Source organism: Natrix helvetica, assembly GCF_964273705.1.
Source record: "Natrix helvetica genome assembly, chromosome: 5".
Lineage (NCBI taxonomy): Eukaryota > Metazoa > Chordata > Lepidosauria > Squamata > Natricidae > Natrix > Natrix helvetica.
In genome coordinates, this window is record NC_138551.1 from 30071921 (window position 1) to 30130856 (window position 58936).

A 58936-nucleotide genomic window follows, 5' to 3' on the forward strand; every position below is an offset into this window, starting at 1 on the left:
CCAGTATCCAATGTCTTCCTTGTAATCCAGGCAACCATAAACAATGGCTTGCTACCGTAATCACAATTGGTTCATACAAAATCTAAGAAAGAACCAAATAAATTCCATTAATGATTAGAGTGACTGGGGAACCCAGCCATTTTTTAAATGAATATAATAAATGTTTATTCTGCATTCCTCCCAGAGAATGAGTTGTCTGTTAAGGATGGATTAGCTCTGGAGGCAATATTTTTCCCTGACCCATTCATAAAAACCAGTTGACAGCCTTGTGAGGTAGACCAGACAGGAAGTATGGCCAGATGAGTTAATTCTACTTTTACGGTAAAGTTGCATTAACAGACTCTTGCAAAACTGAAAGTACATTTTTCTCCACAGTCCCGTTGACAGCCCAAGAAATTAGAGAAGCCTTCTAAACTGCTTGCCCTACCCATATTCCTTCTCTGGGCTAAGCAGCCTTTTATCTGACCATTTCCTTGGCAGAAATTCTCCCTATCTCCCAAAGTCATTCCCCAACACCATTACACCCATAACGCTATGAGGATTTATATTTGCAATTCTTTGTTCAGTCTTTGTAATGGTCTGTGAGAATAACCTTAGGAGACAGGAGAGACACAACCTAGACAACCATAATCAAAAACCCATAGTAGGAAGGGGGGCATGGAAAGTGACTCAGAAGGGACCCTCCCTGAAAAGTAAACTAAAGGCAGGGGAGAGGAGAAGTGTTTTCAGACCTGCAAGGTTCTGTTACTGTAACCTTACAGTAAAGATACAGTAAAAGTACAATACAGGTTGAGGAGCATAGATCTCACATGTACTGAAGCAGGGATGGGCTTCAAAAATTTTAGCAATGGGTTCACTGCCTGGTTGCTGGATGGGCGTGGCCATGGTGGCCGTGGCCTAGTCAGCCTCCTGCACCATGGTGGGGGGGGTGTTTTCACCCTCTCGGGCTCTTGGCGCTTTCCTCGAGCCTCTGGGAGGGCGAAAATAGGCTCCCCTGGGCTCTGGAGGTCCTCTGGAGGCGGGAAAACAGGCTCATTTCTGGCCTTCTGGAACTTCCAGGAGGCCCATTTTTTTGCCCTACATGAGACTCCATCCAGGCCCTGTACTTATCTGGCATCCCAAACAAGCCGCATGGAGACTCCTGGGAGGGTAGGGGAGGTGTGAGAGGGGAGGGGAAGGATGGGTGGGGCCAGCCAGGGATAGGATTTGCGAATAGATTCTTAGCTAGAGGGTCTCCCGAACCTGTGCAAACCCACAGCAGCCCAACCCTGTACTGAAGGATGGTACTCATGATTTCTCATGCTGCTGCATTTTGTACTTTTCAAGTTCAGCCCCATGTAAAGCCTGGTACAGTAAACCAACAGCAGGAGGTTTATGAGTAAGGCCTCCTGGTCTACGAACAGTTACAATTGCAAGCCAACACAAAGCTTGTAAAGGCCTCTCTCGCCACTGCTGCTAACTGCTCTTCAAGCGAGTGCAGAAGGACCCCCAAATTGCACACAGGATCTGTATGGGACAGTGCAATGCCTACAACAAAAGATAGAAAGTCTCCATATCCAGGAGGTCCCAAAAACCCAAAGCCACTTGATCTCACTAAGGTTGAACTGAAGCCTACTTTTTCCAATTCAAATTCCCACAGCCTGTAGATACCATCATGATATTACTTTGCTTCTTGCAGCCTACAGATCTACTTAAAAAAAAATTAAGCAGCACCCTGTCCAGCTGCCTAAAGATTGTTGTTGTGGTTAGTCACGAAGTTGTGTTTGACCCATCGCAACCCCATGAACAATGTTCCTCTACGTCTTCCTGTCCTCTACCATCCTCTGGAGTCCATTTAAGCTCACACCGACTGCTTCAGTGACTCCATCCAGCCACCTCATTCTCTGTCGTCCCCTTCTTCTTTTGCCCTCAATCCTTCCCAGCATTAGGTTCTTTTCCAGTGAGTCCTTCCTTCTCATTAGGTGGCCAAAGTATTTGAGTTTCCTCTTCAGGATCTGGCCTTCAAAAGAGCAGTCAGGAGTGATTTCTTCTAGGGCTGACCGGTTTAATCGCCTTACAGTCCAAGGGACTTGCAGGAGTCTTCTCCAGCACCAGAATTCAAAGGTCTCTCTCAATTCTTTGGCAGTCAGCCTTTCTTATGGTCCAACTTTCACAGCCATACATTGCAACTGGGAAAATCATAGCCTTGACTATACACACTTTTGTTGGCAGGGTGATATATTAAACTCTGTAGCAGTTGAATACATTGTAACAAATGTAAATGCCATTCATTTCAGTAGACCTACTCTATGATTAATCCTGGCTTACATAATAAAAACAAGCAAGCAGAATTCCCAAATCAAATTCCCAAACCCACCAAATGCAATTCAGATGAGAATATGTTACAGTATTGGGTTTCAGAAACACTTGTCTGAAAACTTTCTACCTGCAGGTGGAGATAAAGTATAAGACAGAACAATAACTTGGGAATTTCATGGAGAGGGTGAAAAGAAACTGTTACCTGGGCATGTTATGCTATCAGATCTTGGATTAGGATCAAATGTTCTTTTCTGTTTTTTTTTATTGCAGAAGCTGAGGGGGCATTCAAAAAGACTTCAGCTGTGCCAGCTATCAATAACTTTTGTGGAATTCCAGTTTTAAAGGTGCTCAGAGTTCTTCATTTGAAAGTTGAGCTGATGTCAAACTTCCAAGGGCAGCTCACAGGAACAGAAAACAAACAGTGCTTGCAATTTTCCTACTGGCACCTCACCAGGCACTGTGGAAAGCAGGACCTTGAATAGGTGCTATTTAAGTCGAGTCCCCCCTGCTACTTCAGCTATTTTTATTAAATCAAACAAGCTTTCATACTTTTAGTAAACTCTTTGTGTTTTCTGTTTCATTCTTTAATTTGAAAGATAGGGTGGATTTATAAACATTGGATATGGAACTGAAGAGGTTTAAGTCTCAATTCCTCTTTCCCAATGAAACTCAGGTGTTCACCTGCCCACACTTACCTGTGCTTAGCTGCATTCATGCATCAACTAAGCATCCATTTAGTTTGGATCTGGCTGAGGCCATTGTGCAAAGCATTCCATTGATGCCTATTCAACAAACTGTAGTTAAAGACATGATGGCTTGAAGCTATACTGAAGCCAGGAACAACACTGCTGGGAAGTGACTTTAATCTTTTGAGTTCCTTAGCTAGATAGAATGGATGGTGATGAAAGTAATAAACAGGGGAAGAGGCGAAGAATTAAATTAAAGATGCCGAGACTCTAGAAAGAGTACAGAGAAGAGCAACAAAGATGATTGGGGACTGGAGGTTAAAACATATGAAAAATGATTGCAGGAACTGGGTATATCTAAATTAATGAAAAGAAGGACTAGGGATGACATTATAGCAGTGTTCTGATATCTCAGGGGTTGCCACAAAGAAGTGGGAGTCAAACTATTCTCCAAAGCACCTGAGGGCAGGACAAGAAGCAATGGGTGGAAAGTAATTAAGGAGAGAAGCAACTTAGAACTAAGGAGAAATTTCCTGTTGGTTAGAACTGGAATGGAACAACTTGCCTCCTAAAGTTGTGAATGCTCCAACACTGGACATTTTAAAGAAGAGATTAAATAGCCATTTGTCTGAAATGGTGTAGGGTTTCCTGCCTAAGCAGGGGGTTGGACTAGAAGACCTCCAAGGTCCTTTCCAACTCTGTTATTCTAACTTCTAATGATGAAAAATAACTATTCGCTATTTTCTTCTCCATCGTTACTCAAAGCGACTCTGCTGAGAATGCTCTTCTTCCAAAGCACCTTCAGTTCGTATCCTGAAATGATTCAGTTTGCCTTTCTTTGGCAATGGAGGGTCACCCTTTTGCCCCCACCTCCTTTTCGGAGGTTTTCTAAAAGGAGAAACAAAATAAAGCAACTCCCACCTTCGCTTGTCTTGGTGTGTTTTATTTGGGAGACAATGCTTTACTAAACTCTTGTGTGTCCAGTTACTTGAGGTTGCTTTAGCATTGGGTTTTTTTTTTTTTTTTGCATGTGCAGGCACCTATCTCATCCTGAATCATACTTCAAAGAGAACCTGGTGAGCAGACTTAGCTGCAAAGGACAGCTGGCATGTCTCCTCTGTATGCATTTGGAGTGCTGAAAACCCTCTCACACCCCCCACCCCATGTTCAAAAGGTTTTGTTTTCTTTGTTACCAGCTATCATGTGATGCAAACACTGCCTGCAGCAGTTGATTGACTAAGCTGGTGCTGTCACACCGAAAACAAAGAAGGGGCTTTGCAGTGATAGGGAACTGGCTCATATAGCACAAAAGAGTAGCAACGGCATATATAAACAAACAAAGGCACCACCCCATCCCACCCCGCCTTCCTTTCATTAATTAGATTCAAGCAGAGAAAGATTTTAAAGTGTTTCTGGGTTGAGATGGAAATTGGGAGCTAATTTTAATTCTTGAGGGCCTTTATCCCCCCGTTCCCATGTTTATTGGACTCAGTGCAAGGACTCAGAAAACCTTTCCACTAGGTCTTCAGGAGTGGTTAGAGTGACATTAGATTGGAGAAGGTATTTGGGAGAAGCTTCGTGTCTAAAGAAGGATCAAAAAAAGCAAAGAAGTCTCAGAAAAGTTCTAGGATGTTCTGGGAATTCCTTAGACACTTGAAGTATCCTTCATTGGATTTCTGGTTAAACATTAATCTTTTGGGGAACACATTGAAGTTTTCAATAATAACAAAACCAACCTTTAAAAAAAGGAAAAGAAAAGGTCGAGCACAGCTACCACATAATATTCTTGATCTTAAAGCTTTGTCCTGTATTGGAAATGGATTCTGTTTCCTTCTATGATATTGAATCTGATGAGATACATTTAATCAAGCATGTTATGATTTGCTAGCTAGTTCTAAATCATGGTTTAAAGCTATCTTGCCTAGATATATTTCAAAAAGCAGGTTTCATGTAGATGAACTGTTAATCCAAAATATAAGTAAAGCAATCCACAGAAGAGTGTGGGAATGACTTACCCTCAAAGTAGAGAATGAAAAGTTTGGCATTGCCTACTGAAGAGTAACACCATAAAATGAGATGTTACTCAAGAATTTTCAGCTGACGTAAGATATCACTCAGGAAATGCTATACTTTTATTCATATTGGTGAATAAAAATCAGGAGGACACAATCTGTGGTTGCTCAAATTCTTGCTGAAACTCTCATAACTCTTCCGTAAAGCTCTGCTTTGTGTTTTAATGTGGCTTGGGGAATAACCACTCCATTTCAAGATTAAATAAATCTTATTTTTTGTTCCAATCCTGCAATACAAATTGTAAAAGCTCCCTGTGTACTTCAGGTACAAAAATTGTATAACTCTGATAAGTACTATAACCTGCTATTCACCTATGGCACAGTGGCTAAGACGCTGAACTTGTCGATCAGAAAGGTCGGCAGTTTGGCCGGTTTGAATCCCTAGCACTGCGTAACGGAGCTCCCGTTACTTGTCCCAGCTTCTGTCAACCTAGCAGTTTGAAAGCATGTAAAAATGCAAGTAGAAAAATAGGAACCAGCTTTGGTGAGAAGGTAGCAGCATTCCATGCATCTTTGGCATTTAGTCGTGCCGGCCACGTGACCACAGAGATGTCTTCGGAAAGCGCTGGCTCTTTGGTTTTGAAACGAAGATGAGCATCGCCCCCTAGAGTCAGGAATGACAAGCACATATGTGCGAGGGGAACCTTTACCTTTATTCACCTAGGGATTAAAATACTGTATATTCCTTAATTTTATTCCTCTACAATGTGTGAAATTGGCTAGTTTGACTGATAATCGAAGTTTTTCATGACTAAATATAAATTTGAAACTGGATGTCTCTGATTTAGTCTAATACCGTAATCACTAAATCATATTGGTTCTCGGGTTCCTTCTTTTCTGCATCTCCTTATATTTAGATCAGTATCTATACAGTATATAGATACTTTGGAACAGGGCTCTGAAATATTCAGCAGATAGATTTATGGAATGTAGTCCGTATCTTTTTTTTTTTTTACATGACAAAATTCAAATGAATCATAAAAACCCCAGGGGGAAAAATACTACATTCCAAAAAGTTGATAGACATGGAGCAAGCAGAAGGAAGTCAAAACTAGAAATGTCCTGTTTCTTGGTACTCCTGTTTGGGTCTCAGATAACTGAGACATTTAGAATAAGACCGCTAAGCTGAGATTTACATAAACTATAACTTCATATTCATACTCATGGTTTCTATAGAGATAGACATTGCCAGCTGCCTTTTAATTCTAGTTAACGGAAGTACCATTTTCTCTTTGCTGTTGGATGATATGGTAGCAGGTGGCATAAAAACAAATGGGAACCAAATGTACAACATCTGGAGGGATTAAGTTGGCTACCATAAGCAGTTGACTCTGAAATGTGAATATTCCAGAATTTGAACTCAGTTTGAACTCTTGGTGGATCGAAGTATCTTATTTTGTAAATTGCTATAAGAAATGCTTTTACAGACTCTGAGCAAATAAAACAGTGATGTAGTTAAAGCGGGGGAAAGGGAAGGAAAATATTTCCACCATCTGAAGTGCCCCAGAAATACCAAGCAAGACGAAACAATTCAAGCACTTATTCTGAGTCTTTATGAGGTCTTTGGTTATACATATTCCGTTGGACTTTTACCAAAGTTGCATACCAAGTGTTATGTATCTTATTGGGAGTAGATAGGTCTCTTTGAAAGAAATCTCCTTTTTCTGTTTTGCCTGAAAGGAAAAATCGGAAGTTACTTGTTTCATTGCCAGTTCTGTGTCAAGAGATTAAGTCAAATGTAAAAATAAAGAAGTTGGGTATTTTAAATCTTGGTACCTACTGCTTCATACTGTCATGTTTGTTCATTTCAGCCAACGGTGGGTTGCTCCTGGTTTGGGCTGCATTGGGTGAACTGGTAATAGCAGTGGCGGGAGGCTCCGCCCATCGGCTTGGAGGCTTATGCATATGCGCAGAAGCATCGTGCGCATGCGCAGGAGCGTGCCTGAACCAGTAGTAAAAAAATTGGCAACCCACCACTGATTTTAGCATGTTTCTTGTCATAAATTTCAACAATGCCCTTAACCCACAGCTTTTCTGTTATGTTTATTTCCTTTCTCAGTCTTCTATACAGATAACATAGTGATGAAATTGGTGGCATACGATTAGATTAGATGATAGATAGATGATAGATAGATAGATAGATAGATAGATAGATGATAGATGAAAAACCTCCAAAATACAATATGTCTTTTCCAGTATCTGAATCTGTTACTTGGAGTGACTTCTGCATTTTATGTGAAAGATGGCACCGTTTTAAACTCAAACTACATAATAGAAAAATCATATTGCAAATTAATTTAAATAAAAGTAATTTGAAAACAACATTCACTAAGGTAGGGTAAGTAACATTCAAGTACTCAAAAATTGTAATCTCTATAAAGTAAGTATGGTGCCCTGTGACAAGATCTCTCTCAGCTACATAGTGGATCCAAGCCCCCATGATGATTTGTGAGGCTGAGGGTTGTGATTGTATTTTGGATATGTTTTACACTTCTTTGAAAGGAAGGCTAATGAATTTTGAAAGTAGCAGTGATTATCATCCAGCCTTCCATTCTTGAGGAAGCTATTGGAAAAAAGTGGTGGGACCTCAGTATCAGAGTCCTCAAGGAAAGGCATTTTTTGATTTTTACAGCTGGATTTCAGGTAAAGTTGAAATAGTATTCATCTCTCTCATGGGGGACTGGTTGAGGATGTACACACCTCCGAGTCCTATTAGGATTTGCCTGGGTAGATTTTGATACTAATACCCTTCTGAAGAATTTTGGATTGGAGGAATCGTTCTAGTTTTGCCCCTCAGCGGGCAATTTCAGGCACAGAGGTGATGGTAAATGAAGAATGGCTGATTTGATCGGATGGCTGCTCCAGTATAAGATACCGCAGGGCTCAGACTTCTTCATGCTATTCAACACCTATACGAACTTTGGGAAAGATAGAATGCAGTCAATAACAGTATGCTTCTCCTAAATAATGCAGTATCATCCCTGGCTGAGCTGGATGGGGATATTGTGGAAACCTGACCCATTGGATGATCAAAACAAACTCAGACTGGATCCTTATAGGACAGCAATGTTATTCACCAATGACAAATCTGAGTCTAGTTTTAGCTCTTGTTGGGATAGCACCCAACTGCAGATCTATAATTTGGAGCTTTATTTCTTGCAGTTTCCATTGGAGAAGCAGGTGGAAAATGTGACCAAGGGGAACTTTGCCCGGCAACAGCTGATGACTATTTGCAGGACTATCTGCATGAGGATAGCCCTGACCACAGTTAACTCATGCCTTGTCACCTCTCAGTGGAATTGTCACATCATGGTCTATGTTGGGCTGCCTTTAAAGATAACCAAAGTTTTAATTGGTCCCCAAACCACAAAACTCCATCTGCTGATTTGAGGCAGCAAAAAATTTAGCTACTTACATTTATATTATCAATATACTGGTGAGTGATTTGTTTCCAGATCCAAGGGTTCCACTGTGCATTTGGGCACTAATGATGCCCAAGCCATTTTGTAAATAGTTACTTGGTTGCTTTTGTTTTCTCATATGTAGTCTAGAAGTCTAATAAAATAAAATAAATAAATATTACAACTTTTAAGCAAGACAAAATAAGGTAACACAAACTAACAGAAAGTAAGTAAGTAAAAAGGAAATGAAAGAAAAAACAGAAATTGTGAGAAAAGGGAAAAATTAAGGAAAACTAGAAAAGAAAGGACAAAGTGTAAGGAAATGGCTTTGATACAGTATCCTTCACAGGTTTAATAAGTACAAATATATTTTAACCTCTCTCATTCTAAAATTACATATTACTCTTCCTTCTATAATCTAGCCTGTCTAATCACAAAAACTCTGTCATGTGTTCATTTTTTTTCATTTTTATGCAAAACATAATAATCCACAAGATCTTCCAGTGAGCAATAAATGTATGTTTTTTCTCTAATCAATGAAGTTAATTTATTAATGTCAGCAAAATCTGTCAATTTCACCAGCCATTCCTCCATAGTGGGTAGTATTGAATATTTCCATCTCTGTGCATACAGTAATTTCACTGATGTGATCATATATTGAAATAATTATCCATGGCTTTATTCTAATTGTTTATCCATTAATCCTAAAGGAAAAGTTCTGGCTTCAGTTGAATATTAATCTTTCAGATCATCTGTATCAAGGTATGTATTTGGATCCAATTTTTTTTTAAATTGTGAGTTTGTTAATTGTTTTTGTTACCTCTCTCTCTATTTTAAAGCTATTTGGGATCCCATTGAAAAGGGGCACTAATTCTTGTGTTAGAGTCACTAGACTCCCTGCTACACCTAGCTTTATACAGTAAAAAGTTGATACAAAATCAGAAGCTTTCTGCTGCACAAAGGACTCTTTTATGTCTACTTCTAGTACTGCTACCGTACTGTAGAAACATTTTAGAAAAAAAGTGAGTGCAGCTTAATGCTTTCTTTGGAGTGTTCACATCATGGACAAAGATAAGAAGGGATAGTACAGTATAGAATTGGAGCGGATGAAAGCAGTATTACATAATTCCCCCAAACCTTCTAAAAATATGCAAAGTAGAATCCAGAACTTGCTACAGATTTACAACCACAATTGGGTCATTGATCAGAATTTCTCTTGCTAAGCAAGGCAATTGTTAAGTGAATCATGCTGAATTTTGCTTTTTGATATGGTTGTTAAGCAAATCATTGCAGTTAAGTGAATCATATGGTTGTTAAGTAAATTTAACTTTCCCCATTTACTTTGCTTACTGGAAGCCGGCTAGGAAGATAGCAAATGGCAATCACGTGACCCTAGGATGCTGTAACCATTGCAAATACATGCTGCTTGCCAAGCACCTGAATTTTGATCATGTGACAATGGGGATGCCGAGATGGTTGTGTGGGGACCAATTGTGAGTCACTTTTTTCAGTGCTGTTGTAACTTCAAACAATCGCTAAATGAATGGTAGTAAGTCAAGGTTTCTGAGCCCAAAAATAAACCTGTGCAATGTTGATGCTTCACAAGTCTAATTTACAACTAAGTAATAGATTGCATTCTGTGTAATAATCATAAAAATGGCCCACTTATTTTTCATACACTTACAGAGAAATAAGCAGTGTCTCATGAGCTTTGATATGTCACTTAGATGAGATGGGCGGTGTAGAAATTTAATAAAATAAATAAAAATAAAATAAATGTTAAAATCCTTTCTATTCCAGATTTCTATTAGAATGAGGCTTATTCAAAGTTTAATAATTTGTGTGCAACCTATTACTTGAAATCTAATATACCTATATAATGACCAGTGTCAGAGAAGTAGCACGTATGAATATTAGCTTGAATATTTCCCCCAAGCACTAACCTAGGGATCTTCTGAATATATTTACAGCCAGACCTTTCAACAAAACTGCAGTTTAATTTCAGAAAGTGTTAAAATATATTGTACATCAACTTCTGACATACTACGTTAGTATACACAAATGGTCTCTTGAAACTGTATTTATGAAATGTACATTTTAATTTAAATACTCAGTATACACTGCACTTAATCTGCATGTTGCATTTATTAAATACATTAAAATCTGCAATGTAACAAAACGTTTTCTGCATACGAAATTCAAAACACCATTTTAAATGAACAAAAGATGGCTCACTTCATTTTTTAAACTAGTGCATAACACACCAGCTCAGCTCCACCACACTAGCTGTTCTTTCTTTTTTTTTAAATTTGACATTGTTCACAGACTATTACATATCACAATAAGAGTGCTGGATAAAACATGAGGTACGAAAGTGGTTCAAAGATTATAGGTCATGCAGATCCATGCTAGACAGCAAAGAAAAATGTGAATGAGAACACTAAATAAAAATACATAAAGAATGTGCATTATAAAATAAAAACTCAATTACACAGCTTTGCTTCTTTGGTTACAAAGTAGGTTGAACAATTTCACAGCTTTTTATTTCCCCCCACCCCCTCCCCACCCCCAAAATCATACGAAATGTCAAAAAGCAGAGGAATCATGGCAATTTCTCTATTAGAAAGTAGAAACAGAAATGAGCAAAGTTTTCTTCATCAAAATAGCCCATCAATTATTATATCACAATGACTGGTGACTACCTGTACAGATGCACTATGGTCTTCATACTTACACTATACAAAAATTTACATTCAAGCTGGATCTTAACTACTGAAAATAAATACCAAAAGGTAAATTGCCATTAGTGTTAGAAATAGGCCAGGATTCTTTTGTTCAATTATTGCCTAAACATTTTTTTTTCTATTAAACTCAATCCTGTCTATCAAGTTTTACTGATACTTACATTTATTTTTTAAAAAATTAAAAGTTCTGTGACATTGTTCATGTACATTATGAATAGCAGCCCTGTAATAAATAAAACAAATAAATGAAACTAATGTAGGCAAATGTTACTTGTCATTGAAAGAACAGTGGCTCTAAAGATGAGTTGTTACTGTGTGAAAATGCAAGGCTCAAAATAATCCATGAGTAATGGAAACCTTGAAGAGCCTTACTAAAGCTCTTAAAGACCTCCACTCATGTGCATCAAACAAATGCAGATTTTTGCATTATAACTCCTTCTACATTTTCCCTTGTGCACTGATGGCATAATTGGACACCAACTGTGTAGTATGACATCTCAGTGAGGGAAAGCGCTTGCAGAATGATTGTCTAATACTGAAAAGGCCAAAACACACAACTGAAGCATGGCTACCTGCTTTCATATAAAGTGGAAAGAAGACCAGTGGCACACAAGGACAGATTGCTTTCAGTTCTTAATGAGGCAAGAAAGCTTTATGCTGAGGAGACATTCGGCTGCTGTGGAGGTTGCGTTGGCTGTGGAGGCTGTGCTATCACTGTTTGCTGTTGAGAAGTGCTACTTGGATTGGCCTGTTGGGTTGAGAGTTGTGATAACTGATCATTGTTTGAAAGAGATTTTAACAGTGCATTTTCCCGTTCAAGTAAAGAGTTTCTTTCAACTAATTCTTTTATTTGTTCCTTCAGTACTTCCACTTCTTCTCTGACTGCATACATCAAATGGCTTTTCACCAGATCCTGTAAAAGGAAAATCAAATAATTAGAGAACTTCATATCAAGCTGTTATTTAACTCCAAATACTTGAATAAAACTCCATTATGAGCGTTAGTAAGAAAAATAAAAATATCAAGAAATCTTAGATAAACCACATATACTATCAATACTACTACTAAATATATAAAGTAAAATATAAAAAAATAAGTTAAGAAAAAATAAACTGTAATCTAGCTTCATATTACACCAAATATGTTTATTTTACTCAAAAGGAATCATGGCTCATGACTGGGATAGAATCCATAGTGAGAAATTATGATATTTCTAAAAACACAAGCCTATGCATTTTGCTAATAGTTAATGTCTCCATGGATATGAATGGAAACTTTTTATCGAGTCTTGATCTGAATTAAGCACCTCAGGTTTACTTATGAAGAAATGAAAATAATAAATTAATGTTATATATGTGGCATAAGTTGCTGGCTTTTTACAGCTGGTCCACAACTTATGAGATCGCTTAGCAACTGTTCAAAGTTACTTTTTAAATTTAATAACATGCAGGTAATTACAATAAGAAGAATAAAGTTTAAAATATATGGATGTCCTGATAAATGTGTTCAATTAGGCCCTTATTCCATAGGAGCCTATTATTCTTCAGAATGAAAAGATACTTTGGTTCCTACTGCTTTGTAGTGCAAATAGAGAAAAGTATCTTTTTATGTTTTGATTTATTTTCTGTACAACCTGGCTGTCAGAGAAACAAGAAAATGTAGTTTTTGGAAATGTAACCTTGTTGATCTATATGTTTAATACTAACAAATCTTATCTTAAGTCTTTAAAGAATTTAGCCTCTGGAGATATAACTGTTGCTATGTTCTCTACATGAGACTGCCTTTGAATAGCATTTGGAAGCTTTAGCTGGTGCAGAATGCAGCGGCCCAGACAATTAATGGCATTGGTTTTTCAGCACATGTGACAATAGTTTGTGCACTTCAAGTATGCTCCCAGGGACAATTGACTTCCAGCGTGACTTCCAGTGTGCCTTGACTGCCAGTGTGCTTCCAGGTGTTGATATTTACCTTTAAGGCCTTATGAAGTGGGACTGAGCTATTTATAGGATTGTCTTTTCCCAATTGTTTCTTCTTGTCCCACTGAGTCCAGCAGGACGGACATGCTCTAGGCGTCATCGGCTAATCAGTGAGAGCTGGAATGGCCCAGGAAGAGGGCATTTTCTGCTGTGGTGCAAGTGTAACAACCACTTCTGACATTGTTAGCCTTTCATAAAGTCCTAAAACCTTGGTTTTATGCCAGGTATGGGTCCGGAAGTGTGATAAGGCTTTGTGGATGGTTATTTTATACAGTTTAGGTGTGTTTTTATTTTATATTGTATATTTTATTTGTTTATAACCATTTCACTGTATGCCACATACTGACATATGAAATGGATAGCTGCATAAACAAATAAAAGAAGCAATATCCATAATAACTTGAACACTAACAAATATAATTTTTAAGTGCACAAACCAAATAGTTATGCATTATGTTTTCAAAAGTAATTATTATATTGAAATACAAATACACTTACTAATAATATGACTAACAAATTAGGCAATTTTAGGCAGAATTTCAATACACCAAAATATTTTAGATGATTGAAATAACATTAATTCTGATGCAGAATTTAAACTGTGTTTGCCCAGTTAAAATATTCGGAATTTGAATATTAATTACACAGCAAGTATTGGAATGGACAGTTTTATTGCTAAAAATTCTACAAAAGCTCCGAATTATTTCAGCATTGGTGCTACTTTGCTCATCACAAAATTGCTAAAGTGCAGATAGCCAAAAAAACTAAAGCAAACCACAATCTGTGCTGTACTATGCTATTCTTTTGTGATTATTATGCTCTACCTATAAAGAATTTAGGACAGAGAGAATTCTAAAACATATAGCTATTTATATTAAAATCTCCAAATAATACTCTTACAATCACAGTATATGATCAACACTGTAGGCAAAATAAAGTTGTTGTTTAGAGTGTGATGACTGGCAGATAATTTTAATAAATAAATAAATAAGTTCCTTACTTACCATTGCCTGTTCTATTTTGTTATCAATGGCTACAACACTCCCACCAGATGCACTGTTTAAAAGAAAAGCAAAGAAAAGTCACATAGGAGCTTTGAGTTCATTGAAACGCTGTTCAGCAAAAGTGATGGAAAAGCAAAGTCTTCCATTATAGTTTCACAAGTCAGCACTTTGCATTCAATGTTCTTCTACATTTTAATGATCATTACAAACCTCCAAGATTGGCAAGTGTTAATTCCATATGCTCAGGAACAAGGAAGTGTGGTATCTTCAAATCATAGGCATTGTATCCCAGAGAAAGTGAGACATATTTAAATCTCATCAAAATCAATGGGAACTGAGAATATTATTGTTTTCAATAGAACTTAGACATAACTAGTTCATGCTGGTTTGGGCCCAAGATATTTATGCCAGTTTCTGGCCCTTGTTGAAACCGGGCAAAGACCTCCTGAGAGTATAAGAAAAGAAATATTGCCCACATCCTATTGGCTGTTATGAGCTCCCATATTTGAGCACATTAATATGCAACTCAAATAGTTCATAATCATAACCAAGTCAACCACTATGTGTTTGAAAGTGACATTTTGATACAAGTCTGCTAGATCAGTATGGAAATGTGTAAAAGCACCTTAGTGGCACAAAATAAGCCAATTCTTTTACAATAAAATGACACAAAACTGATTGTTGGGAGAGTTCCACTTCATTGTAGAATACCCACAAAAGATAGTTGGTTTGATTACCATGGTCCAGCACTTTAGCCTTCAGTTCAAGTTGTACTTTTGGAGGTACTTCCACATCATTTCCACCAGACATTTTACAGTATACAGAACCTGGTTTGAGTTCTAGCCAGCACTAATTATGTTTACATCATCCTGTGCCATGCTGATCAAAATGTCATCTCCATAAGGTTTAGATTTTTAGTACATTTAATAAATTTACTATAGAAAAAAACCCACTACATGGCATATTTTTCAGCAAAATATTCTACATTCACTACTAGACAGTTACATCTATTTTTCATTTCTTAATCTATTATTGGCCAGGGAATTTAGTTTACATGTCATTATTCATGTTTTTATAATCCAGAATAAAAATAAGGCAAATTCAGTGCTTTTAACTGGATATTAAAAAAAAATTCCTTCCATACTGATTTTATTTTAAATAATTATAATAAGTGATTTTCAAATAAACAATATATAGCGCAAAATCTATTAAAATTTTAGGATCTCCGTGGCTTTGTTTAATCACAAAAAAAGTCTGCATTAATATATAACTTCAATTATTAATATTTCATTCTTTTATATATGTATGTATACTACAATGTCTTTTAGGGCAAAGTATTGGCATTATTAAACAAGAATAATTAAAATAATGTAATAATTAAAACACTCCATAAATAAATGAAATTATTCTCAAAGGATTTGACTTTTTTCCTGACTTTCTTCACTGTAATAGTAAGAGCATTGGTCAAGTTGTGATTAATCTGGGAGATACTGCTCAGTTGTGAGCTGGCACTTATGAAAATTAATTCAATTTTTTTCAAAAAGTTTAAGGAATATTAAAGAAACATCTGACTGCCAAACAACATATCTAAAGCAGAAATATACAATGGTAGTTTGTATTTACACTTGCTGAAAATTTGTGTAATCATTTCCAAATTTCTAAGGTCCATAAGAAACATAGAGCACATAAAGATAAATGATGGAAGACTGATATGATTACAGCATCATTAAGAACTTTCAGCAGTATGTTTAATATTCGAATAACTTATTTTTTTTGTTCTTTCTCTAATGAGTCATTACAGTTGCTTTGGATGAATCTATACAAATACTAAATATAAATGTTCAACATGAAAAGATATGTCAATTAATATGCATTCCATACCGACAGGAATCATAGCATTTCTAATTTAATTCTCACCACCAGGATAGTGTATGAAAAGAATTACCAACACTACTTTATTGTAAATTTATTTTCCATTGTTTCTTCCTTTCTATCATAGGAAATATTTAAATCTTCTCTATTTATACTGTAGTTGGGATCCACCTCAAAATTCCTTGGTGAGATAGAATAGAATTGTACTATATATTCATTATTTAATAGCATATATTAAAGTGAAATATATCAGCCTTCATTTAAGTGACACCGCCATGATGACGTGAGTTTGACACCCCTGACTTAGAGCCAACAGATTGTGGACTTTTAGCAAGTTTTTCAAAACAGGCATGAAAACAAAATGCTCATTTTGTTTCTTTTAAAGGCAATCAATAATGCAAACATATTTTACATTTAAGAGGTTTTCACTCACTCATTTAAAAACTAAATGCTTAATATTTTATACTGGTAAGTATTTATAAAGCAGTTTTAATGGTCATTCTAACTTTACACTTCCACAATCTCCAGAAAAATATATCATATTTTTGAGGCCCTTACATTTTTATTATTAAACAAGCAATAGTTATTTGCATTTAATCAAGTGTAGACTTCACAATTCTATAATACATGAAAAATATGTTTAAATGCCTTTTTCAGGTTATTTGATGTTTGCATTAAAACTTGTTACTTAGGAATATAACTGCATTTACCTATGTTATGAAACATTAATATTCAATATTTTAAAATGGAGCAAGTGCAGTCCTATTAAACTTTTTGGAGTCAGGTAGCATTCTGGATCACATGCAAAGAGTAGGAGAAAGGGGCACTGTTTTGTGAAGGTTCTACTCTTTATTGAGTATGTGATTCTAATCAGTTTCTCGACAGTAGTTATGTGATATAAGCAATTGAGTCCTTGACTTCTCTATTTTGGGATCATACAAGATTCAGTGTTTTCTCCTTTGCTATTTAACATCTATATAAAACTAACTAAAAGAAACCTTTGCTCAGGCTTTAGAGGATGTCGGGCTGGAAACCAGAGCCCATTAGCCTCTTCCGGTGCCGATCACAAGGCCTCCAGGCTCCACATGGTTGCCAACTAAAATGGCCACCGGAGCCGCAACCCAGCCACCGGAGCCTCCCAACTCGAAAAAAATCAAGCCCCAGGCAGCTGGAAAACCACAGCCACCAACGGGGAACTTACGAAAGGAGGAGGTAGGGTCCCTGGAAGGCAGGAAGCCGCGCTGGTTTGAGGAGGGTCCAGTAATGGATTTTCTTTCAGGAGTCAATCTTTTTTCAGTCTCTATGCTGGCCAGACTGGATTGAAACTGGGGTCAGAGGAGAGGAGCCCAGAGGCGTGGTTCAGATTCAACCCAGTCTCGAGGCCAATTGGCTGTGACAATACCCATCATTGGACCATCCTGCAAACACACTCTGGAAAATATTCACTGGCGTTATATTATTTCCTATACTATTTATTCCATATTTTGGTATTTTCTATTGTAACTTAACATTTGCATGGAAAAATCTAATATTTCAAAATATTCATTGCTTTTAACACATTCTTAATTTATGCATTTGTTTTAACGTGGACTACAGAAATCCAAGCATAAAATTCTATCCAAAAAAGAAATTCACTTCAGTGTCTGTACTCTTTCTCTCTCTCATCTCTTTCTCCATTTCTCATACAAGGTCATAAGTATTTTTTTGAGGATTATAAAGGAGGCCACTATAGAACTTACAAAAGAAATGTGGAATTTAAATATAGTAATACACTGTATTTGCAGATACACAAGAGGATATATTTTACAACATATTTCTAACATCTAGGAAAAGAATACCTCAAATTCAAGACTAACGCACACATTTGTAAAGAGTGGACCAAAAAGAAAGTGTGCTTTTCTCTCGAAACAATCTCTATATATTACAAGCAAATACTATATTACAATTTCAGGAATTGGCTCATTTATTCCTCTCTCTGGCTTTCTAAACATGTACTATGACTACTAAACTTCATTAGGACATTTTAACACACACACACACACACACAATTTTTCCCAACTTATATGAACTGTTACTTTGTTTCACCTTTCAACCATTGCTTAATGAAATGATACATAATCTGAAGCTGGAGAAACAGATATTTTTTTTCATTTTTTTATTTCACAAGTTTAATCTACCTTTCTCTATATACATATGTAAGATGCATATGTAAGATATTTGCGTAGAATCTTTGATATCAGATGAATCAGATGTTTAAGATCCAAAGGTAGTTTGTCATTTAGAAGACTTTTAACAGATTTAGTCTGAGCTCTCTCCACTGTAGCTTTCCTTCCATATGTAGATAAAGCAGAGGCTTTTTGACCCTAATATAGGTAGTCTGCTGTTTAGTTTTTCTCTCATAATATGTCCCTGTAACAATCTTTAAAGAAGTACTGTTCTGTCTGTGTCTCAATTCTGATAGAATTTGTTTAGAAAAATTTGCTTGGAGACACAGAAAGAAAGAAGAAATATTTCTATTGTACTAAAAATCAATTACCCTACTTTCCATTTTCATTCCCAGTTTTTATCCTAAAACAATATTAAGAGAAAGTATTTTATAGATAGATATGATGAAATGCTTGACTATATTGGGCTGATACTTTGCAAACCATATATACCATTGTCAAAACATTTTTGCCAAAGTTAAAGTAGCTAATGAAGTTTAATAATTTTATAGTTAAATCTTTTATTAAACTGAACAACACATCTTTTAAACCAAATATTAAATTCAATTATTATTGACTCATATAACTTTAAGCACTATCTAATAATCATCTAACTATTCTGTGAGATGGGAAAGCAGATGAACAAAAAGGTTTTTAAAAAATTATGAGTCTGAATGATTATATCAGTGTTAAATAGTAAAGGTTTAACATGGTAAGATAACAACTGATGAGAAACTTTCTTTGAAAGGGACATTTTACCGTCTTATTTTTAGAATTGTTACTGCCAATAAAACATTTCTATTACTAAGTGAACATATCTGAAACAGAACAGGCTGATGCACGCAAACATTCTAGAACATTTGTTAAATACTATATTCTAATTTGGAGAAGTTCGGAATTTAAAGTGGTTCAGGAAGTACAAATCAGAACAGCTCATTTCCAAATACAAACTGAATGAAATGCTGAGTCAAACCAATATGTCAGATGTACTAAGACTGGAAATGGCCACTGGTTCAGAATTCTAGGGGCAGCATTTTTTTGTCTGGAACGGTATAGGGTTTCCTGCCTAGGCAGGGGGTTGGACTAGAAGACCTCCAAGGTCCCTTCCAACTCTACTATTGTATTGTATTGTATTGTATTTTCAACACACAATATGGATCATCACAAAGAGGAGAGCTGTGACTAAACAGAATTGCCAATACCAATAGGCAGACTTTATTTCCCATTTTCTTGCATCTATCGCAAAGTCAGAATATACTAGGCCAACCAGCAAAAATATACTAGGCCAAGCAGCAGTTTGATTGCTCCCTGGTGTGTCCTTTTTAAAGCTATTCCACAATCTCTTATTCTGAGTAATTAAAGTAGTGAAAGGCTCCTGAGGTTACTGCACCTAGCAACAAGTGGTAAGAAAAAAACATGGTGTCTTCCCAAAGGAAGCTTCAACCTGGCCAAGGTGTTTAATTCTTAAAACAATAATGTAAAATACTGTATCTAAGACAGAAAGATTTCTTCAAATACCTAGCTCATATTGCTCAAGGTCCAAGAATGAATTTTTAGAGATGGCTAAACCCAAGAGTATAAGGATCAGTCAAAATCATATGTAGCTAGAAACACAATGTGATCAGCAACTGGTTTTGCCAGCTGATCATCTCCAATATGGTAGGTAACATCATTATTTTCAGATCAGTGCACAAATTCATTTATTAGGCTAGGGAATCATAATATCATACATTTTGAGAACCCCTCCATTACAGGACAATATAGCCTAATTTGACCCTATTCACATCTCCCTCTTGTCCATGGATGCTACTGAACTTGTCTATGTAAGTACTGACTCCTAATCAGAATTTCAAAGTGGAAAAAAAGGCTTATATTACATTATAAGCAGATTTTGTATTCCTTAGAATTGCTTTATATGAAGCATCTGGATATACACTTGTGAATCAATGTTACTTAGATAAAACATTTCGGCATTAAAGTTTTGATGGGCTCTCACTCTGCTGATCTTCTAGAAGAATGTCAAGGCTTAGCTTTGGCAACTGGCATAGGGATCAAGAGACACATGTTGATAAACGAAAACAAATACAAAAAAAAGGGTGATGTGCGTGAGAACACCCTCTCCTTTTTTTAACTTTTTAACTTTGATTTTACTCCTGTTTTTTAACTTAATTTAAATCTCTTTATCTCTTTTGTATGGCTATATGGTTTTTATATGTAAACCGACCAGAGTCAGGATTCAATCTGGGTTGGTCACCAGGACCAGAATTTTAGTCTTCTCAACTTTTGGACTTGTGCTAGAGCCCATCCTCAGGGGACTTCTCTCCCACTAGAATGTGTCTCTTAGATGAGATAGATGGTTTATAAATTTGATAAATAAATATATCACAGAATTCTGAGTTATGGATATATCCACTACACTACAATGTCAATGTAGTTAGATTCAAAAGTCAATAAATTAGATTCAGGATTTGCTTCCAGTATCATTGATTCAGTTTTATTCCCTCAGAAAGTCTTGTTTGGTTGAAACACTTCTCTTAAAACTCCATGTGGTTAGATTCCTAAACCTTCCAAAGTAGAGTTGAAGGGTTTGCTGTAGAGTTTGTAGAGTTGAACAAACACGGACGCCATACCAGTGATAGAAAAGGAAAGTTGCTCTTCTGTAGTCTATGATCGATTTCTCCCCTTTAACTGTCACATCCATGTTTTCTACATTTATCAAATTTCAGATTAAAGAAACCTGATACATATATTAGACTATCATATGCATAGCAATAAAAAATATCATATACTGTACATATCAATATATAAATAATCGCTATCTCCCTCGTGAAAGAGAAAAAAATCTCCCTTATTATTTATCAAAAAGACTATGAATTTCTCCATGAAATCCGAGGCTTTCCTGAGTTCTTGATAGCTCTCAAATAGATACTATTGAGATACTAAAGTTGCCTCAGTGGAACAAGACACGATCTGAAGGAAATGCTGAAATGAATTCTGCACACATTTTGAAAGAACAACCTGCTACAGGGAATAAGTATGAATCTGTCTTCAACCAGTTCTATCTATTCCAACATTATCACAGAATTGGAAAGGATATATAAACCAATTACCTGCCCTCCTCTGAATTAAGTTTATTCTTTTACTTACAGATACATTTGCTTTCTTCCAGTCTTCTGAGTTCTTGCTAGATCTTTAGGAGTTCTCAACAATTATTCAAAGTTAATGTAATCACCTCAATAGTCCAGAGTGTAACTCATCTAGCCCTTGAGGTTTGAGTTCATTTAAAGTGGGTAAGTGTTCCTTTATCCTCATCTTGCCTAGCTTGTGTTGCAGCTTCCTCCTTGCATTAGGGGCACAATCGTAGCCAAGCACGGCTTTATTTGCTTTCAGATAAAAAGCTTTGAAAATAATTATGGTATTCTCTATTCTCATCTATTATTATTCCTTCTTCCCCACAACAATTCTACATCCTATTTGCTTTTCTTTTTGTTTCTCATACTCAGGAAGGCTCTTTTTTACTTCTTTGGACATTTGTGACCTCAGCACATCCCAAGTTTTAATCTTTCTGATACTATCTCCACATTTTTTGTCTTTCTTTGGTTATATGTTCTTCCTCCAATTTTGTATTATATTATTTGGCCTTTTTAAAAACAAACTGACAATTTCTTTTCTCTATTTGTGGTAGAATACCAGAAATTAAATCAAGTTTCTATCAGCCATGTTCCCTTTGGTTCAAATTTGCAATGCGTGAAACTGATAGGTAGCAATGATATTAGGAAATTTCATTTTGCTTGCAAAACTGAATCAGTGAGATGAATATTACTAGATTCCTCTTTGATCTCTATAGTGCTTATTGTCTTCATGGAGCTAGTAGATCTGAGACAACACACAAAACCACAGAATTATTATTTTTTCTTTAGTCTTATGGCATGTTGAAACCCCCAAAAGTGGAAATAAGCTATTAAAAGTACTTGAGGATCTCAATCTCAATACTGAAAACAATGGCTTTATAAGCTATTTTGTATTTGTTTCATTCAAATATGAGTTATTCAGATTATTGTGATTTTAAATACTGTATTTTTAATCTAAAATGTGTTCTTTAAAATGTTGAAATGAGCAAGCATGTGAATTGAGCAAGCTTTAAGAAAAGCCATTCAGTTTTCTTTGCTTCAATACCACAAATGCAAACAAACAATGATGCTTAATGTTCAATTAGCAGTAGAAAATATAAAACAGACAAGAACACCATAAGCCTGAAAAGCCAAGATTCCAATCTTTTAATATTGGAATCTGCTAATATTGTGAGAAAGCGAATTGCAGCTGTTGAATTAGTAACACAACTTTGACAAGTGATATCCTCAAAGTTGAATTTGTTGCAGTTTCTCGCCAATTGCCTGGCTGTAATTGAATTATCTTTTAATGCTTGAATTTATCATGATTCAATTTGTAGATATGTTATAATTGTTATTTTGTCCAATAAATATAGATCCCATATTTACTGTTCTTAACTCTGAAATTTAAGATCCTGATTTCTTTTCAAAATACTTTAGTCAGGCCATTTTTACTACTGATAGTTTTCAAACATTAAGTCTGAACTGTTGTTAGTTACAACTGATAGTTCTCATTTTAATATCAATGAACATCTAATTTAAAAATACTCTTCTCCCAGAAAAAACTTGTGATATATGCAATGGAGCAAGATTACACATGGCCCAAAAGACAACAGTTATGTAACTAAGAAATTTTGGGATACTTTAATTCCCCTACATGGCAAATAAACAAGGAAAAGGAAGAAGATACTAAAATGAACATATTATTTGATGACGAGAAACCTGCACAGTGCAAAGCTCTTCATGCATACTTAAGCATGTATGCTTTCCATACTCAAATATCCATACCTATCCCAGAGGTTCTTTGATTCCTGTAACTTGTTCGAATGAAACACTTGGTAGAAAGTAGTTGAAGGATTCCTATGAGAGCCAGGAAATGAAACAAGATTGAAAATGAACAATCTTTTTGAATAAAATTATGTGTTCTGGTTTAAACATTTAGATAAGCTAGGTTCAAAGCTTAGTAGATATATAATAGATAAAAGAGAAACAAATGGTGTACAAAATATTCTTCTTGGATTTAAAGAGAATCTTGTTCCTTACATCATTTTCAAAATGTGTCAATCAAATCCATCTAGATGCTTACAAGTAGAATACAATGATAGCTTTTATGATTCAGCTAGCCCTGATATTTAAATGGTACTATCTTATGAATGAAGATTTGTCTGTTATCACTATGCACTAATAATATGTGTCCCAAAGACAGACCATGCTATAGATACATGAACACGGTAGTTTCCACATCTTCTAAACAATGAACTTAAAGGCACACAGAGGAATGGGAATTCAAACCTAAAACCTGATGCCATTAACCAGAACAGTTCATATTTGCCAAGCAAGTTATTCATGTCTGATTACCTGGACGAAAAACCACATACACGTTTCCCAATAAGTAATTTTCTCAAATTATCAACCTTAGGCTTAAAAAAAGGAAAGTCTAAAAAAAATGTTATAAACTGTTATTATTCAACCAACTGATGTTCTGTGAGCAAAAATGAGATAGCATAGAAAAAGACTGACAAATTCCATGCTTCTAAATACAGAAGATGGATTAGGAATAAATTCCTTTTACCTAAAGATAAAAATGACAGGCAATACATCCTTCACAGAAAGTTGATCACAAAAACAGGACAACACTGTATTAGAAAGGCAAGAATATAACTATTTAAGTATTAATTATGTATGCATTTCAGCTTGCAGAATGGATAGGTTTCTCCAAAATCTGAAACAATTTTCAAGTAGATAGCAAAAATGTTTTATCAGTAATTCCCATATCTATACTCTTTTCTTAACCATTTACTATCTCATAAGGGAAATCTATATTTCAGCTGCAGTCTGAAGAAATAGAAATCTTATCTTAAAAAATATCCTACCTTACTTTTGAAAAACCACAGAGAAAAGATTTTTTTAGTTCTCCGGAGCCTCCAGGGACCTTCAGGAGGCTTCCCTGAAGGCTCCGGACTGAAAACAGCTCTATGAGCAAACCGGAAGTGACTTCCGGTTTATCCATTGGGTCATTTTTCATCCTCCAGAGCCTTAAGGGAAGCCTCCGAAAGGCCCCTGAAGGGTCCGGAGGGCTTAAAATGTCCCTACGGGCAAACTGGGAGTTCAGGAATTGACTTCTGGTTTGCCCATAGGGCAGGTTTTTTGCACTCCATAGGCTTCAGGGAAGCTCCTGAAGCCTCCAGAGGGTCTCTGGGGAGGAGGCTGTTTTCGCCCTCCCCAGGCTCCTATAAAGCCTCTGGAGGGAGAAAAATGGCTTTAAAAAAGGCTGAACTCAGCTGGCCAGCTCACACTTGCACGCTGGACAGCTGACAGGGCAACGTCTCGCGTGCCCTGACAAATGGGCTCTGCGTGCCACCTGTGGCACAGGTGCCATAGGTTCGCCATCCCGGCTCTAGAATTATCACCAAATAGGTAGTACTGATAGCCTTGGATTTGTGGAAACAGAAAATTTCTGACTATAAATTGTGAAGTTAATTTATTTGCATCATTATACTTTAACATTTTGATGGCATGCTAAACACAGTTCCTGTAAAACAGAAAGGAAACAGGCACACAAGAACCTGAGGGCTTGCTGGGACTTGTTCTTGCAATACTAAATTGTAATTTCATATTATATTTGAATGTTGACATAAAAATTGAATACCAAGCCATACCTAAGGAACTATTATATACAAAATTCAAGGAATTATCATACAAATCAAATACAAAATAGAAACTATTATAAATCTGACAAATGCAATTTATGTCAGATAATACGATGTTACCATTTTTATTAACAAGGACTACGCGTGTATTTTCTCAGGAAATACTAATTTGCAATATAATCATTACCATCTTTCTACAGTTTTCCTAGACAATTGCCTTGGTGATTTAAAAGGAGAGAATGATGCAGTGTCTAGTTAACATGTGTGTAATTAATGAATTAATTCAGGTTAAAAATGTTTCCTCTTTCTCTCATCTACAGTATTATTATTCTACATTAGTGGTATCCTTTTGACTTCCTGAACAGCACTGTGTGAATGTATAAATAATGTACAGAAATCACACACTAATGCTAAAGGATTACAATCTTGTGGGGCTGTATTACTATCGGTAGCTGTCCAGGGCTGCTTGCAGTTTGTGGGCTGGATAGGTCTGTTCTACATAATCAATAAATATTATTTGTTTGAGAAGGTAAAATCTGTAAGTTAAACCTTATCAACAGATTCTGATAAAAATCTTGGTTAGGTAGTATTAGATAAAGAGAAAACTAAATTTGATAAATTAAATAAAAATATTAAATACAGAAAATAAATCAGGGTTACTTCAAAGGAGTATTATAGAATGATTGAGATCGGTAGTACTGTATAACTTAGCTGCACATTTCTAAAATTAACCAAGACACTAAGCTTCTTAACAAGAAGAAAACCTCACTGTGTAAATATATAAAAACACTTATGAAACTAAAACAATTAACAAAAACTGTGTAACATTATGGTACATATTTTCTTACAAAGACATTGGTTTTCTGAAAAGAAATGAATTGGAACATTTTATATTTATGTAGTATTCTTAAATTATATTTTGTGGGAAAGTATTTTAAAGTATTGTATAAATCTATTTTTTAAAAAATTTCAATACAGTTTAATTGGAGTATTCAACTAAGAAATAGTAATAGTCAACTAAGTATTCAACTAAGAAATAGTCTAGCTCATTAAAATATTTTATTCAAATATTTGAATAGTATGTGCCTAGAATGCATTTACTCTTAAATAATTAAAAAATATAGAAGCATAGAACATCATCTATAGTTTAGAATGACTAAAATATATGCACCTAAATGCGTTCTTTGGAATTATGATTTAAGCCATTTAGATTCATCTGTACTGTTCACTATTTTAACATATAAAGTTAAACAGTTTATGAATCCATAGTTTTATGAACAATTATTTAAAATAGATCATTACAATTCTGAAGAAAATCTACTTCAAGTGGCTAACGTTTTGAAGTAGAATATCTTATAACTGAGTAAGCACCAAGGAACAGGATGCTAAAGGACAAAAGATACAGTACACTTGAAAATAAAATTAATACTCTAGTAGCACAGTAAAAAGTTATTGCCTAAAGGATATGGATATTTTTTTCTTTGACATAAAATGTCCAAGTACTATGAACAGAAGGAAGTTTATTTAACACTGGAAGTTTTTAAGAAGAGATTAGATAACCATTTGTCTGAAATGGTGTAGGGTTTCCTGACTAAGCAGGGAATTGGACTAGAAGACTTCCAAGATCCCTTCCAACTCCGTTTCTGTTTCTATTCTATTTTATAAATTTTGTTCACTCTTTTAACCCACAAAATGTATCTTCAATGTAGGAAACATGGAGTAGTTCAGAATGGATGACTCAACTACCCATAATCTCTCCAAGGGCCATTGTAAAATTCTATTACACTCAAACAAGGGTTATGAGGTATTTTCCCAATTTGGGATAATTCTGTCCCCATCAGTTCACTACTTATCCAGAGGGCTATTTGTGAAAAGGGCAAGTGTCTTTACATTAACTTTAATCTATCTAATCAAATACAGTAAATATTGTTACTATTTTTAAAATACATCGCATATAATTACACACGAACATTACGCATCCTTCCCGAAGAAGGCATAGAGAATGAGTCTGAAAGACAGTGGGAAGATACATTACCAAGGCAATAATCTGGCAAGGATGGCTTGAGGCCATTCCAAGAAATAAACGTAAGAAAAACCATCACGCAGACCATTTCCTAATTCAAATGAAGATAAAAGTGAAGGAGGAGGGAAGCACATTCACACTTGCAAAATTCTATTTACTATGGCTATTCTAATAAAAGTAGATTTAAATCTATATTACATTGGTTTCCTAGTTTGGTTTACCCTAATGGGCTGGGATCAATCTTGAAAGTCTCTTACTCTTTCTAGAGAGGCAGTAGATCTCCCTATTCCTGGATAGTCTAAAATTCTTAAGGTACACCATTACTATCAGCAAGGCATTACACTGCAGCATTGTTGGAACATCAGCAGTAAATAACCAATATATAAATAACCAATTTAAAAATTCCATGCTGCAGCTGACACAACATTTGGACAGAATTTATCTCAACCTGCAGCACAACCAGTATTTCTGCATTTTCATGGGAACTTGCCAGAAAAATCTAGAAGAGACCAGGACTGATTCCTGACTTTCCCAACTCAAATATGAACTATTTATGGCTGGCAACCTAGTATAGTCTCACAAAGATTGTACCAAGATCACTTTCATACTGAATTTACTATAGGGAGCAACTAGAGTTGACAAAGACCTCCTGGCATACACAATCTTACTGGTTTTTAGAGGGATAGTGTTTTAAATTTAACCTGATATTTTAAACTTTTGTATTGATTTATTTATTAGCTGTACAGTTTGGCATATTTTATCCTCCTCTCATACATGTATTTATGTAGTTATTTCTATGTTTTAATCTGTTGTATTTTAATATGGACTGTACACCGCCCCGACTCCCTTTCGGGAGAGGGGGTGGTATATAAACGCTAATAATAAATAAATAAAATAAATAAAGACAGCATATACATAGACCACAGACATGAAGGTAAGAGGTGGCTACTTTAGCGTGGCTTTCTACAGATTTTTTGCTGTCTCCCTGATCTTCAAAGACATTTGACCTGAAGTTTATTGGCCCCTTTCCAGCTAAACCTATGATCACTGATGTGTTAACATCAATGAAGATTCTGTTTTCCATCAGTATTTGATTATGAGAAGCGCACCATCTACCCTATGCATATTAGGATGATTCCAGCTTTGTTCATACTGGTAGATAGAGAAGAGTATGAAGTGGAGACTATTTTGGACTCTGATACAAGGACAAAAATTTAAGTAAGAAAGATTGCAGGAGGCTGCGATAGATATGCATGTTCCATAATGGTATGCCAATTTCACATGAACTATCTTCCATTACACAAATGGGCCAAATCAGAATAGGCAAAGTCTTACTTCTTGTAGGGGGTTATAGAACTGACAAGTGGGGGAAAGGGAAAACACCTCGGTTGTATCTACATTCATGATATAAGAATGGAAAGGGGAGGGAACAATTACCAGAACAGGAGGATGAAAAACAGGCTTGCAACAGGAAGGGGAGGGGAGTCACCCCTCAGGGCACAAATGAGTAACAAAATTTGTTGAGTGATGTGGAGGAACTGCTGGCTGAGAAGGGAACAGGATATTTGCATTTCACTCCCATGGCCTCACTCTGGAAATGTGGGAAGAGGACTGAGGCTGACAAAATAAATGATGTGGAAGGCAGAGAGAATGGCCCTGAAGGACAGTGGGAAGATGTGTTACCAAGGTAATAATCAAACAAATGCAGTTTGAGCCCATATCATAAATTTTTTTTTAAGAAAACACTTCAGATAGGCCCCTCCTAAAATCCCACAAAAAAGTGAGGAAGAAAGCACATTCAGACTTGTAAGATTCTGTTACTATAGTTGTCCTAATAGCAATAGCGCTTAGGCTTATTTGCCGTTTCACAGTGCTTTACAGCCCTCTGTAAGCGGTTTACAGAGTCAGCATATTGCCTCCAACAATCTGGTCCTCATTTTAGCAACCTCGGAAGGATAAAAGGTTGAGTCAACCTTAAGCCGTTCAGAACTGAACTCCTGGAAGTGAGCAGCGAGTTAGCCTGCAATACTTCATTCTTACCACTGCACCACCATGGCTCTTAATAAGAGTAGTTTTACATCTACATGGCATTGGCTTCTTAGCTAGGTACCATGTAGCACTGGCACCTAGTCAGATTGTAGGTTTCAGTGAATCTGTAACTGAACAGAAGCTGGCACAATAATATATTATTCTATGCATTTGCAATATAAAATATTTGTTCATTGCATTTTGTCTTTAGAGTTATATATTTTATATCATTTCAAATTCATCTAACATGTACAGTACATCCTAACTCAATATTGTTATATCTACTACTTTTCCTCTAAAATACTTTTTTCCAATTTTATGTTAATAGTGACCTCCTACATTATCTGAGCTATATTTATTTTTAATTTATTGAGTGTGTGGCATCTACTACAGAGGTCATGCAATCACTGATATACAACATTAATAAAACACAATATAGACAGACACAAGTATACACACACAGACACACTTTTACAACCTTGTAATCGCTTAATTCAAAGTAGAGTTGGGGAAACTGGATGGAGCTGACCGGATGCCATTCCTGATGCCATGCAGAGTTTACAGCAGATATTTTCTCCTTGCACCTTGAGAAACATCTGCCGGTATCTAGGATTGAACTCTCAATCTTCCACCACTAGACTACTGCACTGTGTATGTGTGTGTGTGTACGTGTACACCTGTACCTATATACAAACAGTATATCTATGTTTATAAAGTATGTGGACAATATAATATATTAAGGTAAAACCATAATGAAATCACAATAATACTGTATATTGTCATAGTCACAGTAGGATAGATGATACAATTCAATATTTAAGGAAGCAACTCAGTATGCTTCTAGTCTGCTATGATGTGACCATTCAAGGTGCCTTACAATTTCTTGATGGAACATTCTCAAACTATCTGTTCTGATAATTTTGGGGTGGGGGTATGAAATGTACACTACTTCCATGGTGGTATGCCATGCGCAACTTTCTGTTGTAATGGAGCAGCTAAAAGTCTACACACACAGCAACCAAACTGGATACTTTCAGATTCAAAAACTACAGTTACAGCAACTAGACTATTTGAGCTAAAATAATGAATGCCTCATAGTAATATTTTTTCATTTCTAACTGCCTGCAAATCTGTAATTAAAGAAGCAGATTCTTTAACAGACTAAATATTTTTTTCTTTGAAATCATAATTCAAGATGCCAGATATTCATTGTTTTCCTATTTAATTTGGAAAGGGGACTTCTTCTCTGAATAATCCTAAGAAAATATTTTACTGAAAACAAAAGATCCATTAAAAGTAACAGCAAAAAAGACTTTCTAATTTCAATAAAAAGAAATCTTGCATAAGTGAAGAAGGATGATAGTAGTTCAAGTGGAACATTATAAATATTTTCCATTCAGAAAACTTGGCCTGCCTATTGCTAATTTTTCACAGAAAGGTAGCATGTTGTTTCAATATGGCTTCTCTATTTGGATTAAAAGTGATTTTACTTGGGTTGTGGTTTACTTTTCAAATTTGATATTTATCAAATAACATTTAAGCATTTTTCTTTCACCATCTTAAATAGAAAAATATTCAAGAGTTGATTTTACTGTTCTGAATCAAGCATTTACTTTCTAAATCAATTAAGACGCCATTTGTTTCTTTCCACTTTTCTAAAAATCTACTTAGAAACACTAGCTTATTGTTGTTGCAGCCTGAACATATCAGCCAACTTTTAAAAGGATAAACAATGTGAAAAGTCTTCTGTAAGTTCTTATACCTCAAATGTTGGTTAGAACTTTCATGGCAAAAAAATTAAGGGTTGTTACATCTGAAGTTCTATATAACTTGGCAATGTATGTTTCAATTCTCTATTTCTCCGATTGGCAAGAATGAGATTCACACATGGTGGAAGTTTCCTGTGAGATCTGGTAAAGGTGGAATATAGATCTCCTTTTGTTTTTAAAGGCTAGAGCTAAATCTAATATTTGTCCTATTAGATTAAGTTCTGTTGATCAATTTAGCAGCAAAACTTACAAAACTAATAATTCTTACTCTAAACTATTATTAATCTGAAGGAAATAATTTTAATGACTTTCTTCTCTCATTGCACCGATCTCTAAATGTTCAAAATAAGTTGGAAAAGTAAAAATGGGATAAACTCTGTCTCGGCTGGTCTGGACCAAGTATGGACATGTATGGACGTTATTACCCCTCTCAGTGGACGAGAGTGGTGGCAATAACAGCAGTGCTGACAAGAGAGGCGGCAGACTGGGTAGCTGATCTCCATGGTGACCACGCCCAGGGAGTTGGCCAATATGGGACTTTTCCTGGAGATGCTTCAGATACGCTTTGAAGATGGATCACGAGTCCAACTAGTGGAGGGGGAGATCTTGTTGCTGAAGCAACAGAGTAGGTCGGTAAAGGATTATATGAGGGAATTCAGGAAGGTCTTTGGAAGACTGAGATCCTGGCCGGAATGACTCTTGGTTCACCAATTTCGCATGGGCCTGGACAGGGACTTGCATCAGGCATGTTTGCACCAGGGTTTGTCACCTCGTTTACATGATTGGTTCCAGGCAGTTATAGAATTGGATGTGGGCATGCAAAAGTTCAGACCATGGGAGGATGGAGGGTTTGGATGACCAAGATGGGTTGCAGACAGGCCAGCGCCTCCCAAGCCAATACGGCCTGCTTTAGCTGTCCCAGACGCCTCTGACCATTATATGGCTAATGATTTGACTAAGGAAGAGGGCCACATGGTTAGAACCTCCATCGAAGGTGGCTTGTCCCAGGGCCGGTGGAGTAGCTCCACTCCCCCTCCTCATTCTCAGTCCAAGGTCTCTCCCTCCATCCCTGTATTGGCGCCCCAGCATGAGGGGGCATTGGCATTCTGGGTCCGCCAGTCCCTGTCAATGCGGAACTATGCCATCACTCCACTTTCATATTTTCTTTCACTTATCATTAAAATGTCATATTTAAAACACAGAACCTGCACGCCTGCTAATGCAGGCAGCTAAATATTTATTCAACAAACTTTTTCCTATTAACTATATGGAACATGATATAAACAAGATGCTAAGTTCTAGACCTTCCTTAGGCCTGCATTCCCTTAGGCATGAAAACTGGGAGACTTTGTACCAGTCATTCTGTCACCCCAACCTACCTTACAGGGTGGTTGTTATGATGAAAATAGAAAGTAGGAGCATTAAGTTTGCCATGCTGCCCCCCCCCTCTCATCCATCCATCATCCATCCATCTATTCATATCAGGATAAAAATATAATTATGAATTTTGATTTTTTTAAATCCCAAAGGTGTAAACCTGGAGAGAGATACTAGCTAAAAACTGAAATACAAGAGTTTATAAAAGGTTTCTCATATCATAAATTAGTGACATAAGACAGATAGGGTATGATATCCTTTTCTGCTGGAACAGATCGTGAAAGCTTGTTATTCTATTGGAAGATAAAGTATCATCTGGAAAAGCTCAGCAACTAAAATGACCTCCAAACTATGCCGGTCTGGATATAGAATAAATATAAGAATTCATGTGAACTGAATTGGATGATAAGTAGTTAATCCATATGAACTAACACTGGCTTATTAACCATATTAAATATATTGCTGTATTTCCAAATTTTAAGTGCTAGAAGACCAGTCCTTTTTAACAAAAGGAAAAAAATTCAAAGTGGCTAGACTTATGTTTTTCAAATAAGGACCTTTAGAATAATTTTTAAAAGGCAAACTATTAAGATATCTGATCCAGTCATAATAGTCTCAGCTTTAATGGGGATAAATATTTCTACCTTATGGCAACATCCAATCAGAGCACAAATATATTTTTGGATGCCACTAAATAGATAGCTTTACTCCACTTAACTAACATAAAATCCTAAAAAAATTATTGGACTTGTAAACAGGAAGTTTAAGTTTGGCTATTTAAAATGTTTAAGCCAGCCACTTCAGAAATGGGACTATACAAAGAGTATACTTTTTCCTTTATTTCATTTTCTATTTGACCTAAATTTATCATTGCCTTTTCAATGACATGTCATTTCTCTGCTACAATCTCAATATATTCTAAATTAATTTTTAATTCGTAGTGATTCTAATTCAGTCATCATCAACCACACACGCTGAAGTAAATGAACATAAAATAATAGAGAACCCATTTTTCATTAGTCAGTGCAATAAGCCTATTAGGACACTTACAAGCCAATGTGAAGCTCATATTTATTCCATGGAATCCTTTCATGGGTATAAAGGGCAAGAGAACTTCTTCCCTGATCAATTATGGCAACACAAGTTATTTAGAAATAAATACCAAGCCCAATCTAACTCTGTAACTCAGTGCCAAAAAATCCACTGTATAATAGAAATAGGGAAATTGGCTTATCAAATGAAACAGTATTAGGAAAAACTACTACTAACAATATTCATTTTAAAAAAACTTTGTGAAAAATATTAAGCATTTATCAATAATCAAAATACTTAATATAATGGTTTGTTTAGTAGAGACAGGATAGATATTTGTGTCACTAATATTAAAATTTACGATTTTTGCTAAATAAAAGACTTGATGTATGTATTTGAACTTTGCAAGGTCCTGTTATTCTAATAAATGGAAGCAGTTTTAATAAAATTATTTTTAAAAATGTCTAGAACATGGTCTTCCAACCTTTTGACTTGGGCTGCATATAAAATATATAATACACTTCATGTACATATATAACAAACTTCCGTTATTTGTATTTTTTATTATCTTGTGGGTTTATATTAATAGCTGTCAATGGCCACATGTGGCCTAGACACACCTGTTCTAGAAAGATAATTATGCAAGTTTAATAATATGCCAGGTAACTGCCACTAAAATTTAGGACAATTTAATAAGAAACTATTCCTTGCATTCAGTTTCTTCTTTAACTATATCCCAAGATTTAAGGTTCCTATTCCAGAACATTTTAGACCATCCTGTTTAATAATGTAAAATATCAAGATCTACAGTTACAGCATGATCTGTGTATATTATGAATGTAATAGATCTAGAAAGGATTGGAATGAACTTTAACTCTCATATATTTTGATGAATGTGTAAGAAAATCTGTTGTTATTCCATGCAGTTAATTATATAGAACTACAGTGAATCTCAAAGGATGCACATAAGCCTTGAACTGGGTTCATAGCAAAAACTAATTTTAGATAATGGTTATACCTGTTAGCAAGCTCAAGAAACAACTAAGAGGGGGAAATCAATAATAACAGGATGTGAGTAGAGCCTAGAGCCTTCTATTTTCAGTTTGTACAATCTTTTTAAAATCTAGCCTTCAAATAGCAAATATAAAACACTATGAACAATAGATTAAGAAACCATCTTCTCTACCATATCATAGACCTAACTTAAGTTTTTCTTCCATGAAGAAAAAAGCCTCAAAATGTTAGTTTTACCTTTATAATATTGTACTACATATTTGGACAATATACAAACACTTTTAAAAATATAACACAAAGGTAGTTTGTGAAGAACTTCTTGCAAATTTTCAATTATCTATTGGGACTGCTGAACCCATACAGTTCATATTGATTAACTAAGTCTTTCCATACAGTCTATGGTATTTATTACACCATGTATCCATCAATTGAAAAATGAGAGTTTAAAATAAGTTTTCACAAGAGCCAAAAGTATAATAGTGAATTTGTTATATTTCTTAAAAAGTCTATGGATTTAAAAGAATATAAGTTTAGCAATCTAATATATGCTAATTTATTTAAAACTATTTTTTTTGCATGTTATGAAGCATTTTCTAATTTAAAAAGTAAAATTGTAGCTTCATATATATATATTAATTTGATATAACTCATAGAGGACCTTTAATAAAACAAAAGTAGAAAAATTATGTCACCTTTGGAGCAAGCAGATCAATCTACTTTTTAACTGTATATTTTCAGATTTAGAATGTTTGCATACTACCAATTCAATACCATATATTGAGATCAATTAACTGAATATTAAGATTCAATTATACTATCATACTCTGTTGAACAAAGTTTCTTTTGTTCACATGACACTAAGCCATAAAAATAATTTATGAATCCAGTGATTATGTAATTCTTCTGCTGATGAATATCAGACCCACCCAGAATTCTGAAGACCATCAATGAGAAGAGATATTATTTCTGATGTAGTTTTAAACAACCTTGATAATAATAGGGTGCAAAATCACAGAAAACTATAATAAACTTTACCAAGTAAGAAAACAATGTTAGAAAAAGAATCTGTGCTTTGAAATCCTTCATATTAAACAAGACTTCATTTTGAAATTCCAACCTATCCCAAATCTTAAAAAAAAACCCACCAGTATTCTAATACCTACAAATTGCTTCAGAACTAATTCTAGGAATTTGTAGTACTATTTACTTTAATAGGATAGGTTAAAAACTGATGTTTTTTATTACAATGCTCATTTATTTTATGTTATAGAACTTTTTTGCCTCAAAATTTAACTATAATAAGTAGCTAAGCAATATAACATAAGTACACAGAAATAAGTAAGTACCTGCTAAAAATAACAGGTTTCTCCTGAGCATCCCACAAGGTCAAATTTCATGCCAACCAATTAACTGGAAGAATCTTAAATTATAATAACCATATACATTTTAAACCAAACACAACACTATCTCCTCTTTTAATTACATTATAAAATACATTTCTCCCTATTTTTAAATATTTATTTCTTGATTTGTCGTACAAAAATCATGTTTCTGCTGCTGTGGAAATTCTATCATAGAAAGGGTGTGGGGAGAGAATATATTTGAACATTATGTGCATATGAGTACACTATTCACTGAACTATATCTTTCAGAGATCCTGGATCACCGGGGAACTACCAGAGGACTGGAAAAGAGCTGATGTGGTTCCCATCTTCAAAAAAGGGAAAAAACAGATCCAGGAAACTACAGACCTATCAGCCTGTCCTCAATACCAGGATAGATTCTGGAAAAGATAATCAAGCAACGAATTAGCGAACACCTAGAAGCAAACAAAGTAATAGCCAACATGGGTTTGTCAAAAACAGATCATGCCAGACTAATTTTATTGCATTCTTTGACAAAACTGACAAAATTAGTGGACCAGAGGAATGCCGTCGATATAGTTTACTTGGACTTCAGTAAGGCATTTGATAAGGTAGACCATAACCTACTACTAGATAAAGTAGAAGAATATGGGTTGGACAGCATCACCACCACATGGATTCGTAACTGGCTGACCAACCGCACTCAACGTGTAGTCCTCAATGGAACTGCATCTTCATGGAGGGAGGTATGCAGTGGAGTACCCCAAGGCTCTGTTTTAGGCCCAGTACTCTTCAATATCTTCATCAATGATTTGGATGAGGGAATAAATGGGGAACTCATCAAATATGCAAATGACACCAAGCTGGCAGGAATAGCCAACACTCCAGAAGATAGGCTTAAGATACAGAAGGATCCTGACAAACTTGAACATTGGGCACTATCTAATAAAATGAAATTCAATGGTGAAAAGTAAGGTTCTACATTTAGGCAAGAAAAACGAAATGCACAGGTACAGTATAGGTGGTACCTTGCTCAACAGTAGTAATTGTGAAAGGGATCTTGGAGTCCTAGTGGAGAACCATTTAAATATGAGCCAGAAGTGTGCAGCAGCTGCCAAAAAAGCCAACACAGTTCTACGCTGCATCAACAGAGGGATAGAATCAAGATCACGTAAAGTGTTAATACCACTTTATAATGCCTTGGTAAGGCCACACTTGGAATACTGCATTCAGGTTTGGTCACCACGATGTAGAAAAGATGTGGAGACTCTAGAAAGAGTGCAGAGAAGAGCAACAAAGATGATTAGGGGACTGGAGACTAAAACATATGAAGAACGGTTGCAGGGACTGGGTATGTCTAGTTTAATAGAAAGAAGGACTAGGGGAGACATGATAGCAGTGTTCCAATATCTCAGGAGTTGCCACAAAGAAGAGAGAGTCAAACTATTTTCCAAGGCACCTGAGGGTAGAACAAGAAGCAATGGGTGGAAACTAATCAAGGAGAGAAGCAACTTAGAACTGAGGAAAAACTTCCTGACAGTTAGAACAATTAATCAGTGGAACAGCTTGCCTCCAGAAGTTGTGAATGCCCCAACACTGGAAGTCTTTAAGAAGATGTTGGATAGCCATTTGTCTGAAACGATATAGGGTTTCCTGCCTAGGCAGAGGGTTGGACTAGAAGACCTCCAAGGTCCCTTCCAACTCTGCTATTGTATTGTATTGTATTGTATTGTATTAACATACTGTCAGTTTTGAGATGAGGGCTGTGTAAAACAGCAATTTCATTTTCATTTGGGTATACACATGACTACAGATTATTTGGACTGAATGAATTATACTATAAGAATAATCAGAAAATGCAATAGAATAAATTCAAAAATAGGTATTTCATATATATTATTCCATGATACCATGAACACAGGACTTTAACAAGCACAATCCAACTGGAGAAAAAAGACTGCAAGCTTACAATGGTGGGAAGAGTGAAACTTGCTTACAATTATCCTACACATATATTAAAACATTTATATTGATACATCATTAGTCCATTAACAGTTAAACCTTGTGGATAGCAAAGTTCCTATGGGATTTATCTTTTATTGACTTCAAGTTATGGAAATAAAACCAGAAGTTACAATAAGGATGCATAATAATATAAAGGTGTATGCCTCTATTATCAAATGGTTTATCTTTAATAAACCATAGCAATCATGAATTATACTTAATATTCAATTGATAATAATAGACTATCAATTGCTGTAAACTACAAAAGTCTCTTGTTGCATTTAAACATAAGTAGGTTTGTTGACAATAAGATTTCATAGATATATTAGTTTGCTATTTTTCCAAGTGGAAAATTTTTATATCATGCTTACAACTTATAATGAAACAGAGTATCCTTGAGATCACAATTCTGCATGATTGAAAGTTTCTTCTTGAAATAAATATTTTAGGGAAAGTTTTTAAAGAAAACCAACAGAGCAAGCCTATATATATTAATTGAGAAATCCTGGAACATATTTCCAAGGTGATTTAACAATTGCAAATTTTGATGCAAACTATTTCTTGTTCTACATTTTTAGGTTTACTTACATTAACTTTTATAAAGCTGTATCAGAGCCAGTGTCTTAGTTCAACAATGTTCAGCTTTACAGAAGAGATCAGCATTTTCTGCAAATCCTGATTTTTTTTAATATGAACTCTTTTTATCCCCTCTTACTTTACTTTTGTGATTACACCTTTTAAATATACATTTCTTACTGAACTGTAAAGCATTTTGATGCTTCAACAAATGAGAGAGCTCTACATTTCCAAGAAACCATTTAGAAATATTTTATCTATGGAACTCCAAAACCTAGGAAAGGTCTGGTACAACTTATTTCAAACCAGAACATGTTGTTTTAAAAAATAGCATGCTAAAATTGCAATCCTAAGCAATTTCTTTTCAGGAAGCCAATTCCAATCAAATTTAAGTGTAGCATGCGGTTCAGCAAACATCCTTTAAAACAGAACAGTGTGCTCTTTTAAAATTTTATGTTCCTTATGAAATATCACATACCTTTAACAATGATAAAGATTCTATTTAAAAAGAAAGTCAATGTGGAACCTTCTTTACCTCTATCATCTCCTTTTTCTTAAGAAATACCTTTTGTTAATATCTGCAGGTTTACATTAAAAGTCCTGGAGGATATATATTCCAGATTATATTTATTTCCTCATATGTTTTCTTTCACATTTGTGAAAATATATAATTAGTAATTTTATAGAATAAATTGATAGTCCAGTTAATAAGGCTAAATTTAATTATTTCTAGTTCATGCTAGAGAAAAATGAAATAAAGTATTTCTTTTCAAGTTACCAAATGTACTTGATAGATTCAAGAGTTACTGTAACTCTTTTCAGCAGAATAGAAGTTTATCTTTTTTTATTTAATGTCTATGATCTCATTTCCTTAAGATCTTCCTTATAAAGTTTTCCACATAGTTTTGCAACATAAATAGTTTAGTAATGAACCAGAGAGGTTAAAATTTATTCTACTTGTCTATCTTATCAGCAAGTACCTTGAAAGAGATTTAACATGTATTTAAACTCAATAAACATTCCAGTAAAATGTGTTTCCAACAATACATTCCATTTAGAAAATATAAAAATAAATAAATACCTGTCTTCATCACCATCAACAGGAATAGCTATGCCAAAGACAGTGCTGGCAAGACTGTTCATAGGAGTAGTTGCAGGTAAATTAAGAGGGTTTGTTAAACTGTCCGGAATAGGTGGCTTCACATGAAGTTTGTTTTCAGCAACAAGAGAAAGTGGTGGTTGAGGTAGGGGTTCAGATTTTCTTCTACTATCATCAATCTGGCCTAAAGGCTGTGTCTGAAACTGTCCAATGTTAGATTGTGGTAGATTTGTAGGTACACTGCTTGTGCCTTGCATTAATGGAAGGCCAATATGTTGCTGGACAACACTGGAACTTCTACTGACAGTTGTATGGCTGGTCAGCTGAGATTGGACTAAAGTAACAGAGGCATTTGGCATAGTAACAGAAGTTGTAGATACATTAGGCACAGTAGTACCAGGTACAGCTACAGGCACATTCTGAACTCCGGAGACTATATTGTGTGGAGTACCAGCCACTTGACTGCTTCCACCCATTTGCTGCTGAGTCATGGATTTCTGTTGAACAGCCCCTGCATGTCCAATGCCTTGTACCACACCTCCTGGTTGAGAAATGACAGTCTGAAGTGGAGTTGTCAGTCCACCCTGCATTAGCCCAGATCCCTGTCCTATTGTTTCGCCTGCTGGTGAAGCAACTCCCATCACTGGTGCTAGAGGTGAAGGATTCTGACCAACTACCTGTGCTGCTGGAAGACTGGAAGCTCCAGTGCCTGTGACCGAGCCAGAAGCAACCTGTTGTGTAGCTCCTTGAGACTGCATTACTGTCATATGCTGAATGTACTCTGGCTGACCAGGAGTCTGGGCTGACACCATATGTACTGGTGTCATTTGTGACTGAGAGTAAGCAAATTGCTGAGTCTGTGCCACTGGTACATTTGCTTGCTGTACTTGCTGTTGTGGCATAGGCAAACCTGGCTGAGCTATTGCTACATTTGTAGATGGTAAGCCTTTCCCATTAGGCCCAGCTTGCCCCATGCTCTGTGCATTTACCTGTGTCTGCAACAGAGGTGCCATCACCTGCTGGCCTGCTACTGTGGCTCCCGAATAGATTGGCTGAGCACTACTATGAGGCTGCTGACCAATAACAAAATTAGGCTGCTGTGGAGAGGGCTGGTTTATTTTCTCTGGCTGGAGTAGCTGTGAAACAGCAGTAACAGAACTGTCAGCTAAGGAGTCAGGGCCATGCACAGAAGTTGCCACACCTGAGACAATCAATGAACTACCAGTAGCACCTAAGCCACTGTCCCTATCTTGAACAGCTTGTTCAAAAGTACTGTTGTGTCTAATGCAATCACCAGTCCTGGCTAACACAGCCCCACCATCCGAGTCCCGATCATAGTATTCCATACACGTCCATCGTCCCCGTCTAAACGGCTCTCCAGTACCATGGTCTAGCTTGATCACTCTGAAGCGAGAACTGCATGCAGCAGCAGCCGTTAGAGGCATGGCTGGCGGACCAGCAGCTGGTTGCACACTGCTGCCTCCTGTCGCTACTGAGCAGGCTTGGCTGGCAGTCGCTGAAGGCATCACAGTGCTCCTGGGAACCGCTCCTCCATTGGCAACAGGCACAGCAGGAGAAGGCGGTGGCTGGATCCCTCCAGAAGCCGCAGCAACAGCAGCAGCAGCTACTTGGCCATCCAGAAGCAAATTGGGAGAGACTGTCCCTGGAGTCTCAGCATCACCCACATTGTTGAGAGTTTCCTCGGAGGAACTGCGCTCACAGACATCTTCAGGTCCATAGTCGGTGGCACGGGACACATCGAAAATCTCCGATGAAACATCCTCAGTGCGGGATTCATCCGGGTCGTCCAAGCTCTCGGTATCCTCCGTGATGCTGCTGGCCACCTGGGCCGTCGTCACACTTGTGATCTGAAAACAGCTCTTTTTCTTGGCCGGCATCTTGGACATGGTGCCTTCGCGAGAGAGACGCGGCTGAGAAGTCAGGGGGTTCCGCCCACCTGCCTTCGCCGGAGTCGACGAAAAACTAGGCGAGGACCTTGAAAGGGGTCCGAGCTGGCCACCACACACAAGCCTGGCCGGGCGTAGCGAGGACGAGGATCACGTTCTCTCTACGGCGCAGTCGCTGGCCGTCTCGCACATTCCTCCGGCCTCCCGACGCAGTCCGGGCTCAGCAGGCGGTCACCAGGCCTGGGGTTGGAGACGAGGCAAAAAGGGAAGGGGGCGGCGGCCGGGCTCCTCCTCTTCCTCCCCTTGAGTAAAGCGGCGGGCCCCTTGGCGGGCAGGCGGCGGCGCCGCCGCCACCTCCTTCTCCTCCTCCTCTTCTCGCCTCTCCGCGAGTTCCGCTGTCCCCTTTCGCAGCCGAGGTTCCTTTCACAGCCGTTCTCGGGTTGCGCGGCCGGGGTGGCGCTATCACTCAAGCCGCTCCGCTGCCGGGCTTCCGGCCAGACCCGGGATTCCCAAGGCGGGACAACGTCGCTGATCCGTCCGCAAGCTTTCGGAGAGGGGCGGCGGCAGCCGGCGAGGCGTCCCTGAGGCGCAGGCCGCCCTGCCTCCCCGCTCTACCTGGAGATCAGCACTAGACGCATCATCTTCTGGCAAAGAAGAGAAAAGAGGGGACGAGAACGAGTCCGGTCACAGCGGCCCCCTCAGGCGGGCGGGCCTCCTAGACGCGGCGGGGTCGCTCGCTCCGTGCCGCCAGAGCAAACTCCCCCCGTCTGCCGAGCCAGGTGGCAGCCAGGCGGAGCGGCCGGGCTCCTTTCTCCCTTTTTCTGAAAAGCGCCGCGCACGCTCCGTTCCCCTGCGCCGCCGAAGGAGCTGAAATTCAAACTGCTCACTCCCCTCGCTCAAGATGGGGCTCAAATGGAGCCGCGGGGCAGGCTGGGAACTGGAGCAGGGCTGCTACTGCGGCAGCCTCGCTTGTCCCCGCCCCCCACGCAGGGGCGCGCGCTGACATCAGCACCAGCGGACGCGCCCCTCTCCAGCTCGAGCGGGTGAGAAATTTCATCCGGCCGAGAAAGGGGCGGGCGAGCGGGGAGGGAGGGAGGGAGCGAGCGGAGCGTGACTTCTCTGAGTCAAAACCCCTCCCCCTTCGCCACCGTCATGTTAACCGTTTGGAATATTCCACTGGCTCCACCTCGCCTTCTCTTTCTTTCAGCAGACTTGGTATCTTCCCGGGGAGGGGGGGAAAAGCGAGGGTAGGAATGATGTGGTGCTTTTTTTTTTTTACGTCCCTGCTTCTCCACGTCAAAGTTTTATCTGCCCCAGTTGTGACACTTTTATCTTTAGGATATGACACGCCCGACTAAGTTATACTATAACTTTTATAGTCTTCTCTTCGCCTCGAGGATTTTTCTAATGAGGGAAGAGCTTCCCCTACTGCCAGGACTACATTTATGAGTCTGCTGGGTTTTTTAAACTGGTTTGGATCCGCATTAAAGTCAAACGTTTATCCACTTCCACAATGGATTTCACTTATACTCTTTCCTTTATTTCCCACACCAGCTTTGGTAGCCCAGTATGGCAAAAATGGCCAGAGAACTAGTGGACAAATGTGTAGGAAATTTTGTTTCTTTTCTGCCACGTGGTGTTTTCCAAGATTGACAGCCTTAAATAGGACATTATCAAACCGGGCACTACATTACATTTTGACTAAAGATCCCCGAGTCAACAGATTCTGGGCTGCCAAAATCCAGTCAGCCACTAGATGGTGACACACAGCTGTCTGCATTTTGGCAGTTCAGACAATCCTGGACAAGAAACTCTACACTCTGATCCCCATTGAATAGAATGTTTGTTGCTTGGTTTTGTTTTTTGTTTTTTTCTTAAAGATTTTGAGAGCCAAATTAACAGTTCAGAATATTTGCCTGTGCAATTGTAACCCAAGGGATCAAGTGCAATTTGTTTCCATGAAACAAATGAAAGTGTTTAAGACAGAGCATTGTATCCTTCCAAATGTGTGTTAAATTTCAATTTACAGCCACCTGTAATGCAGAGGTGTTTTAGGATCTGAAGGGGGACATGTTGCCTTTTAGTTTATTAGATGAGTTTGCTTGGTTTATTTATTTATTTATTTATTTTTGCTATTTCAATGTGCAAATTACTAGTGATTTTAAAGGGATTAAACAAAGTTGATGGGAAGTACCAGATGACCACAGATTTGGTTCACTTCCCAAATGTTCAAATTTAAGATTATCACCCTCTTCTTAGCACTAGTGTTATCTGTTGTAAGATACAAAGATTATTTCATCTTTTAAATATTATTTTTTCACACTTTTTAACCGTCCGTCTTTCAGAAAGGGACTTTGGGGTGTGTGTACAATTTAATCTGCAACAATATTATATGTAGAGAGATGGAAAGATTCAGCATTTATCCACTATGGAATAATGGTTGCTGAAATTGACGTCTTGCTGAGATAGATAAATCAATTTTGATTAGAGAAAAGATACTATCTACATTTATTGCTGACTTGAAACCTCTTATGGGATTTTTTTTCGTAAAAATGAATTTGTAATTTACGGTTCTGATCATTAGGCAGGTTTTTTTTTTCCTTGTACATTTTGCTTTGTCTTTGCTTTCTTTTTTATCTTTTCCTTACTTTATATTAGTTTAAATCCATTTAATGATAATTTTTATCTTCTGTTTAAAAAGTTTTAATGAACACACACACACACACAATTAAACTAGCCAATAAAATGTATACTGTTGTTCTATTTGAAACAGAAGTACCTCACTGCAGTTAAATCATGTCCACATCATTGGTTTCACTACTGCAAAGGACTCCACATGGAATAACATTGGACTCCACATGGAAGATCATATAGAAGCTGCAGTTGATTTAGTATACAGCAACCTGGTTATATGGCATGTTTTGTCAATAGTTCATTTCCCCTATCCTTGTGCCTCTATATTGACTTTAAATGGGTGCAGTCTAAAATGCTTGTTTTGAACTATAAAGCCATATATGACCTGGCACCTACGTACTTTTAAAAAGCATTCTTCAACCTGATCTGACCACGCCAACTGAATTTGCACCAGAAAAAGGGTTAGGATTTTCCTGAGTCTAAAAGACAGGCTTATATATGCCATTTGTTAAAAATCTTAATTTGACCTTTGGGTTCATTTTAACTTCCATCCATGCTTCACCTTCCCTTTTTTAATATAATGTTCTTGAAATAATAGTTCTCAGTTCTTGCCTCACCTTTATACCAGCATCTTTGGATCCACTCCAATTATGTTTTCATGCAGGATACTCTATGGAGTTCGCATTTTCTCATATTAACCTGTCAGAGGTCAAGATGAATCATTACTAGTGCTATTGAAACTATTTGCTATTTTTTTTACACCTTGGACCACTGAATATTTTACTATAACAGTGGAATTCCCTTGACAAGTATGGCATTTCAATAATTACAAACTTATCTTTCTCAAAAGGTAAATTCTTAGTCGTTCCTGCTGTCAATGAGAATTTCTCAGGGCTCAGCATTGGATTCCTTATACATTTTATACTCTGATTTCATATTCAAAGTTCAAGTGTAATATAGTATGGTGACTTTCAGATCTATTTATCTGTGTTTACTCAGGATGATATTATATTGTATGTGTATGTCTTTTCATTTGCCTAGACAGGGTTTCAGATTGGATGTGCTCCTCGTCTTAAAGCAAAGATGAATAAAGCAAAGATTAATGTGTTCTACACTAATTTCCTTATCCATTCCTATTTCCATTGGAGTTTCAAGTTGCTTGTCTTGCCAATTGTTAGGCACCTAACAGTATACACTAATGACAGATTGTCCTTAAAATCCTTTATTAAAAATGTGAAAACCTACTGTTTCCATTTAATGCCAATTTATAGAACCCACCAGTGTCTCCCTACTGAGGCAGCCAACATTTTGGTCCATGGCCTGTTTGTGTCCTGCTTGAATTATTATTCTTATTATTATATAATATAATATATTCTATGTCTTATATTATTATTATTATCCTATTGGCTGGGTTCATAAGACCTCTCTTTACAATTTCATTTGTATTCAGAATACTGCTGTTCGTACTATTCTGGATCTTTCTTATTTTATCCTTACATGTTTTTATAGTCAATTGTTATAATAGTTGGGAATTTGACAAAGATACTGGGACAAATTAATGCTGCTGACACATCATGCTCTGCTTATGGGCACACCCATCAACAAGTGACTCATGGACACATGCTCTTGGCTCAATTATTGGGCCATGGTTATTTGGTTCTATCACATACTAGACTAGCCATGTTGTGTCTAAGGGTTTTTCTGGTTATGTAGAATAGACCCATGCCAGGATTACATTTGGAATTGTAAAATAATAATTAAAAAACACACTGGAAGGCTGCTTTTTTTATGGATCCCCATGAGGTTACTTTAAATAAATAATGTTTTACTTGTTACTTTAAATGTTTAAAGGTTAATGTATAATAAATTTTCTCACTTATAACTCTTTTATTGTATATTATGATATTATAACTGATTGAAATAGATTATTTCCATTGCTTAATATCTAAGTCTATGTTGCATTTAGCACATAGTAAATAAAACTATGATTAATCCAAATTAGTAGGTTCAAAATATAAGAAAAAGTATTTCAACCAGCATCTCCCAACGTTTTCTACCATGAAGATGCTACATTGTTACTAAAACTTTTTAAAGACCATCATAAAGTATATTAAGTAGTATTATGGCATCAGCAAACACTATGGCACACATGGCTTGTATAAATGTCATCCACAGGAATCCAAATTTAACTTAAAAACATTTCCTTTAAATAAACATAATGAATAATATAAAGAGTCCAAAAATGTCATAAGATGACGAGCAAAACATTGCAAGGTTTCATGATCTCATGAGAGGAATTCACTCACATTCATTCATTCATTCATGCATGCATTCATTCATTCATTCTGTCTGAAATATATTCAAGGACCAGACCACATTCTTCTGCAGTGTCTATTATTCTATTAATTGTTCTGTTTTTTTCTGTTCTGTTCCTATTCTGTGACTCAAAATGTTGGTCTTCAGTTATGTAGGCCAACTCTCTAAACTGAACCCTACATTTCTTCTTGTAGTATATGTATATCTGGCTTTTAGAGGATTCTGCTATGAATCAGCTTCCTTAGTTGGTCTTAATGGATACATGTCTGGCCCCAAGGTTAGAGATGTGAGGATGATTGTACTGTAGTTTATCAGCAAGCTGATCTATGAAAATAATAAAGATTGATTTTATTTGTTTTCCCAGAGACCTGAGAACTAGACCTGTCATACTATAGTCCAGAGGTGAATTGCTCCCAGTTCAGCATGGATTGGGTGAACCGGTAGTAGCGGCAGCGGGAGTCTCTGCCCACCTGCCTGGACACTTCTGAGCATGCGCAGAAGTGTTGCACGAGCGCACAAGAGCATGCAAGCAAACCAGTAGTAAAAAATTTGGAAACCTACCACTGCTAAGTCCCACTATTAGAGATACACTGAATTTAAAATATTGGAGAAATGTCCAAAATAAATCAGTTTCAAATGAACCATGAATCACCTTAAAGATTTGCAAGTAATTTGGAATACATGGAAGCACAGAGAAACAGAGTGCAAAAATACATATGTATCTCAGAATATCCAATTAATAAAATCTCACTTGGTTACCACCTTCAAAGCCTTCATGGCATGAGTCCTGGCTATCCGAGAAAGTGGCTTACTCCAGTGGGATTAGCCTGCCCCATTCAGGGTGGTAGAAAGGGCATGCTGCAGTACATAGTGTGATGTAAAACAGGTAGCTATATCCTAATCCCCTATTAATCTCTACTTTGTTCCTGCAAACCTTTTCCCAACGATAAGTCTACAAGTATGTGTTAATTAGATTAAAAGTAAACTAGCACAAATAATTAGGGTTATCAAATATATATAAAATCAGGAGGAGCTTGGAGGCACCTTTTTAGTCTAACACATTTTATTAAAAAATATAACTTCATCAGATGCATGATGAAGATATACAGTAGGGTCTGGAAGACCATGCATGGAAGAATAGAAAATTTAACGTTTTGCTCCATGTTTCATTTCACAATGTACAATATTCTGATCCAACTTAAGTCTGTCATTATTTAAAATGCATTGCTAAGTGTCACTTATTATTTTGAAGTTCAAATTCCTAATTTGAAAGAATCACTGCTCCAACCCACACACATAGTTTGCATAAGGATTCTAATTTGAAATAATCCTGTAATGCAGTTTTTTCATAGCAAAGTATAGTGATTAATGTTGATCAGCTTGAATTATTTGGCTGAGATCTGGCTTGGCCTAAGGAAGGAGAATGGAAGTTAACAAGGGATGAAAAATCAAAGATCAATAGAAGTTAACAGGTGTTGGGGAAGAAGATGAAGAACAAGATGCATAGATTTACTAACATTTCCTGAGAAACTATTACCTTGTCACGGCTGACTTTTAGCTTTATTTTATAGTCAGGTCAATTTTTTTTTATACTACTCCAGGGCTGGGATATCCCCAAAGAGTTTGGGGAGGTATTCTTTTTTCATTTACCTGGCACAAATTTATTTTAGAGAGAAGGCCACTAAAAGCAGAGTTGGGCACCTCATATTGCTTTGGGGCACAGGTTTCCCATCTCTGTTTTAGAAAATTCTTCCATACACTGGTAAAATGTGAATTGTATATTTCAGCTACGCTTAGGAAAACTTCCAAATTCTGTTGCTAAAGTAGGGAGAGAGATATGTATACCTGCACATGGTAAGATGTGTACCAAAAAAATCTAGCATGCCATTATCAAGTCTCAGATATAATGTGCATGCAGGGATGCAGGAAAGGACCAGCTCAAGGTTGACTCAGCCTTCCAACTTTCCAAGGTTAGTAAAATGAGGATCTGGATTGTTGGGGTAATATGTTGACACTAAATCGCCCAGAAAGTGCTGTAAAACACTATGGAACAGTATACAAGTGTAAGTATTGCTAAGTGCTATTTTGTACTTCCCATTTACACCCTTCTCTGAATATTCTGTATTATCCATGGAGAAACAGACAATATTATAAGGGAGGGCTTTCCAGTCGTGAAGAAAGGATAGTGAACTTATTTGGGATGGGATAGAATATGCCTAAACATGAAATTAAATGACTTACCCATCTTATCACCCCTAAAATATGGCAAACTCCACCTGTTTGTCCTTTTGCATAGTTATTAAAAGCAAATGAACTTTATTTTCATTTGGCATCTAGCTACCCCAAGCCTCTTCCCTTTTATTATCAGGTTTGTAGTTATTCATATCTATATCTATATATATAATATCATCATCTTTATTATACCCTGCTTTTTGTGTACTATACATGTCATGACAGATAGATACTGCAGTCGAACCTGTTCCTGTGTACTTCAGGGGCAATACATTTCCTCCTATCTAGGAACTGTCAAAGGCATAATAGCTCTGCCAGAAAATGGAAATATTTCTGCATATACCAATCAACTTTGGCCAGACCATGCTGAAGGGATGTTCACAAGATGGCTATCACGTTTAAGAGAAAACTTTAGTAATGCATAGACTGTTCTGTATATAGAATTCTATTAGCATAACATTATATTTTCCTGTCTAACAAGACTAGAGTTAAGATGTTTTTAAATCCTGCCCTTATTACTTTATAAGTAGCCCAAAGTGGTGAATATATATGGTATTCCTTCCTCTTATTTTCCCCATAACCTCCTCTGTGAGGTGGGTTGGGCTGAGAGAAAGAGACTGGCACAAAGTTATCCAGCCAGATTTCACGCCAAGGTGAGATAGCCTTCTGGCATCAGTCTCCTAGTTTTTAGGCCAGCACTTTATCAAATTGTTGTTAAAGTCATAATGAAAAGGGCCTTTTCAAATGTTGGGCAGAGCACCTTATATTAACCCCCCCAATAATAATACAGACATGCATTGTTTATTAGAAATATACACAGTATCATAATAGTTATAAGTAGTTAAAATGAATTCAGTAATGGTGATAATGTGCTAGTGTTTGCATATTTGTATACACTAGAAATAAGAATATTTTAAAATAATGTATAAAAACATAAATCAACCAAAATAGTTTTATGTTTAGAGGAAAAAGATGTGCATGCACATGATTGAAATGGCCTGGCAGTGTTTTTTTTTTTTTTTTTAGAGTTCTGCTTTGTTAGGGCCCATAAATGGGAAGGTTAGGCAAGACAGATTAGCATGCTGTTCTGCATTTTACACATAGCATTGCTTCTCAGTCTGAACATTAAACACAAAAATAATGGATTTGCTAGGGTGTGGAACAGTCCTTAAGTTATATAACCATCCTAACAAGAATTAAGAAAGTTGTCTTCCAGTAATGTGTTAGATCCCAGGAACCTGAAGGACTATGTGTATGTAATTTTTTTAATTGAATCAAGTACATGTTCTATTATTTTCAAGAAGGCTGCATCTATAGTCAGGTTATTTTCATTAAGTAGTAAATTTCCTCTCTTCTTCAGTTTACAGAATAATGATCATCAAATGTGTTGGGAAACAATATTGACTCTTCATTTGAGCACCTATTATTTGCAACATTTATTTATTAATCACTTCTATCTACAGTAACTACCCATTTCCTTCAAAAGGGTCTCTGGGTAGCCCATAACATGAACATATTGATCAAAACTTTTAACACAAAAGAAACTGAGATAAAATAAAAAAAGAACAGTTGGCTTGGAATTTTATGTAATTTATACTAAGATGTGGTATAGAAAGATAGATAGATAGATAGATAGATAGATGATAGATAGATAGATAGATAGATAATAGATAGATAGATAGATAGATAGATAGATAGATAGATGATAGATAGATAGATAGATGATAGATAGGCAGGCAGGCAGGCAGGCAGGCAGGCAGGCAGGCAGGCAGGCAGGCAGGCAGGCAGGCAGGCAAGCAGGCAGACAGACAGACAGACAGACAGACGGGTTAATTTTTAAAACAAAAAAATTAAAAACATATTAGCCTTTCCCAGATTAGTGCTGGATTCCAGTTGCCATAATCTCAGCAAGCATGACCTTCCTTGCATGACCATACAAGGAAGATACTGTGAGAGTAAGTTACATTGCCTCTCCGTGGTCATAAGACTGGTTTGCTGAGCTTTATGATAGCCATTAAAGACAAAAGGAGACATACATTTTGATCAAATTTGCATATGTTAATTGTTTTAAATGCACATCTGTGAATTATAAAAATAACTAATTAAATCATTGCAATGTAAATATTCTCTATCTGATCTTATAGGGAAAACCAGATAATCTGTTGATCTCACATTGCTACCTAATGCTGATTGTTGATATACAACACAAATTTTTATCTTTTAAAATTATTTGTTATCTTCACATTGGACTTGAACTAAACAGCCTTTCAGACAGAATAGCACAAAGCAACATTTAACTTTCCAGACATTGGTGAGATATTGTTAGAGCTAAATATCTCAAAACTTCAGTACGATGATCTCTTTAACTATAGATTTATTTCCAAAGAATAGGATATTTGGTTCTGCTGCCTGGGCCACAAATTGCAATTACTAGAAAGTGGCTTCCATACTGGAATTGAAAGAAATGAGTTTGTTATATTTATGATTCTTCACTCTTATGTTTCTTTATAAGTGAAGAGATTCCCATATATGTAGATCTGACAGATACTCGAGTCTGGCTGAGATTGTTGTATCTGGCTCTTTGTCTCAATGAAATGTGTTATTAGTGCCATATGAATGTATTTCAATTTGTATTATAATCACAACAATTTTGTGCAATTAAGTCATGGAACTGCCTCCTCTTTTTCTTCTATAGGATATTGCAATGAGTGGCAATATGGTTTGATATAATTGGGTCCAAGTAATTGGGTATGAAAATTCTTTAAATCCAGTACTATTATTATACTAATTAGTTGTGCCTAGTTTTCTTGTTGAGTTTTGTGCTCTCTTGAATCCAAACTGCTGTCAGTCTTCCAAGGTAGACTAGACTAGGACACCAAAGTCACGCATGCTATTACTATTTTTATTGTAAGATTATAGTAACAAAATCTTGCAAGTCTGAATATGCTTCCTCCTCATTCCGTTTATCTTTCTGAGAACTAAGGAAGAATTTGTCTGAGATGCTTTATCGGGTTACAGATCTGGCTTGGACCAAGATTTCTTTTATCTGAGTATTGTTTTGGGTTATGACTTTCCCCCCTGTTCCACAAGGTTATTGCTCCTACACTTAACCATTAGGTTTTGTGCGTGTGTGTAGAGTCATACTATAGTTACAATTTATTACTCTTTGTTTATTGTTTATGGGGGCACGATGGCTCAGTAAAGACGTTGAGCTTGTCATGCAACAGGATGAAATCCCTATACTTGCCCCTAGCAGTTGGAAAGCATGCGAATATAGGTACCATTGCGGTGGGAAAGTAACAGTGTTCTGTGCACCTTGGGGCATAGAGACCTGCTGGCTGTTGAAATGTCTATTGAAATGTCTTCAGACAACGCTGGCTTTCTCAGCTAAGAAACGGGGATGAGCACCACTCCCTAGAATCAGAAACGACTGATCAGGACATTTATCTTTTTGTTTATTGTTTAAATTTATAAATTTATAAATTATTAATTGAATTCATATTTTAATATTCTGAATTGAGGGCTTGCTTAGATGTTTGTAGCATTTTTATTATTAGTTTTTAAAATATCCTTTAATGTGGGATTTGAAACCACTGAATGATTTTTTTATGGTATTGTTAGGTACTTGGGGGTTTCTTTAGGCAAAGAATGTGAATTAATCAAAGGCTATGTAATTCTGATCATCATTTTTTGGCATTTTAATAAAGAAATGTCTAGGTAACTGATTATTTATTGATTTATTCCACCATTCTGAAATGGCTCCTACGTTAGTGAAGTTTTGTTGGATTATTTCATTACATTTATGTGTTGGGAGATATATAATGTCAAGTAAATAGCAGGCTAAAAGATTTCAGGTGACGTTTTGTCAGCCTGACTGCATTGTGGTACAGACACCTATTTTCTGGTTTTTTTAAATTTCATTAGTCTTACTTAAAAATCAGAATATATCTGATTTTTTGGAATTCTACACATGCCATTATCATATCTCTGCCATAATATGATTAAGTTAAAATAATACATTAAAGTTGAGTTTATTTATTTTCCTAACTGTTCCCCATCATATGTTGTAATGAAATACAGTGCCTAGTGCTTACACAAAAAGTTAATTATTTTTTAAAAGGCCTATATATTGTTCACTGAGCATTGAAATTATTTGTTTTTGTCAAATCATTTTATTTTAGTGAGTTTATTAGACACTAAGATTAGTGTCACAGAAATACCCCTGATCACAAGGTTGTTGTTGGTTTTCTCAACATTTGTCCCACATAGTTGGAGGGTCAGTTTTAATAGTGCACTCACCAAGCCGGTAAGCAAAGCTATCAATTTATGATGTAACAGGATTGTCACAGAGACTGACACTAATTTGGGCTGAGAGGGTGTAACTGGCCAAAAGTCACCCAGTTGGCTTCCACGATTAAGGGAAGACTAGAATCTGAATTTAATTATTACACTACACTGGTTCTCGATTGCCTACTTTTTGGTGTTTCCTAATAACTTACAATCGGCCCGCTTAGATGTATTATTTGATACAATATTGAAAACCTGTTTACTTGAAATGCCTTTTCATGCCCCTTATTTTGATATCTTGTTTTATTCATGATCCATGGCACTGGAATTTTTTAAAAAAATATTAATTCTGTAATATTTTCATACAACACCATTGCTTTTAGATTTTTAAGTGTTACAATTTTCTGTTTTTCTAGGATGGGTGGACTTGGGAATAGAAAATAGAAATATTTAAATCCAACCAAATCTCTTTCTCTCTCCTTCACCCATGTACCCATTAACTCATTTCAGTATGTTTTTCACATTAAAAAAATCCTTAATTGGCAAATCCAGCCTTTTAAATTATATAACATATGAACAATGATTTAGGTGATTATTAGCTTAGGAAAAGAAAGTTGGTAATTCAGGGAGGACTCTTTGACTAGCCAAATTTCATTATTTTATTTTTGCATATTTCTGTCACTGATACCACTGCAGACTGTTTCCAGAGATTGGCTCATTACATTATTATTGTAAAGGAAAAATGCCATCTAAGGAAATGCAGGGACGAGGAGAAAATTTTATAAGGCAGCCAAGATATCATATATGATTATTTCTGAAGAAATATTAGAAAATCGTATAGATATTATTTATCCTGTCCAAATTATTTCATGCTCAAATATTGCCTAACCCTGCCAGAGAATGAGAACAACTAAGAAGTGTGTCACCATTTAAGGCGGGGAGAAGGTCAGCCTAGAGCAGGTGACTAGAAAACATTGCTAGACTCACTCTGGGCTCTCTTATTTTGCTTCTGCAAGATCATAGTGGTCAATTGCAAGTCCAATTCCAAATTAATATATCATTTTAGGTGTTGATTGCCACACAGTTTGAAAGCTACCACCTTAATATCATCATGCAGAGTCAAAATTCATCATGAAGTAGTATGAAACATAAATAAAAGTGAAAAATAATTACAGTTCTTTTTCCCACAGTAACAAAAAACATAAAATATGGTCACTCAATGGGCATTTATCAACTAAGCTAAAATGTGATTTTCTTTGGGTTTAGCATAGTTGTTTATAAACCAAATACAATGTTTTGTAAAACATAATATATCCCTTGGCATACAGTATATTATGAACCCAGCCCTTGTGACTTAGCAAACAAGCCATGATTAAGAAACCATGTCTTAACACAATGTGAAACATATCGCTGTCTAAATGAATAAGGATAACCACTTTCATACTAAGCAGGAGAAGAAGAAAAATCCAATTACTGATGCAGCATGAAAATTCTGTTTTTCAGAAAGATTCATACTTAGTCCTCAGCATTCCAGTTTCCTGATCAAATAGAATCCCTATTCAAGTCCAGTTTAGTCCAATTTAAAGAGCAGAAGAAACATTTCCGGATACCCTATGCATAAATGTATATCACGCACTGTAATTAAATATTGGCAGGAGATGAGAAATTCCATTTTTTTCTGTAGGACTTTATAGATCCTATAGTAGGATAAAATATGGCCTGTAATGATTCATTATAAGATTTTTCAAACCATCATACTCAGTATGAAAAACAATGTTGTTTTCACAGATTAATTTGATAGTATGTCTTATTTCCTCGCAATATAGACAAATAAAATTAAAAAGTCTGAGTAATCTAGATAAAATAATATAGGGTTATAATGAGCAATGTACCTCATGGAACCTGTTTTTCGACTCCTTATTTGATAATTAAAATGATGAGAATAAATATGCATAATTATAAGGTAGTCGCAACTGTCCTACAATTTTTGTTCTTTATGGAATGAAAGACTAGATGGCCTATATATTATCAAGCTAAAAGCAGCTGCGACACACTGGAATTGATTGGGTAGATTCAATGAGTGACCAGAGACTGAGCCAATGAGTTTTCTGTCCATCCTCCTCCCCTGACTCCTGAGGAAGTGGCAACTCACAGTATATATAACACTGGCTAGGGAGCATCCAGTTTTCTGAATGAATAAACTACTCAGCCCCAGAATAATTCCATCTAAAAGTATGGAAGGTGGGTGTGGTCATGTCCAAGCTCTTTATTTTTCCTTTAAGAAATTATGGAGGGTGGCTGTAGTGTCAGCAAGTAAATGAGTTATCAACAAAATGGTTGGAAAAAGGACTTTTAGGGAAGAAATGATGAACTGAAGATGGCTCTGTCAAAAGTAGAGTTGACAACTGCAGCTGAATGAAGACATGGCAAGTAGACTGGTTCTACATGTCATCTTTTCTGCTTGTCTCCTCTGAATAGAAAGAAAACATGAGGTTTCCCACAAATGCTCCAGACAGTAGCTCTTTGCGAGGAGACCACAGCAATCTATTACAGTTATTGAACTAAAGTCCATACTTCAACAGTTTCAATAGTAACAGAATTGGAAGAGACCTTGTCAAGTGAGGAAGGTTGAGAAACACTGATCTACAGAATAGTTTTGGACCAGCTCTTCCCAGCCGGGCTCTTTGTTTTGGAATTACGTATCTCAAATCCCCAGGTTGAACTAAACTTTCAAAGCACTTAAGTATCAAGTGTAATTCAAATGCCATAGTTTTGAAATGCCAAACATTTTTTAGTTAGATCAACTATTTGTTATGTTGTCTAAGTCCCGTATTATGGGTGATCTTCTTTATTAGAAATAAATTCAAGTATCTACATCTGTTAACATAATCAACAATAAAGTTCTGTCATAAGATATATTGGACTTCTTTTTTCATGTAATTCAGCTTCAAGGTGGAACATCTTTCAAGGGTGAGATAGCATGTCAGTCAAAACATTGAAAGACTCTTTAACCTTATCAATCCATCTTCTAATTCAAGTCAGTGATCTGATCCATAAGATACTTTCTTCTTTGAAAAAAATATTTTAAAAACCTGTCTTTTCTAAATGGAAATGCTTGAAAAAATACTTTAAAAATGTTGCACAGCATTAGTTATTCTTTTCAGGTTCAAATGTAGACTACTACTAAATCTCACTTAACAAACAGTGCTTGTTTCCTGATTTTCTCCTGACATTTAAGATCAAAGAATGATCTCTATATAATTAAAGTGGGTGAGACAAATCTCATATCAAATTTAGGTATGGATGAAAGAATTATGCTACTAGTATATTATGTAATACTATTTCTCTTAAGGAATAATATGATTTATTTGATTTTTGGTTTCACATATTGCATGGATATAATAAATAAAAGAGTTTCTAAATATTGGTTTAATATTTAACATAAGATATATGAATGCAATAATTGTGGTTTATTCAATAATACATGACTAATTAATTCTAATTTAGTATGTTTGAATCTAGTAACTTAGACTTGGTCTCTACAGACACAATTATTATTAAGACACAGGAAGTTCTATTAAATAGTGATCTGATTTGTAAATGTTACTAATTTGTAAATGTTCACAAAGTTCAAAATATGCTTTTTAAAATTTAAACTAAATAACCAATGTTACAATCATTACCACTTTATGACAGAGAACACAGAAAATCAAGCGATGAAGAGGAATGTAAGAATGTTATTTTCCTACATTTGGGACGAAATAATAACTTCCAACTAAATTATTAAGAACATTAAGATCCTCAAAGTGTCATACTGCTTTTCCTCATTTCCAGGTATAATCAATTCCCCTAGTGAATCAGAAATCATTCTGGACAAGAAATCCAAACTTCATCCACTCAAAATCAGTGTAAGTTTTTAGGCACACCAATCCTGTACTTCTGATTATTTTGTCCGATTCTTCTGATTCTTTGTTCTTTTTTTACCTCTGGATCTTCCAAAGCAGATAGCAGAATATGTACCAGTTTGCATCCCGGAAGAAATCTCTCTTTCGTGTGCTTTTACAATAGCAGACTTTCATCTTAATTTCTTGGTTGCTCCACCCCCACAGAAAGTAAAATTCTTCCAGGCATTCTTTACCAAGAAAGAAGATAAAATAAGGTTACAGAAATCTCAGCAACTGACTTGCTTTCCTTTTTTAGAATCTCTTAAGACAGAAACTTTCTTTGTCTTCACTCAGGGCTCTGTATGAACAGGTGATGTGGCTGTTCTCTTATCTGATGCTGGAGGAATATCCACCTGGTTAGAATATAAATATCTTTCAAGTTCTAAATATATGCCTTAGCAAGTTGAACAGCATCACATTGCCACAAAGTGAGAAAATGGAAAAGTACTTTTATTTCCACTCTCAGCTATAATTTCATAGATAGATTTTCTGAAAGCTATAAGGGAAAACCCCTATTTTTCTGTTAAATCCATCTTAGTAATTGTGGAAGTCTTAAGTATTAGAATGAATACTGCAATAATGCATTAGTTATTTGTTGAGTTGAATAATTAATCTGGGAAAGTTCTGAATCGACGCATAGTCCTATCCAAAATATACATATATCTTAAATTTTCAGTGGAAGTGGGAGGACAACGTTGAACAAATGAATGTTAAATTCCTCTTTCCATATTTGATCCTTGCTGCTCTCTTAATGGTGTTTACTAGTAATTTCTTAGTCCATGTTATTGTGGGTTTTGTTTCTAATATAAAATTGGGGCTTTTAGCTAATCCCTTATGGCTTATTTAGGGATGCCTGGTTAAGTAGAGAAACAAAGTTCTTTAGTAGGATACCAGGATAGATGCTGGCTAAATCATATTCTATAGTTCTACAGGATGCACTCAAGATTAACTGGGTGTGGGATCCTTGGTGTGATAATTTATGGCCACTACATAATATCAATTGAGTTTAAAACATTTATTCAATGTATTTACCAATTTAAATAGTAAAAAGTAATATTTCAGCACTGTAATAATATGCCAGTTGGATGTAAACATATGCAGACTGAACTGTACAGTAAATTAAATTCCACTGAAGTTTATAATTTATTATTATGCTTAAGTGAGATTCCAATGGGATGTAGATTAAGATGACAAACAACAATTGGCCCAAGCCATTCAGTAAATTTCAAAACAGAGAATAAATTCTTTACTTATCTACCCATGGTGAAGCTGTATGAAGATTATATGAAACACTATCTTCATTTAAATTCAGCACAGGAGAAGCCAGTAGCATTAGTCTGAAATGACTGAAGGACAAATTAGAATGTTGATAGTAAAAAATGCAAGAACAATCTCAGAAAGATCCTGTTAAAAACGCTATCAGAAGGATCAGTTCAGAAGGCTCTTAACTTAAAAGACTGCCATGAATAGTTTAGTGGTTTGAGATAGATCGTGTTTGTGTCAGTCATCTATTCAGGTGGCATCTTAGCTGGCATTCTGCTTATGTTATGTGAATCTTCCATATTAGCTATATCTTTTGATTTCACTAGGGTTTAAATTTGGAAAGTGAGATTTGTTTTCGTTAAAAATAGTTTACAAGGTTGTCTGTTCAACAAATATAAAAGAAGCTGCTACCTTTCGTGGGTCTTCCAAACTGGACTTCAGGAAAAAAAGTGGGTTCATCCAAACAAACCATAATGCAAACTTCAGAATGTATATTAATATTTCCAAAGTAGTCTAATGATATTAGGTTAATTGTGTATTGGAACATCTAAGAGGTATCTGGTCAAGATTAACACTATCTGAACTAAACTGTAGAGTGAAGAATGTCATGCTTATAATGTCATGCAGAGATAAACAGTGGAAGGTCTGGATGTCTGGAACTGTTTCACTTGAATTCTGTGTGAAATGGAAAACATCATAATTGAAAAAAGTGTGATAAGAATACATATTTAAAAACTATAAGTTATCATATGAATTCAATTTACAAGCAGACAGTTCATTTCATCTTGTGCCCTAAAATATAATATTCCACAAAGTCCTCTGCCAAATTTATTCATTGTTCTTTTCCACTTTTTTTCCTTTCCATTTATATGTGAGTCCCCAACCTTCCTTATTAAAGAGAAAAATTAACTGCACAATATGTTTTAATTGATAGTGCTGAGTCAAATGTCAAAAGAACTTTTTTTTTCTCACACAGGAAAATTTGTGTTTCTTTAAAGTTGAAAGGTAATGGACATTTACTCAAATCTGTGGAAAAATGATTGCTCACTG

The 58936-nt window shown here is 36.1% G+C and overlaps 1 protein-coding gene across 2 annotated transcripts; it reads right to left on the bottom strand.

Moving 5' to 3' along the window:
• Positions 1–10746: 10746 nt before the first annotated feature.
• Positions 10747–42168, bottom strand: TSC22D2 (TSC22 domain family member 2). 2 transcript variants are annotated; one of them, XM_081955789.1, is made up of 4 exons: positions 39286–42168; positions 23156–23227; positions 14182–14233; positions 10747–12114 (listed from the first exon to the last, which is right to left on the bottom strand). In XM_081955789.1, exons 1-4 carry the CDS (start codon positions 41208–41210, stop codon positions 11854–11856), a joined length of 2310 nt encoding a protein of 769 aa, XP_081811915.1. In that variant the 5' UTR covers positions 41211–42168; the 3' UTR covers positions 10747–11853. The 2 variants fall into 2 exon arrangements, with proteins under 2 accessions (XP_081811915.1, XP_081811916.1); XM_081955790.1 differs by lacking the exon at positions 23156–23227 and having other exon boundaries at positions 39286–42164.
• Between the last annotated feature and the right edge of the window lie 16768 nt (positions 42169–58936).

Bases quoted from the DNA above. Each gene is read 5' to 3' on its own strand.
- TSC22D2 (XM_081955789.1), bottom strand. From the start codon at position 41,210: ATGTCCAAGATGCCGGCCAAGAAAAAGAGCTGTTTTCAGATCACAAGT. The intron at 23,228-39,285 runs GTATTTATTTAT...TGGCTCTCATAG, and splicing joins GTTGATGGTGATGAAGACAG to GAATCCTTCAACTACTTTCT. The intron at 14,234-23,155 runs GTATGGATATTT...TCTTTTAAACAG, and splicing joins TCAAAGAACCTCTGGGATAG to TGCATCTGGTGGGAGTGTTG.